This window comes from Oncorhynchus tshawytscha, linkage group LG10 (genome assembly GCF_018296145.1).
Source record: "Oncorhynchus tshawytscha isolate Ot180627B linkage group LG10, Otsh_v2.0, whole genome shotgun sequence".
Lineage (NCBI taxonomy): Eukaryota > Metazoa > Chordata > Actinopteri > Salmoniformes > Salmonidae > Oncorhynchus > Oncorhynchus tshawytscha.
In genome coordinates, this window is record NC_056438.1 from 44,031,545 (window position 1) to 44,103,633 (window position 72,089).

Below are 72,089 nucleotides of genomic sequence, written 5' to 3' on the forward strand. Positions count from 1 at the left end.
ATCAAATGTGGCCTTCATTAGATAGGGTTAGGTTTAAAATCACATTTTAAGAAGATAAATGTTGGAAATGGCCAGGGTTTAGCCATAATTATGACTTTGTGGCTGTGTTAAATAGTGACGACCAGGGGGGATGTTTTGGCTAACAAAGGACATAGCCTGATGACAAATACTTTACTCAGGAAGGCCACTTCCGCTAGAGCCAACTTTGAATAGTTGATATACCAGGCTTATACAATGCATTCAGAAAGTATTCAGACCCCTTCACTTTTTCCACATTTTGTTATGTCACAGCCTTATTCTAAAATGGATTAAATAAAAAAATGTTCCTCAACAATCAACACACAATACCCAATAATGACAAAGTAAAAACAGGTTTTTAGAAATTTTTGCAAATGTATTAAAAATAAGACACAAAAATACCTTATTTACATAAGTATTCAGACCCTTTGCTATGAGACTCGAAATTGAGCTCAGGTGCATTCAGTTTCCATTGATCATCCTTGAGATGTTTCTACAAATTGATTGGAGTCCAACTGTGGAAACTTCAATTGATTGGACATGATTTGGAAAGGCACACACCTGTTTATATAAGATCCAACCATTGACAGTGCATGTCAGAGCAAAAACCAAGCCATGAGGTCGAAGGAATTGTCCATAGAGCTCCGAGATAGGATTGTGTCGAGGCACAGATCTGGGGAAGAGTGCCAAAAAATGTCTGCATCATCGAAGGTCCCCTAGAACACAGTGGCCTCCATCATTCTTAAATGGAAGAAGTTTGCAACCACCAAGACTCTTGGAGCTAGCCAAACAGGCCAAACTGAGCAATCAGGGGAGAAGGGTCTTGGTCAGGGAGGTGACCAAGAACTTGATGGTCACTCTGACAGAGCTCCAGAGTTCCTCTGTGGAGATGGGAGAACCTTCCAGGACAACCATCTCTGCAGCACTCCATCAATCAGGCCTTTGTGGTAGAGTGGCCAGACGTAAGCCAGTCTTCAGTAAAAGACACCTAAAGGACTCTCAGACCATGAGAAACAAGATTCTCTGGTCTGATGAAACCAAGTTTGAACTCTTTGACCTGAATGCCAAATGTCAGTTCTGGAGGAAACCTGGCACCATCCCTACAGTGAAGCATGGTGGTGGCAGCATCATGATGTGGGGATGTTATTCAGCGGAAGGGACTGGGAGACTAGTCAAGATTGAGCGAAAGATGAACATAGAAAAGTACAGAGAGATCCTTGATGAAAACCTGCTCCAGAGCGCTCAGGACCTCAGACTCGGGCAAAGGTTCACCTTCCAACAGGACAACAACCCTAAGCACACGGCCAAGACAATGCAGGAGTGGCTTCAGGACAAGTCTCTGAATGTCCTTGAGTGGCCCAGCCAGAGCCCGGACTTGATCCCGATCGAACATCTCTGGAGAGACCTGAGAATAGCTGTGCAGCAACACTCCACATTCAACCTGACAGAGCTTGAGAGGATCTGCAGAGATGAATGGGAGAAACTCCCCAACTACAAATGTGCCAAGCTTGTAGCATCATACCCAAGAAAACGCAAGGCTGTAGTCGATGCCAAAGGTGCTTCAACAAAGTACTGAGTAAAGGGTCTGAATACTTATGTAAATGTGATATTTCAGTTTGTAAAGTCCTGTTTTTGTTTTGTCATTATGGGGTATTGTGTGTAGATTGAAAAAAAAAAAATTCAATCAATTTTATAATAAGGCTTGTGACATAACAAAATGTGGGAAAAGTCAAGGAGTGTGAATACTTTCTGAAAGCACTGTATGTAGCCTGGGGACGATGTTACACCAACAAATACTTACCTTGATGATAACCCCTAACTGAAAGTGGCTTTCTTCTGGAACCAAGTTACACCTCAGTACACAAACACACACTCAACAATATAACAAAGCCATATCGTGTGGTGCTGGGCCCAGTCAGGTCTTTGACACATTCACCCACTCCCCCGCTGAAAGACCATTGTAACAGGTTGCAATCCAATCCTGGTCTCCAGCATGGGAACAGAAGAGCGGTAGTCTCAGGTTGGACTACTCCAAATCATCTTGGCTCTGACACACACACACAAGCTTTGCGGGTCCATCAACCCAATTTAAATACCTCTCACACCCTACAGTAACCTGTGGATCATGAGAGAACCTTCGTAAGTCAGCAGAACGTTGATAACCGACTTATTGACATTTGATTTAGTGTCCTGTAATACTTTGTTTGAAGTGAGCAACCTGCAGCCATTGATAACACATGCAGGCTTAATAATGTAAACACAAATGTGTTAACACTTTAATTTTTATTTTTTTAACCTTTTAAGTCAGTTAAAATCCACTTCTTATTTACCATGACGGCCTAGGAACAGTGGGTTAACTTCCTTGTTCAGGGGCAGAACGATAGATTTTTACCTTGTCAGCTCAGATCTAGCAACCTTTCAGTTACTGGCCCAATGCTCTAACCACTAGGCTACCTGCTGCGACACTTAGGGAAATAGGGAACACTTAGTGAATTATCACAGCTAAATCAAATAAACATTACAGACGTGTTTAAAGTATACATGTCCTTTAATCTTTACATTTTTAAAACAACACAAATACATGAAGTTTCAAAAAGTCCAGTTATGCAATTACATTGAACATTACACAGGGCTGTGAAGAGTGTAGCTTGTTCCTGAGGTGGTGGGCGAATGGTTCTTGCCTCTCTGCCTGCTGGAGGTACTGCATGTTGGTCCCAACCTTAAAAGTATCAACTAAGAAAGTTAGCAGGTCTGGACAAAGGCATTTCTGTGCTGTGCCAAAAATACTCTAAATGCATAGATGGGAAACTCCATTCAAGTCGTATTATTATATTAATTTACAAATCTCAGGATGTGACGATGAAACTTGGCTGTATCTAGGGGGATTTTAATTTAGCTGAGCCTGTTAGCTAGCTAAATTTCGTTAGCTAGCTAGCAATTGCTGTGAAGCCAACATTTTTTTTAAATAATGATTGAGGTAGCTATGTAAATCTAACTCAAAACTGAACTAGTACAAATTAATATAAATGAAAATAAATAAAGATGAATTTAATAGTTTTTCGCTGTTCAGTGGCACCACAAGTGGGCACATGTGTGCTTACTGCGCTACAGAAATACTGCTAACCATACGACAGTGCAGGGCATGCTCACTGAATTAAAGGGAAACTACACACAAAAAAAGAAAACTGAATTAGGCAAAATATTTAAACAGATTTTAAAAGGTCCTACCAACATTTTTGCTGTGCATGACTACACTTTAGAGTGTGTGTCATCCAGAAGCACAGCATTTTGGGGAAAGTCAGGTCCAATATTGGCTATGCACCCAAGAGGGTAAGAGGTTGGGCCATCCTAGACATGTTTTAGAGTAATATAATATATGCAATTTAGCAGACACTTTTATCCAAAGCGACTTACAGTCATGCGTGCACACATTTAAGTATCGGTGAGCCCGCTAATTGAACCCACTATCCTGGTGTTGCAATGCTCCACCAAGATACATGACAAGGTTATAAATGCTTCGTGAAGCTTCATTTGAATAGAATTCATAAAGCTTCTATTAAGCAGTGCTTATGCCACCCGTTATAAAGCACAGGTTTATGCCATATTTGACAAAGTGGGTTATAGCACATTTGACTTAAAGCACATTTGACATCGGTGGTTATGTCACACAGTTATGCCACGTTTATGAAGCCTTTATAGAGCATGACATACGGTTATAGATGTTTATGAAGCCTTTATAAGCTGCACGTAATTTAAAATGGGACCCAAAAGTAATATCTCCGATGGGTGAACTATACACTGACTCACTGAGTTTAGTTTTGTGTAATAGCAGTCCATTCTAGCAGTCTCACACCGTACAGTACTTGCATGACTGTATACACTTCATACCTGTGTGTATTGCATGCAGTGTAGCCTACAGTATGGGACCAGTGTCTGTTTATCGCTGTGTCTGTTGTATGCCTGTGTGTTGTGTCTGTGTGTTATTGCACACAAAATATCCAACATTAAAGCACCACATCAGTATAATATATTATATTATATGTTCAAATGTATTCATCCCTCTGAGCATAACCGTGAATAGATAAACGCAGCCTTGTTTAAACGCCAAAAGCCCCGCAGTGCATTGCAGCCCTGAGGATTATAAATGAGAGCGGGCTTATTATTGATCCCTGGGTAACCTATGAAGCGCTAATAATTTGATAATATCCTTCCACACACACTGTTATTAATGACGTTAATGCTCTACTGCGGATAGCTCTACAGAAACATCCACGACCGTGCACTTACTGTGATATCCACTGGGAATTTTGAGGGGAGCTACATTCTCAGTAAGGTCTCAATCAAAGGCAACATGAGGAACACCGGTCATGCCCCTTTGGATGTTTCAGCTTAATTGATTCTATTCGTATGTCCTGGGGTAAGAGGCTATCGATTTCTGCCGCTTTTGTTTTGACTTTGTTTCCATGATTGAAACGGTCTTTTGCAGGCAATGTGTCACCTTCTGACCATAATTCTGTTATTGTATCTTTGTTTTAGTATGGTCAGGGCGTGAGTTGGATGGGCAGTCTATGTTTGTTTTTCTATGTTGGTTTTTGAGTTCGGCCTAGTATGGTTCTCAATCAGAGGCAGCTGTCAATTGTTGTCCCTGATTGAGAATCATACTTAGATAGCCTGGGTTTCACTTTTGGGTTGTGGGTGTTCGTCTTCCGTGTTAGTACCACACGGGACTGTTTCGTTCATTTCACGTTTATTGTTTTGTATTTCGTAGTGTTCAGTTTATGTAGTAAAATAAACATTATGGACACTTACCACGCTACAAATTGGTCCTCCGATCCTTCTCGCTTCTCCTCCTCATGAGAGGAGGACGAGATCCATTACACAATGTTGTGAGGTGAGATGGGAGTGCCTGTTATAGGTACGGTTGTTTTTCTTATTAGATACTGTATCTCATCATTGCTGAGCAGTGGGAGGGTTGAGGTGCTGCATCCATCCACAGCGCCTTTGGCTTTTGGAATGAGGTGCTAACATTTTCCTATTTCCTGTAGTTGTTCCCTATTTCATACGGCCACGAGTTGTTCCAGAACATATGACCTGGGCTGGGAATATGTTATGGAGAGAATCTCCAACTAGCGCCCAGAATATTTCCTGGTCAAGTCACATGATCAGAAAAATAGGGTTTGATTCCTCTTCTGACATGTTGCGTTACTAGATACAGTACATGCATGAGGCAGAGAGACATGAGTAAAGTTAATATTTACTGGGTAGAACTTGAACACGACTAAAGGTTTAACCCTTCACAGGACATTGTCATAACAGATGCCTTATTCTACATAATATTCTGCATCAAAATACTAGACTACATTTACTTCAGAAAATGACATCCAATCACTGTATTTCACCTCAAAAAGCATCACGACACAGATGTCCAATTCAATCCAATTCTCAATAGGTATACCTACTAATTGGCTGAGCAAAAGGCCTGAATGGATTTCAATTGGCAATGTACTACAAGTAGCAGTATCAATGAACCAGGCGTCCAACCAAACACAGGCTATCCCCCTGGGGTATTAATTTTCACAAAGGCACAGATATGAGTGTATGTGTGTGGAGAGCTGAGCCGGGGAGTGGGTGGAGGCGATTGATTCAATATCTGAGGTTGTGCCGCAGAATACAGATTCAGATTCACACACGCACACTCTCACACACACACACACACACACTCAAGCGGCTTATGAGTTAAGGCAAATATACATTTGGTTTGTATTCGTTGATAGTGAGCCATGAACCCTCGCTGCCTCTCTTATTTTCACATTGTAATATAATCATCTGTAGCCTATACTGCAGGGCACTGGTCAATAGAAAATAGATTCATGTGTACAGTATTCCTTCCTTATCTAAGCCCTTTAAAAGGCACTTTTGTTTCACTGAATATAGGCTTGTGTGTATATCAAGGCGTATACACTGACTGTACAGATCATTGCTCTTTCCGTGACAGACTGACCAGGTGAATCCAAGTGGAAGCTATGATCACTTATTGATGTCACTTGTTAAATCCACTTCAATAAGTGTAAATTAATGGGAGGCGACAGGTTAAAGAAGGACTTCTAAGCCTTGAGATAATTAAAACATGGATTGGTATGTGTTTCATTCAGAGGGTGAATGGGCAAGACAAAATATTTAAATGCCTTTGAATGGGGTATGGTAGTAGGTGGCAGGCGCACTGGTTTGTGTAAAAAACTGCAACCCCGCTGGGTTTTTCACGTTCAACAGTTTCCCGTGTGTCAAGAATGGTCCACCAACCAAAGGACATCCAGCCAACTTGACACAACTGTGGGAAGCATTGGAGTCAACATGGGCCAGCATCCCTGTAGAATGCCTTCGACACTTTGTAGAGTCCATGCCCTGACGAATTGAGGCTTTTTTGTGGACAATATTAGGAAGGTGTTCTTAATGTTTTGTACACTCAATGTAGACATCAATGAATGGAGTAACCATCCAGGCAGACATTTCAAAGATGTTAAATGGATAATCCTGGCTGATCATAGGTCTGCCACATAATCTCATGTTGTGACCCAACAGTCACAATATGGCGGCTGGCTGACCTGATCATTACATGCTACAAGGATCCTTCTAAGATCTTTGTAAGAACCCAATAAGCTATTGTGATCTTCAATCCTGGACTTCCAACCCGGGGATCCACAGGGTGTGTATGCATTCGTTCCAGCCCTTTACTGACACAGATGAATCAACTAATGGACAGCTTGATGATTAGCTGATTTGGTTGAATCGAGTGTGTTAGTGCTGGGCTGGAACAAAAGCCTGCAAACCATATAAAAAAAATAGGACCAGGGTTCAAGAACACTGGTTTAAGCCAACAACACCACACCATATATTCAACCAAGAGTGACGGTATGTGACTGCGAGTACTGATGTCTATTTCAAAGCATTTAATAGACAAACCGAATCCAACCAAATCGCATGGGTTCACGACAATGTATTCCTAAAGATGCAATCTATTCATCAGTGTATCTTTAAAACACATAGTTCTGTTTCTCTATAGCCAAGACTAAAATGTGAGATGGAATGAATGAAATAGCCCTAGTCTGTTTTTGTCTCTTTCATATTTCTCTTCTGACTCGTTCATCAATCATCCACGGCTCATTAACAATCATTCTCTAAGACAAATAATATAATCAGGGAAAGGGTCCTATAGCCTACCACTGTATTTCCAAAGAGATAATTGTAATACATCAGCTGATGTCAAATTATATGCTGTTATTCTTGCAGCTCACTTACCTTTATCTTTGTCAGGTGACTAAAAGCTCATTTACCCTCAGAGCGGATTCGCTCAAGGTAGAATATTCCCGACATGCTCGTTCTAGACACGCCAACATGACTGTAAATCAGTGCTTAGAGACTGGGATAACACTATGTATTAGAAGAGATGTATTCCTAAATGTCTATGAGGAATAAATTGTGTAATTATGGTGTACTAGGTAGTAAACTGCATTTGCATTTTGGTCATTTAGCAGAAGCTTTATCCGAAAGGACTTTACAATCAGTTCCTTCAACAAATGTAGGTAAAACAACCACATTCAACCATCATTGCTAAAATGGCTCCAGAAATGTACTTAGGCCTACTCCTTTGTTACGCAGTAGTCACATGGTAGTTACTAGGCCATTCTTAATTACACTGATATTAGAGTAGGTGATGTCCTGAAACCTGTATGACTGCAATATATGCAGCGATTATGTCATACTGTTCTGTCTTCCCTTTGTCTAGTGTCTCAAATTTTCACTTCAGCGTGTAGCAGCTTCATCTGCTGTAAAAACAAATCACTTTCGGTCTGAGCCTCAAATGGCTCTTCCGTGTAGGCCCTTTAATAATTCATAACTCAAGTAACGTTGAGTCCATCAGGGTATATGTAAGATACAGGCACAAGGGCATGGACTTTCCCTTTTATAGTCGTTGTGATTTTCGTCACCTGTAGACTGTTATAGATTCCAGGTGGAAACAACAAGAAATATTTCATCAATCGGATCACAGGATTATAGCCTACACATATGCATCACTAATTCTTCCAGGTATTATTAAAACCTGAGTGGATTTCCCTCACATTTTTGGGAGAGGAAAGTACAATCTATCTTTAAACTTTTACTGCAGTGGGCTAAATCAGGGTCACACAGAGTGTTTCTTGGTAGTCTTAAACAAATCTACTTTTGTTTCAAAGTATACTCATCACACACATGGTTATGGGCTTAGAAAATAAGAAGACGCCTCTACCGTGTCAGGTATAGAGTTGAAGTGTACTACATTTTGAGTTTACGTCCCAATATTAGACTTTTATGTACATCACAGAAGACTGAAATATGAGAAAAGCGTTTGATATAGAAACACTGGACGTTCAGCTGTTTTGTTTAATAAGGTTTATTAACTATATGAAAAATATGAATAACATTCCACCCATCAGGCCACTAGAGGGCGATTTGGTCATTTGACCGCAGGAAAGGGCTACAAAAGTTAAATATGGTACCATATCATCTGGGTTCCTGAATTATTTCTGGATTAACTGGATCTATCTGTCTGGATGTATCTGTTCAAAACGAAGGCCCCAAATCTATAAAAAAGGAAACTACGCTGCAGGTTCACTCAATGTTTATAATACATTTTAAAGGGATAGTTCATGTTTTGGTTTTAGCTTCGAAACAGTGAACTATCCCTTTAAGGACAGGTATGGTTTCGCATCCATGTTCAATGATAATGTCTGAGAGTGGAACAGCTTGTTGGGTGTGTTTTGTTTTTAATGCGGGTAATTACACCTCCAATCGATGATTACAGTGATTACATCCTGATGGAGCCTGCAGTTTTTCCTCTACGTGCAATTGATCGAATACAGGCCTAAGTTCCATGGTAAATGCATTGATGTGACAATTACAAAACATGATGTTGTTGACAAGGCTAGCTTTTTCTAAAAACCAAGAGTTTATCTTTATTCAAAGGTCAAAAACATTGCATGTCCTGAGCAGGGCATAGAAGTACTATGCCTACAGTAAACACATGGTTGTATAATGCTTGCCTATGTTTTCCCATTTCATGAATACCTCTCCTGACATATGCTAAACACGCCATGCTAGCAGTATTAGAACATTGTAAAGGTTACCGAGCCTTATCTGATAGCATGGTCTAACACAGTGGAAATGGGCATTTGTGTACAGCAGGATCTACAGATCCTTGATGGTGCTCCAAGCGTTCTGCAGAGCACACAGTGCTCCCTAGTGGCACATTTTGAACAGCTTATGATTAAAGGGATATTTCGGGATTTTGGCAATACTCTAGTTCTCCAGAGTCAGATGAACTCATGGATACCATTTTTATGTACCGTATCTGCATCCAGTATGAAAGAAGTTAGAAGTAGTTCAGTGAGCCAATGCTAACTAGCATTAGCGCAACGACTGGAAGTCTATTGTATCTACTAGCTTGCTAGCAGTTACCATAGACGTCAAGTCATTGCGCTAACACTAGTTAGCAATTGCGCTAACGCTATTGAGCAACTTCCTTCACACTGCACTCGGAGACATAAAAATGGTATCCACAAGTTCATCTGACTCTGGGGAAGTAGATAAAGGGCTTTCTTGCCAAAATCCTGATGTATCCCTTTAAACAAACTAGGTATTAGACAGTATTTCACTGCAATAGCACCCCTAATTGATGATGCTTGTTTTTTTATTTTTTTATTACTAAATATTTTAGAGTAAATACCAATGTATATGTAAAATTATTTTGTTTGTTGACCACTGTAAAGGTTTACAAATGTACATTACGAAGCACATGTTATCCAAAATGCAGATAGAAATATGCACTTCCTCTCTACATAGGCAACACAAATGAGTGTCTTCTGTTATGTATTCTGATCTACGGTACCTCTGGGTTGCCTGATTACTAATGCTACTTGCTATTCCATTCTCTTCCTTCCTCCCTATACCCTTGGCTATCTTGAATAGCTATCTACATAAGCACTGATATGAGAGGTAAAAACGAGAGGTGAAAGGCACTCCTCCTGGCACAACGGGATCTATTATAGGAAAGGAAAGATTAAAGGAAGCTAGCATGGGTACATAGTTCAGATATGGAAACACAAATGTTCTCCACCAACAAGTGCACTATAAATAGCGATTTTGAAAACTTGATTTATTCAACATCAATTACATCATTCCAAAATATTCAAACAGAGAGCAACGGTGCCCCCTTGTGTACATCCGTAATACCATGTTATATATTTATGTATACATCTTTTGGTATATGTCTTTTGGTAGATATGAAATATTCTATCTACTACAGAAACACTACAAGCAACAATATTTCAAAGAAGTTTGCTAAAATGTGCAAAGATTCATGTTGGGATAGGAAAATGGGTAACACTTTATTTGAATAGTCCATCTGTAGATGCTCTACAGACTCAGTAACGTTTCAACTAACTATGTACTAACCCTGAACCTATTTCTAACCCTAATCTTAACCATAGCCCTAACCCTAACCTTAGCCCTTATTCTAAACCTAACAACAACCTTAGCAAGCAGTATTTATTGCCTTACCTCTCTTATCCTACCTCATATGCACATGCTGTATATAGATTTTTCTGTTGATTGTATGTTTGTTTATTCCATGTGTAACTCCATGTGTAACTTCCATGTGTAACTCTGTGTTGTATGTGTCGAACTGCTTTGCTTAATCTTGGCCAGGTCACAGTTGCAAATGAGAACTTGTTCTCAACTAGCCTACCTGGTTAAATAAATGTGAAATAAAAACATTTAAAAAGTTGCTCATCAACAGATACTTTGTTGATAGTATGACTGGACTATCCAAATAAAGTGTGAACGTAAAATAGACTCCACAGAGCTTTAAAGTGCGTTGGATAAGCCTATAGGTCATTGGTTGGATCTCTTCTGCATTGCAGAGTTTAGACACACACCACCTTCATTGTAATGTGCATTCATTGACCTTCTCATAGTAGTTGGGAGACATACTCTATGTGTCACATCACCTCACCTTTGACCTTTATTAGGGCTTCAGTTGTCATTCAAGTTGACAGCACGGACGTGTTCAGTAGTGCATACCCGTAGCAATATGCGTTGCAACGGAAACCCAGAAGCTGTGCTCTTATTGGACAAGTTCAGGTCATGCCTCCCCATTTCAAAACATTTTCTCCCTACTGAACATGACCCTTGTCTATTCTCCATTGTCTGAGCTCTGGGCGTGCTGCACTACTTTGGGTTCGACTAGGCGATCATAGGATAGTATCAGCATCACCTGGAAATAACAATCCAACGTTAAATTGTAAAAGTGTACATGCTAGCCACAAAAAGCCTCATCAAATGTGGCTAACATGTGCCACTTGAAAAAGTAGTGAGGTGCTAAATCCTCGTGAATGAAGTTCATAAATTGATAGATCGTAACTTCTTTAACTCTATCATGGGATTGAATAGGCACAGACACTGTGACTACTCACTGTGATCATGAGGAGAAGAGCCAGCATCACTCCAAGCATCAGGTACAAGTTACCGGTCAGTCCTCCAGCCCAGAGAGGCCCCAGGATAGTAGCCAGCCCCCCAACAGAGCGCCTCACGCCTTGACTGAACCCTAGACACCACCAGGAACACACACACAAACACAAAGACAATCCCATTAATTTGAGTGATTAATGACCTCCCCTTCCTGTAAAACAAATGGCCATTTAGTGATAGTTAATGATCATTCCCCTCATCATTCTCAGCATTGCCATGAGTCAAAGCCTCATTGCCTAGGGGGGTGAGTCAAAGAGCCTGATTGACTAAGATTAACTCAACCTTCACACAAGTGCATTGTTAGAACATTTCATTTTCAGAAGATAATAAAACAAAACCAAAGCAACAATATTTCCTTATTTTATTTAAAATCAGTCTTTAATATTAATATTTGTATTCCTTCTCAAAATAACATTTCTAAACATCATCATAAATCAGCACTATGGTGAGTCCAGCTCAATGAACGAATACATGCAATTATCACATTCGCTGACCCAACTGGAGTGATACGCTATCAAACTGCTATGTCATGAGTCAAACGGCGGTGATGTAAGTCAGACACCCACCTTGCGTTTTCTCTGCAGTGACTTTGGAGAAGAGAGACACCTGGGACACTGCCACAAAGGGAAGCCCGAGCAGCTGCAGGAACACTCCGATGATGAACGTTGCCAACTCCCAGGAGTACCCGCCTGGACACAGGAAGAGACACAACCTCAGTCAGATGGATGATTGTTGGTGAAATGGTTGAAATTCTACTTCTACAACTCCCTCTAGGAAAAGAGGTGTGTGTGTGTGCGTGTGTGCGTGTTTGTGTGTGTTTGCTTGCTTATATGTGTGGTCTTCATGTACCTCCGAGTGGTGGGTTTTATATGACTTACAGATCTATCATTAACACCTTCATAGTCACCTCACCACCCTATCCACCCCAGGAGTCTCACACCAACCCTGGGTACAGATCTAGGATCAGCTTCCCTTCCCCCAATCCTAACCTTAACTTTTAGTGGGGAAAATGCTAAACTGACCCAAGATCAGCCATTAGGTTCACCCTATTCCCACCCACTCACCCTGGGGGTTGGCCAGGAAGATGAGGCACCAGACGCAGGCAACACTGCAGATGACCAGCCCCACGGCCAGCACAACACGGTCTTCCACCTGGCGACTCAGCCCACGCACCAAGAAGAAGCCCAGGATCACCTCAATGCCACACAGGCTGTACATCAGGCTGTTGGCAAGCTCTCCGAAGCCAAAGGAGCGCTGGGTCAGAGGTGTCACCATGGTCTAGAGAGGAAGGGGGACATAAGAAATGACATCACTATGTCAGGGTAGTCACCATAGGGAGAGCGAGGAAAACAGGATATTACATCAGTATTTGTTTACCTCTTTATGGGAAAGAGTTCCCAGTTCCCACTCAATGAACAAGGTGTAACATCAAAATTATATTGTGAAAAGGTATGAACATGAAAAAGAGCTTTCAGGTCTTGAAATTCGGTTAGGGTTAGGCATATGATGTGGTTACGATGCAACAACAAACAAGATGGCGTCCCTGTTTAGGCTGTTGCCGCAGAAGCTCTTACCTCCAGTGCTGTCTGGTTGAAGAGGGTGATGAACTGTGCAGTGAGGAGCACCACCACCTCCTCCCTCAGAAACTCTACAGAAACAGAGAGAGAGAGAGAGAGAGAGAGGTAAGAGAATCCATAAAAAATGTTCACCACATATGCAGGCATACTTCAAACTTCCTCGAAAACTTGACGAAGCTGGAAAACCCCTGAATTTTTGTACATTTTTTCCCCCTTTATTTAACCAGGTAGGCCAGTTGAGAACAAGTTCTCATTTACAACTGAAACCTGGCCAAGGTAAAGCAAAGCAGTACGACAAAAACAACAACACAGAGTTACACATGGGATAAACAAACAAAGTCAATAACACAATAGAAAAATCTATCTAAAGTGTGTGCAAATGTAGTAAGATTAGGGAGGTAAGGCAATAAATAGGCCATAGTGGCAAAATGATTACAATTTAGCATTAACACTGGAGTGATAGATGTGCAGATGATGATGTGCAAGTAGAGATGCTGGGTTGCAAAAGAGCAAAACATTTATAAATAACAATATGGGGATGAGGTATGTTGGGTGTGCTATTTACAGATGGGTTGCGTACAGGTACAGTGATCGGTAAGCTGCTCTGACAGCTGATGCTTTTAAAGTTAGAGAGGGAGATAATAGTCTCCAGCTTTAGTGATTTTTGCAATTCGTTCCAGGCATTAGCAGCAGAGAACTGGAAGGAAAGGCGGCCTCGGTTGGCTTTGGGGATGACCAGTGAAATGTACCTGCTGGAGCGCATGCTACGGGTGGGTGTTGCTATGGTGACCAGTGAGTTGAGATAAGGTGGGGCTTTACCTAGCAAAGACTTATAGATGACCTGGAGCCAGTGGGTTTGGCGACGAATATGTAGCGAGTGCCAGCCAACGAGAACATACAAGTCTCAGTGGGGAGTAGTACATGGATGGGGCTTTGGTGACAAAACGGATGGCATTGTGATAGACTACATCCAATTTGCTCAGTAGAGTGTTGGAGGTTATTTTGTAAATGACATCTCCGAAGTCAAGGACCGGTAGGATAGTCAGTTTTACTAGGGTATGTTTGGTAGCATGAGTGAAGGAGGTTTTGTTGCGAAATAGGAAGCAAATTCTAGATTTAATTTTGGATTGGAGATGCTTAATGTGAGTCTGGAAGGAGAATTTACAGTCTAACCAGACACCTAGGTATTTGTAGTTGTCCACATATTCTAAGTCAGAACCATCCAGAGCAGTGATGCTAGTCGGGCGGGCAGGTGCGGGAAGCAATCTGTTGAAGAGCATGCATTTAGTTTTACTAGTATTTAAAAGCAGTTGGAGGCCATGGAAGGAGTGTTGTATGGCATTGAAGCTCGTTTGGAGGTTTGTTAACACAGTATCCAAAGAAGGGCCAGATGTATAGAGAATGGTGTCGTCTGCATAGAGATGGATCAGAGAATCACCAGCAGCAAGAACGATATCATTGATATATACAGAGAAGAGAGTCAGCCCGAGAATTGAACCCTGTGGCAGCCCCATAGAGCCTGCCAGAGGTCTGGACAACAGGCCCTCCGATTTGACACACTGAACTCTATCAGAGAAGTAGTTGGTGAACCAGGCGAGGCAGTCATTTGAGAAGCCAAGGCTATTGAGTCTGCCGATAAGAATGTGGTGATTGACAGAGTCAAAAGCCTTGGCCAGGTTGATGAAGACAGCTGCACAGTACTGTCTTTTATCGATGGCGGTTATGATATCATTTAGGACCTTGAGCGTGGCTGAGGTGCACCCACTACCAGCTCGGAAACCAGATTGCATAGCGGGATTTGAAATTGCGTGGGATTTGAAATGGTTAACGATCTGTTTGTTAACTTGGCTTTCGAAGACTTTAGAAAGGCAGGGCGGTGAATAAAACAAACTTAGGGAGGAGGCTTCTGATGTTAACATGCATGAAACCAATACTTTTACGGTTACAGAAGTCAACAAATGAGAGTGCCTGGGGAATAGGTGTAGTGCTGGGGGCTACAGGGCCTGGGTTAACCTCTACATCACCAGAGGAACAGAGGAGGAGTAGGATAAGGCTACGGCTAAAGGCTATAAGATCTGGTCGTCTAGTGCACTGGGAACAGAGAATAAAAGAAGCAGATTTCTGGGTGTGGTAGAATAGATTCAGGGCATAATGTGCATGCAAGGGTATGGTAGGATGTGAATACAGTGGAGGTAAATCTAGGCATTGAGTGACGATGAGAGAGGTTGTGTCTCTGGAGGCACCAGTTAAGCCAGGTGAGGTCTCCACATGTGTGGGGGGTGAGACAAAATAGCTGTCTAAGGCATGTTGAGCGGGACTGGGGTCTCGCTCAACATAAAACAACAATAACTAACCGAAACAGCAGTAGACAAAACATATTGACATTAGGGAGAGGCATGTGTACCCGAGTGATCATAGGGTCCAATGAGCAGCAATAGGTGAGTCAGGGAGCTGTTCGGTAGTCGCTGCTACGCTAGGCGAGCAGGAGACATGACGTTCAGAAAGCTAGCGGGCCGGGGCAAGCAGATGGGTCTTCAGCGACATTGCTACAGAAAATCCTGTTGAAATCACATTGGACAATTACGTCGGCAGACCAGTCGTGATGGATCGGCGGGGCTCCGTGTCGGCAATAAAGGGTCCAGGCCAATTGGCAAAGAGGTATTGTAGCCCAAGAATGATCTGGTATACCTCTTCGGCTAGCCGGGAGATGGGCCTAGCTCGAGGCTAGCTGGTGCTTGCTTCGGGACAGAGGCGTTAGCCAGCAATAGTCACTCGGTTGCAGCTAGCTAGCTGCGATGATCCGGTGTAATGGTCCAGAGCTTGCGGAAGGAATCCAGTGATGTGGTAGAGAAAAGCTGTCCGATATGCTCTGGGTTGATATCGCGCTGTGCAGACTGGCAGGTATTGACTGAGCTAAAGCTGGCTAGTGTCCGAGCTAATGGTGAAGTCCACAGTGGCTAACTGACTACTAGCTAGTAGCTAGTTAGCTGGCTAGCTTCTGATGGGGGTTCCAGTTATAAAGTGTAAAAATAGCAGAATCGTACCACATTTGGTGAGGCGGGTTGCAGGAAAGTATATTCAGTTTGTAGACGGAAAGTGAGATTAAAATATATTCGAAAAATGAAGAAACCGACTATTTACGCGGGACAAGACAAGCACACGTCCGACTGCTACGCCATCTTGGAAACTAACGAACTAATGAATGAGAATATTTACCACATACAAAGTCGATACGCTTTACATTCACAACTCTTCTTCCATCGCCCTCAAACCCACTACAGAATGGGCTAAAGACAGGCAAACATCAATGATAAAGAATGTTTGCAGCATTAAGAATTTAGTCTCCCTTTCGCCCACAAAACTCAACACAGGCATAGAGTCAATTAAAGAGGAAGTCCAACACGCATACCACCTTCTCCTTCCAACAATCTACACACACAGAGAGATACTCAATATGAAGGATCTGACACACACACAAACACAAGCTGGCACATGAAAGATACTTGAGAGACTGAATCAATACAACTCAACAGACAAGATGGTGAGAAACTACCAAAATACACATCTAAAGAGTAGAGAGAGAGTAGAGTATTACTTTATTAATCCCAACTTGGGAAATTGTTTCATCACAGCATGTTTAATCAATTACTTACAATAACACCCCACACAACATTGACCAACACATGATGAAAACTTTTTCAACACATTAGGACATAGTATCCCTGAAATAATAGTCTGATTCTGTAGAGCTGTTTTCTATCTCTCCACTCACCTTGACTAGCATTGAAAATTGTGAGGGGGTTTGAGATAGTCGAAGGAGGGGACGAGGAAGAGGTAGAGGAAGGCGGCGAGGAAGGGCACTGTGAATGGTCCTGGAAATGGTGGATCTCCGAGGAAAGGGTTGTCTCTATCTGGTCGTCCCAGACAGTGCCGTAGGTCTCCAGTGTCTCCTCTGCCCTTACCAGCGGCTCCTCCTCTTCGATCACTCCCACAGCGATACCCCCCTCTTCGGAGCTGATAGGTGGTATGTCCCAGTACAGGGCCAGCACCACAAACTGGAGCAGGATCCACATCAGACACATGAAGATCTGGAAGAGGGGGAGGAGGGGAGGAGAGGGTGTAGGGGTGCAAGATGGTTGAGATGGTAGAGTAAAATATTTTTATGCCAGCATTTTAATGTGTGTGTGTTGAGGGTGCAGTGTTTAAGAAATGTTTTATAATGTCTTCAAATGTCTCTATTGGTTTGATGAAGTATTTATAAATACAGTGCATTCGGAAAGTATTCAGACCCTTTGACTTTTTCCACATTTTGTTACGTTACCAGCTGTATTCTAAAATTGATTAAATGAATCTTGTCCTCATCAATCTACACACAATACCTAATAACGACAACGTCAAAAGAGGTTTTTAAATAATAATAACACCTTATTTATTCATACTTTCCTAATGCCCTGTAAGTATGCAAGGTCAATAAAATCCTAGTGTACAGGCTATAGTGTTAATGTACCCGCTAACTCTGAACGGGAGATTGAAGGTACATGCATGGGAGCTAAACGGATGTTTGTGGTTTAGTATTCATGAAGCATAGAGCTGGAGTGGGAGAACCGGAGAGGATAGATTGTCTGGATGCTGGGTGTTTACCCCGGGAGAGGTGTAGTTGTTCACCACAAATGGCCCCAGCTGGAAGTCGCACAGCCTCAGGAACAAATTGAATGCTGGCCCTGCAAAATGGAGGGTCGTATTCATTAGGCATCAAATGGACGAAAACAGACAAAAACAAACAGGGAGGCACTAACTAAACTTAAGATAAGACACACATGTTTTTTGTTGTCGGAGCAGTTTGGGGATGGGGGTGCTATACATTTTTATTTTTATCGACAACGGGAGCGTGGGGCGTTCTGGACCATAGCCGCGGGAAGTAGGGCTGCTGAAAACCCCCCTGAAAAATCTGAATATAATTTTGAAATAATAATAATAAAATATATTTTTTCACAACAGTAGTGCACTGGGCCTAGTATTAGCAGTATTTTCAGCATCTCCATTTTTGCAAAAAAGGTAGTTGTATAAATAAGAACAGTATCTCACAGGATTCAATAGTTGGAATTGTCCTCTCTCTTTCTCTTCATTGTCATTCTAATGGAATGCAGAAAGAACAAAACCCTGTCCTCAAACATTTACATCAAAAGATGCAAAGTTATGGGCAAGAAAGAAAACACCCACATCAAATTAAATATTTTTCTTGATCAAAAAACATGGAAAACAACCACATTTTGTGCTTGCAATGCTAGAGTTGTGGGTTCGATTCCCAAGGGGGACCAGTATGAAAATGTATGCACTCACAACCGTAAGTTGCTCTGGATAAGAATGTCTACTAAAATGGAAAAGGAATGAATAGACCATTAATGTTTTCAACATAGAAATACATTGCATTGGCAACGTATTTCAAAAAACTAGAAAGCATATACAGTGCCTTGCGAAAGTATTCGGCCCCCTTGAACTTTGCGACCTTTTGCCACATTTCAGGCTTCAAACATAAAGATTTAAAACTGTATTTTTTTGTGAAGAATCAACAACAAGTCGGACACAATCATGAAGTGGAACGACATTTATTGGATATTTCAAACTTTTTTAACAAATCAAAAACTGAAAAATTGGGCGTGCAAAATTATTCAGCCCCTTTACTTTCAGTGTAGCAAACTCTCTCCAGAAGTTCAGTGAGGATCTCTGAATGATCCAATGTTGACCTAAATGACTAATGATGATAAATACAATCCACCTGTGTGTAATCAAGTCTCCGTATAAATGCACCTGCACTGTGATAGTCTCAGAGGTCCGTTAAAAGCGCAGAGAGCATCATGAAGAACAAGGAACACACCAGGCAGGTCCGAGATACTGTTGTGAAGAAGTTTAAAGCCGGATTTGGATACAAAAAGATTTCCCAAGCTTTAAACATCCCAAGGAGCACTGTGCAAGCGATAATATTGAAATGGAAGGAGTATCAGACCACTGCAAATCTACCAAGACCTGGCCGTCCCTCTAAACTTTCAGCTCATACAAGGAGAAGACTGATCAGAGATGCAGCCAAGAGGCCCATGATCACTCTGGATGAACTGCAGAGATCTACAGCTGAGGTGGGAGCTACAGCTGAGGCTGTCCATAGGACAACAATCAGTCGTATATTGCACAAATCTGGCCTTTATGGAAGAGTGGCAAGAAGAAAGCCATTTCTTAAAGATATCCATAAAAAGTGTTGTTTAAAGTTTGCCACAAGCCACCTGGGAGACACACCAAACATGTGGAAGAAGGTGCTCTGGTCAGATGAAACCAAAATTGAACTTTTTGGCAACAATGCAAAATGTTATGTTTGGCGTAAAAGCAACACAGCTCATCACCCTGAACACACCATCCCCACTGTCAAACATGGTGGTGGCAGCATCATGGTTTGGGCCTGCTTTTCTTCAGCAGGGACAGGTGAAGATGGTTAAAATTGATGGGAAGATGGATGGAGCCAAATACAGGACCATTCTGGAAGAAAACCTGATGGAGTCTGCAAAAGACCTGAGACTGGGACGGAGATTTGTCTTCCAACAAGACAATGATCCAAAACATAAAGCAAAATCTACAATGGAATGGTTCAAAAATAAACATATCCAGGTGTTAGAATGGCCAAGTCAAAGTCCAGACCTGAATCCAATCGAGAATCTGTGGAAAGAACTGAAAACTGCTGTTCACAAATGCTCTCCATCCAACCTCACTGAGCTCGAGCTGTTTTGCAAGGAGGAATGGGAAAAAATGTCAGTCTCTCGATGTGCAAAACTGATAGAGACATACCCCAAGCGACTTACAGCTGTAATCGCAGCAAAAGGTGGCGCTACAAAGTATTAACTTAAGGGGGCTGAATAATTTTGCACGCCCAATTTTTCCGTTTTTGATTTGTTAAAAAAGTTTGAAATATCCAATAAATGTCTTTCCACTTCATGATTGTGTCCCACTTGTTGTTGATTCTTCACAAAAAAATACAGTTTTATATCTTTATGTTTGAAGCCTGAAATGTGGCAAAAGGTCGCAAAGTTCAAGGGGGCCGAATACTTTCGCAAGGCACTGTATCAAGCAAGTGTTTTTATTTTCCACAAGTATTATCAGATGAACTGTTTTGTACAGATAATTAACAGACTCAAATTACAAATGCTGGTAAACACTCAAATACATTTAGTTTTAAAAAATTCCCACAAAACTTGTGCACTGGGCCTTTTACTAGTCCTGTATTAGCAGACCAATATAGACATCTTCAGTGTTGGCAAAAAAGCACCCCCACCCTTAAACTACTTCCTGCAGCTATGTGTTTGGAACAATGATAACAACACAAAATAAATTATAATTATTGTAACGCTTAAAAAAAAGCCTTTATTACAGCAAAGACTAAAACCAGTTGCATTCATTCGTGAATGCAATTTCCGAAATGGAACAATTTAGGTCTATTTATAGTTTACGGGAGTTATACAATGGTAACTTGATATTTTATTTTAAAACTAAAATGCTATGCTGTGTGCTGACATCAACAAAAAATGATTGATTGATACAGTAACCAATATAAGTATTGAAATATAGGCCTAAGTAATGTTCCCTCAAATTTTTTGGTGCACTGAGCAAATTTCAGATCTGCTGAGTTCAAAGTTGAAGTTGTGAAAATTCTGTGAAACTTCCAGCGTGCTTTTACTGTGAAAACTGAGGCTGTACCCGCTTTAAGTTACAGTTTTAACAGTGGCCAAGTAGGCTACTGTGGCTATTTGATCATAATGTAGACCTACCAGAGTGACCTACCCTAAAAAACAAAATCCCATAACATTTTAACATGGAAAAAGCTGTTCTTTCATTCAGCCTACAGCAGCAGCCAATGTGTGGTGTTCGACGTAGGCCTAAATTCCATGAGACTTTTGAAAAAACATGCAGGCTTGACATTAACCTGTTTACCCACTTGTCCTTCAGACAAGAAGGTGACTGAAATTGTTGTATTGTTTCATGCAAGAAACCACTAAACAAAATAAAATACCATTATTACAGAGAATCAGACAGATTAAGTTACCCTCTACCTATTGGCTACTTCGTTTATTAAGGCATGTCTCAAAATATAACACTGCCCCTTTAAGACAAAAAAGCTCTTTACCTTTTCAAAGATGACTAGAGATCCACTCACCTATTGCTGACTACAAATTATCTATAACTGGGCTAATAACTCAATTACTAGCAAAGGATATGCACAAAATGTGCACAGGCGGCAACATGCAGCTCTTGCTTTGATTTCCAAATAAGTGCATCTACTCAATACCACAGCTATAAACACAGTCCAGTTCAAAGTAAATGTTAGAAATCCATATATGGCAATGGTCTGTGTAGAGTATGGGCTGAGTCGTGCACAATAGAATCAATGGTGTAAAGTACTTAAGTAAAAATACTTTAAAGTACTACATTCCTGAAGAAAAGAATGCACTTTTTACTCCACACATTTTCTCTGACACCCAAAAGTACTCGTTACATTTTGAATGCTTAGCAGGACAGGAAAATTGTCTAATTCACGCACTTAAAGAGAAAATCCCTGGTCATCCCTACTGCATCTGATCTGGCGGACTCATTTAACACAAATGCTTTCTTTGTCAATTATGTCTGAGTGTTGAAGAGTGCCCCTGGCTATTCGTAAATTCAAAAAACAAGAAAATCGTGCTGTCTGGTTTGCTTAATATAAGGAATTTGAAGTGATTTATATTTATTTTTACTTTTGATACTTATATTTTAGCAATTACATTTACTTTTGATACTTAAGTATATTTAAAACTAAATACTTTTTTACTTTTACTCAAGTAAGATTTTACTAGGTGACTTTCACTTTTTCTTCCGTCATTTTCTATTAAGGTATCTTTACTTTTACTCAAGCATGACAATTGGGTACTTTTTCCACCACTGAATAGAATCCTACTCCGATGCGTTCTGACTACAAAAAAAATCTCTTGCATAGTTCTTTTTGTTTCAGTATGTAGCATTGAAAGTGGGTAATATTGCGTTGATTTGATCACGATTGCCACAGTAGAGGCAAACTTTGATCGTGTTAACTAACAGGGAAAACTAGAAAATTGACTGAAGTTCAATCTCGTGCTTCTCTCTGTTGGCTGGTAATTCTTCTGGGCTCTGCGCAGCAATCCAGTGGGAACTGTGCGGCAGTCTCTGGGCTCAGGGGCGGAGCCAGAGGGGTGTACGAGGTGGCACTGGACACCCCTGACATCTGATTGGCCACCCCAAAATTGAATTCGCTACTGGCAGTTTGATGCTGATTGATATTTCATTTCACCTCTTGTTGAAAGAAGCATTTATTTTGACATTCGGAGGCGCATTTTTCAAATCGAGGACAAAGAAGAGAGAATGTTAACGTTGGTTGCGAGATACAGAAGAAGAAGAAGAAGAAGAAGAACATACAGAAGAAGAGAGCATATTTCCACAGCTCCACGAGCTCCTTTCGCGATTGGCGAAAGCATCATATTTGAAATCAGGTTTAGGTTTCCTGAACAACTTTTACGAAAGTTGAGTCGCTGTGTAAGTTAACGGTAGACCTTTGGCTCCATTAACAGACAGTTAATCAGATACGAGAGATCGGTCCCAATAAATAAATAACATTATGTTTACATCTGTGCTAGTAATACACGCATATACAGTGCAGTGTCGTAAGTTACAGTATATGAATGTTTAGCTAATGTGGGGTAACTAGTAGGCTACCGCTGTCAATGTTCGGCAGGTTAACATTCAGCGATTTGAAATCCATTAACTCAGTTAGATTTTTGTACTTGAACTCAAAACGAACAATTGTTATTATCAATCTGTTAACATTACTCAAAAGATTACCACACTTTGCAGAAAAGCCGGTTTGCCATCGTAAAGGTGTAAGATAGCTAGCTAAGTTACTTACTACACAGTAGGGATAGACCTGATCTAACTAGTAACTTATGCTGGTAGTTGATTTTAAGGTACAGTTATGATAATGGGGATTTGTAATTAAGTAATTAGGATTGAGATTGGACTAAAACATGGGTAATTTGGATGCTTAGATGTAACCATAGACTGTCTTATTTTTGCATAGGGTCAATTACACATGAAAAGAAAGGGAGCAATATTATCTTCTGTTCCAACAGGACCCAATGGTAGGCCAGGCCTATACTTTAAACTACACATTTTTAGTTATCAGCTGTTAGTATCTAATCTTGTGAATCCCTTAATTATGCATTTACACAGAGATATGACACATTATTTAACGTGTATTTCAGACATTACAAGATCCAGAGAAGAGGGTCCTGTACCAGCCGTGTTTGAAAACATTTCCCAGAACTTAGTATGATACTAGGAAAAGGGCTTTCAACAGCTCCTGGTATAAGGACAATTCATAGTTTGAATATTCTGTAAGTCAATATTCAAACTTACTGTTTCACCAGTAGGCTTTTTTCTCTGCCCAATACACCTGAATCTGCCTTCACACACAGTCAGGGTTTTGTAACTGGGGAAAAGGCGCTGTTTAAAGATTCTGGGTTTAAGCTCCATTCGAAGGCAGAGCATCATATCAATGCTATGTATGCTTGGAATCAGCATAAAAGGGCTATTGACAGCAACTCATCAATGTTAGATGTCATAAATGAGGCCCGGAAAAAGAAAGTGGAGGAAAACTGCACTTACATTAAAACAATTGCAGGTGTGCTCTTATTATCTGCCCCTCAAAAGATATAGCGCAGAGAAAGTCTGGTGACTCTCACGACAAGGGTAATTTTCTGACAATCTTAGAAGAAATAGCAAAGCATGACCCTCTCATAGAGAAAAGGATGAATGCATGTGGCAATGCTAAGTACACAAGCCACCAAATCCAGAAGGAAGTTGTTGAGGGCTTAGCCGAGATGGTACAAAGTGAAATAAAAGTAGTAAAGTAAAAGAAAGTGAAGTTTTTAGTGTAATTGCAGATGAAACCAACGATTTAAAGTAAAAAAATAACAAATGTCTTTAGTTGTGAGGTACTATTACAACGGGGCCGTCCACAAAAGATTTTTACACTTTCAGTCAGCTGAAAGCTTAGATGCAGCAGGTCTCACAAAAATGATAATTGATTGCCTTGAAAAACATGTTCTGGACTCTGAGGGACAGGCTTCCATCAGTTCTTAGAGTGCTACAGGATATCATACTTGAAAATAGTGGTGATAGATCAGTGGAGGCAAGGGGCCTTCTTTCTCAGATAGATTTACATTTCATAGGGCTTTCAATTGATGGGAAATGATGTAAATATATCACTAGCCACTTTAAACAATGCTACCTAATATAATGTTACATACCCTACATTATTCATCTCATATGCATACGTATATACTGTACTCTATATCATCTACTGCATCCTTATGTAATACATGTATCACTAGCCACTTTAACTATGCCACTTTGTTTACATACTCATCTCATATGTATATACTGTACTCGATACCATCTACTGTATCTTGCCTATGCTGCTCTACCATCACTCATTCATATATCTTTATGTACATATTCTTTATCCCCTTACACTGTGTATAAGACAGTAGTTTTGGAATTGTTAGTTAGATTACTTGTTGGTTATTACTGCATTGTCGGAACTAGAAGCACAAGCATTTCGCTACACTCGCATTAACATCTGCTATCCATGTGTATGTGACAAATAAAAATTTGATTTGATTTTGATTTGATCCTGTTTTAAATCTACCTAGGATCATTTGGCACTTAGACGGTCCCTCTGGTCATGATTTAAAACCTGCACTCTGTACTAACTAGTACACTGAGATTCTAAAATGATAAATCCAAAGGGTATCATGTCACACAGATTTAATTTGGACTTGATTAGGCCAATTCCAAAACGTTTCTTTGCTATTAGTTAAAATAATATATATGAGCATAAATATGATACTGTAAGTTTGTGATATTGATGGGCATTTTTGCTTGATACCTGTTATGTCAAATTGCAGTGGTTTTTTTTTGTATTGACTTTAAAAATAAAAATAAACTATGCAATTTATGTAACACACAAATGCTATCTTATCTCTTTGGTGCTTGAGCTTTATATTCTGAAAATATTTTGGGTCTTCAACACTTATAGACCCAGATTATATATTCATGAAAACAGAGTAACCCAAGTCTCTCCTGTGTGTGAGAGAGAGAGGCAATGACTATTCATAGTATGTTAAAGAATTCTAGTGAACAGACCCTTTTGGACCACACTATCTACCACAATGAAGAACTCCGGGTTAAGTGAATTATCACTTCTACCTCTAATCAGCAATTATCAGATTCATTCATCCTCCTTAGATGCCAGGTTAGGGTTACACACTCATTTTCTGTCATGGTCTATGGACCCCCTGAAGTAGCCTTGGCCACCCCATGTATAAAACTCTAGTTCCGCTACTGCATGGCACTCACCAGGCTACTACGCGCCCGCGCGCAGTTTAGAGGGAACGTTGCAGTTTAGAGGGAATGTTGGGCCTAAGTAAATTACGGTTTTAAGACTAAACAGGATGCGCTCTTAAGGCCTACAGTATAACAGGTGGTTATATACTGGGTTGAATTCAGTTGAAGTGAAACGTTCAGATATGGAATGCTGAAAATAGAAATGTAGCATAGAGTTGAACAGATTCCATATTCTACATGATAGACAATAATATATTCCCATCTGAGCGGTCTGTAATGTTTCACACTCCTGAACAGCCCGCTGATTCGTTGCTGGGAATTATATTGCGGCCGTACAGTAGGACGCAACGTTTTGGAACGTTCAGATATAAATAAGCCATGTAGAACACAAATCACGTCGGATGTATTCATGGCATTTCTATCTGCAACGTTTGACAACATTTGGCTAATTTACGTGGCGCTGGTGTTACACTTTTATTACCAAGTGAGCCTAGTATCGTTCCATTTGGTTTTAGTGTATGGTTTACCACCCATGCTGTTGAACAACATTTGGATCTGTCAATTTTTATACAAATACTTATCTACCTATTTTATTGCTGACAAAATAAAGCAAAGAGTGACAATCCTTGTTCTGTTCAATATAATGTGCGTGATTCACAGGATTGTAGGGGACAATGTGTCACGCCCTGACCTTAGTTATCTCTGTTTTCCTTATTATTTTGGTTAGGTCAGGGTGTGACGAGGGAGGGTGGGAATGTTTGTCTTGTCTAGGGTTTTTGTATATCTAGGGGTTTTTGTAAGTCTAAGTATATGTATGTCTATGGTGGCCTGAATTGGTTCCCAATCAGAGGCAGCTGTTTATCGTTGTCTCTCTAGGGTATCCTATTTAGGTTGCCATTTTCCCTTTTAGTTTCGAGGGTTCTTGTCTATGTGTCGTTGCCTGTCAGCACTCGTTTTTGTATAGCGTCACGTTCGTGGTGTTATTTTGTTCAGTGTTCTTTCTTCATTAAAAGAAGAATGTATGCATATCACGCTGCGTCTTGGTCTCCTCATTACAACGAACGTGACACAATGTTGTCTGTCAAATGACGTTTGTAAATAAAAACAGTACATTTAAAAATATATATTTTAAAAGGTATAATTGCCTATATAAAAAAGAACAGTAAAATATATACTAATAATTAATTGTTTAAATAAATTCAAAATGAAATTAAAACACTTTTTGTAAAATGTAGTGGGAATTAGGTTATTCTGTTTATGATGGAGTGTGTTGACGGACCTCCCCTTGGCCTATGACGTGATACGGTGCGATGAAGTGGCATATCTTGAAGGGAAGACAGTCAGAAAAGAAGATAGGCAACATATAATAGAATACACGTATCTTAATCTCACCAAACCAAGTGTAAATTGGCCGAAAAATGCCGAAAACCGTTGGCGATACATTAATTGGTGTCCTTAATGATTTGGGAATGACTAAACTGAAGTGGTTCAGACATAAACTCTGTGAACGCAAGCAGGAGCCAACAATTCGCAGGGGCAATGTTGAAAATGTGGACCCAATAGACTTGGCAGACCTTCTGACCCGTACTTTCACTGAAAACGGGGCTTTGGATGTGGCTATAGAGGTATTGAGGGCAATTGACTGCCATGACGGCGCAAAGGAACTGACGGATTTCAAGAAAGGTACATCGAAAGTAGTAGGAGGCACGTCCATTGGACATTTGAATATATATTTAAAAAATGTCATTTCGTATCTTTGAAAGGTTTTTAAAAAACACTACAGTTAACCCAAAAGTATTCTAGAAGAAAACTTTATTAAATAAATAATACACGTGTATTTAAATTGCATTAAAATGTCTGTATGTAAAACTAAGGACCTTGACCGTACTACTTTAACTTATGAGCACATTCTATTTGTTCATATTTGTTCATATATATGGCTGTCTATAGAAGTAGGTGGGACAATCATCATCTTGCAAATGCCGCGTTCACGTGCTGATCGGAACTAGGAAACTGACATTTACGACTAGCTAACTGGTTGTAGTTATTCACATTCCGCATTCAACCAGTTCGCAAGTTGGAAATGTCAGTTTCCTAGTTTTGACTAGCATGTGAACGTGGCATTAGCCCATTTTTAAATGTTCCAAAGTATTCTTCCTTTCACAACATGTTATTTTAGTTTGCTTGTGTGCCAATGCTTTGTTTGAACAAAACAAATTAACATAAGTGTACCACAGTATGAGTCATAATACCCATAAAACCTAATGGTCAAACAGGGAAATGGTTCCAATTGTTTTTCCACTATTCACTTTTCCCATAGGGGATTTTAGAAGCACTGAAAATAAGGGGTGTATTTCATGTAGGCTTACTCTGGCATGATGTTTTGATAACCGTGTAAATCTCTCTAGGACAAGATGACTTTAATCAATATATTTGCCTGTATTTACACCCACAAAATGAAATGCTAATTAGCTGCTAATATGGCTATGATAAAGAACTGCAAATACCATGACGATCTGAACAAGACTGCTGAATCGAGGCAATGGGAAGAATGTTAGCTAAATGTAGTCATGAATAAATTGGCAAAACTTCTTTAAATTAACAATTCTGTGAACTGTCTTGTGCAAGTTTTAAATTGACACAGTACCTGTTAGCAATGGTGTCAGCTAGATATGACGTGCAGGAGCTGGCAGGGATTTGTAGTCTTGCATGATGTCTAATTGATGCGAATTAGCATTTCCAAAACTGAGAGTATATAGAGCCAAACATAGCCGTGGGCAGTAGAGGTCATGAGGGTGCTCAAGCACCCCCTAGAAAATAAATAATGATAATAATAAGAAATATATACAGTACCAGTCAAAAGTTTGGACACACCTACTCATTCAAGGGTTTTTCTTTATTTTTACTTTATTTCTACATTGTAGAATAATAGGAAAGACATAAAAACTATGAAATAACACATATGGAATCATGTACAGCTTTGCACACTCTTGGCAGTCACCTGGAATGCATTTCAATTAAAAGGTGTGCCTTGTTAAAAGTTAATTTGTGGAATTTCTTTCCTTAATGCGTTTGAGCCAATCAGTTGTGGTGTGACAAGGGAGGAGTGGTATACAGAAGATATTCCTATTTAGTGAAAGACCAAGTCCATATTATGGAAAGAACAGCTCAAATAAGCAAAGAGAAACGACAGTCTATCATTACTTTTAAGACATCAAGAGCTGTCGCAAAAACCATCAAGCGCTATGATGAAACTGGCTCTCATGAGGACCTCCACAGGACAGAAGTTACCTCTGCTGCAGATGATAAGTTCATTAGAGTTACCAGCCTCTAGAAATTGCAGCCAAAATAAATGCTTCACAGAATTCAAGTAACAGACACATCTCAACATCAACTGTTCAGAGGATACTGTGTGAATCAAGCCTTCATGGTAATTTCTGCAAAGAAACCACTACTAAAGGACATCAATAAGAAGAAGAGACTTGCTTGTGTCAAGAAACACGAGCGATGGACATTAGACCAGTGGAAATTTGTCCTTTGTTTTGATGAGTCCAAATTTGAGATTTTTGGTTACAACCACTGTGTCTTTGTGAGACGCAGAGTAGGTAGACGGATGATCTCTGCTTGTGTGGTGCCCACCATGAAGCATAGAGGAGGAGGTGTTATGGTGTGGGGGTGCTTTTCTGGTGACACTGTCGTGATTTATTTTGAATTCAAGCCACACTTAACCAGCATGGCTTCCACAGGATTCTGCAGCGATACGCCATACCATCTGGTTTGTGCTTAGTGGGACTATTATTTGTTTTTCCACAGGACGATGACCCAACACACCTCCAGGCTGTGTAAGGGCTATTTGACCAAGAAGGGGAGTGATGGAGTGCTGCATCCAATGACCTGGCCTCCACAATCACCCGACCTCAACCCAATTGTGATGGTTTGGGATGAGTTGGACCGCAAAGTGAAGGAAAAGCAGCCAACAAGTGCTCAGCATATGTGGGAACTCCTTCAAGACTGTTGGAAAAGCATTCCAGGTGACGCTGGTTGAGAGAATGTTGTCATCAAGGCAACGGGTGGCTACTTTGAAGAATATATAACTTTTTTGGTTACGACATGATTCCATGTGTTATTTCATAGTTTGATGTCTTCACTATTATTCTACAATGTAGAAAATAGTAAAAAAAGAATGAGTAGGAGTGTCCAAACTTTTGACTGGTACTGTATATATTTTTGGAAAACATTTATTTTTTACAAAAGCAGTTCACTGGGCCTGTACTAATATTAGCGGACCGATATAGACTTCTGTAGTATAGGGAATGACCAAATAAATTCAGCATCTCAGCTTTGGCAGAACAGGTAGTTGTATAGTTTAGACCGCTCCTGAGTGGCGCAGCACTGCATCTCAGCGATAGACGCCATTACAGACCCTGGTTCAATTCCAGGCTGTATCCCAACTGGCTGTGATTGGGAGTCCCATAGGGTGGTGCACAATTGACCCAGTGTCGTCCGGGTTAGGGTTTGGCCTGGGTAGGCCGTCATTGTAAATAAGAATTTGTTCTTAACTGACTTTCCTAGTTATATAAAATACATCAATAGTAAGAGTTGTTGCCCTGTCCCTTTCTCTGAAATTGTCATTCTAATGGAACATTTACATCGAAAGGTGCAAAGTTATGGGCAAAGACACAAAACATCCACATCAAATTAAATATTTTCCTTGATCAAATAACATGGAACCACAACCACTTTTTGTGCAGTTTGCATTTTCCATCCTTACAAATGACTTAATGTAAATGTACATTACTGTAGACTGGCCATCAAGGTTTGTACCTACAGACTTTCCAGCACCGTGAAGAAAAGCAATGCACAATACATTCATTGAGTACATTGAGACATCAAGTGGTTGTGATGATGTGATTTGATGATGTGGCTCAGTTGGTAGTACAGCACCCCCAACCTCAAACTACTTCCTGTGGCTATGGGCTGGACAAATCTAACAGATATATCTACTAATAAAGGACTATTAAAGGCACAGTGCATGCTTGTCATTTTTTTGTATTATTATTATTTTTTATTATTCCGATTTTTCTGAATCAGCACCCTTCCCGCGGCTTAGTGTAGTACAGGAAGGTACTTTGACTGAGATTCACATCTGGTCAAAACAGCGGTGCGCCATAGTACTAATAAGATCATGATGGCATATTAGGAAAAAACTGACTGACCAATCAGGAGGCCACCTTGGCGACATGCCATGATGGCAGCGAAAACACCAGCGCGTTCCTCTGGCCGGGTGCTCCGTGTGAGGAAGCCAAAGATGGAGGAGCCTGCTCCTGCACCAATACCTGGAAGGCATCAACACGTGTATTAAATAGGTCTAGATTGTGTGACCAAATCAAAGGCTGTATAATATCAGGACCGTAACATTGGGATGCCATTCATCTCTCTCTCTATCACTTTCTCACACACACAAACACACACACACAGACAATTGTAAATAATTCACTTAGCGTTTAAATGAGTGGGTATAGGCCTACAGCATAACAACAGAAAACCACAAACACTCCAGAATTTGTATTTGTCTCACCTGCTACAAGTCGACTGCACAACAGCAGCCATTTTGAGTATCCCATAAAATACATGAAGCTACCTAGGGGATAAAATATGTCATTTCACCATTAGTTGTTTCATCTGTGGCTTGCACTTAGGACTCTTTTAGTTGGTCTTAGGAATGAATTGCCTACTGATGTTGCCATGAGTGTAAGGTTTTGCACATTCATATTTACTTTATCACAACTTTGCTGCAGTAGGAGGTTGGATAGATTTTTTCATAAACACCACTAAATCTGGAAGCAAGTCTGCCCATATTACTGTAACATTTCCATTTCTAAGGACTGCCATTTCCTCACTCTCCCTGCAACATCACATCAGCAGGCTAGCTGGGAGGGTTGAATGGAATCTGTTTTTCTTTATGACTCAAGTCAATCATTCCTGTTTCAGTTAAATAAATCATGTGGTTCTTTGTTTGCATCCCAAATGGCCAGTATTCCCTATATGGTGCGCTACGTGCACTACTGGTCAAAGTAGTGCACTATGTAGGGAATAGGGTGCCACTTGGGATGCCGACTTCATGTGCCTTGCAACAGCTGGTTCCTGAGCCTGGAAACAATTTGAAGCTGTGAAGCTTACCAACAATCTCAAAAACGTTGGAGTATAGGATGATGGTCTTTGTAGTTCGGGTCCGGTCGGACCAGAGGCCGAACAGTGGGCCTGTCAGCAGCCCACTCAGACTGAACGCAGACAAGCCCAGACCCAGGAAGTATGGAGGTGCCTCCAAAATCTGGAGATACCTCCATATTGTAGGGAGGATGACAGCTAAGAGAGAGAGAGAGAGAGACAGAGAGAGAGAGAGATGCATTAGACATGTCTCATTTACCATACAAGCCCATTTGAAAAAGCAATATTTTAGTGTTTTTATTATGCATGTTTTAGATTTGAACGTGACAAAAACATACAAATCATATGACAGTCAGTCAGACATTTTTCGTTTCATTGTGGAAATATGTGTACATTTAGGCAGCCGAAACCAACTCACCGTACTCAATGCCACTTAACAGAAATATCAATCCAATAGTGAAAAAAGTACAATTCTTCTTCTGACGATAATCCATCACATAAAATGACTTCTCTGGCTATGGCACATCAACGTTTGCCTCCTCATATCGTTCAGGGACAAATTTATCAAATTAGATTAAGCAAACAAGAGGATGATGACTCCAATCAAGCCTATTTCCCCTTGGTAAACATTGGAATGTGCTCCACTGTATTTTCGGAATAAAGTTGCATTTGGTCGCTTCGAAACTCTCATTTGCCCCACAGGTAGTTGCCCCCACAGGTAGGTACTACAGCATCCTCGACAGCTGGTAAAAACCCGATAGGCCTTATCAGCATATCCCCCAGAGTCTTTCGTCCTCCATGAACCACTATAATCCCATTAGTAAATATCCCAGACGAGTGTCATTACTTCAAATGCCTGAAGGAAAATTCAGTTTGTTTTCAGTCATTGGCAGCAGGTTGACCAAGAATATTGGAGACTGTATATCACTGCCTAACGCCTGAGCTCTGCATATGCCACTGCAGGTATAGCCAATGTTCTTCTTCTGCTGTTTTGTGTTACAAGGTGAGGTAAAGCACACAGGACATGATATCTATTATTCATTATAGACAGCTCTCATTTCATTGTAAACACTAGGTTCGCACGCCACTCCAGACCAAAATGCATATACACAAGCAATGCTTTAAAATAGCCATCCAGGTTAAGTAAGTGCTACCCTAACCCTAGGCTACTAGCTACAGTATACATAGAAAATTGCCCTCATAGTAATGGTTTATGGGTGTAGCGTACAGTATTAGCAGCGATGGCCCCTGCACTGCATGCAACCTCTCCACAAATATACCAGCACAGAAATATGGAATTTACATTTTAGAATGTATACTAAAGTATCTGGGCCCTCATTTGTCAATGTTGCGTAGAAAAGCTTCTAAATTAACTCGTACGAAGAAAATGTAGAATGTTCGCAAGTACAAAAAGTTGGTATTCATCAAATGCTCGTATGCTTGATTTACACACACCTGTAAGTATTTTGCCTTGATAAATCAGACACGTTCTTAAACACTGTGCTAGTGCACGTGGAGTCTCATTTACATAGAGAACCGCCCTAAATGACCATTTATGGTCACAAACTGTATCTTTAAAGCTGAAAGAAATGTCACCAACATGAAGGTATCAAAGAAGACAAAGAAAAACAACTTTTAGGATGCAGAAATATAACTTTTGATTACTGAAGTGGAAGCAAAATAAGCCATACTTTTTGGTGCCCTCGGCAATGGTTTGACAAATAAGATAAAAATATTGCTTGGGAGCAAGTTAGAGCTGTGGTAAGTTCTGCCTCATCTGAGTCCAGAACATTTAATGAAATTAAAAAGAAATGGTTTGACTTGAAAGCATATACAAAAAAAAATGTGGATCCACAAAAGGGATATAAGTGCAGGAGGGCAGAGAGACTCTTCACTGTCTGCTATGGACCAGCGCATTGGTAGCATAATTGTAGAGACCTCAGTGTCTGGCATCATTTGTTATGGTGATACTGAGGACCGTCTCCTAGACCCTGAAGAAATACCAAGCACACCAACTGATGGTAAATCAAGCTTTATTTTTGCACCCATATTCAGACATGGAACACATCTAAATATTTTTTCATTGACAATAGATATAACATTATAAATGTAACAAAAATTAATATTACAAAAATAACAAAACATGAAATCTTCACAGATGTGGGTGATTTGCCTGACCCCCTCATCCCCAGGCCTACAAGAAGGGTGTCCTCTTTGGTGAGCGCTTCAGCTGTGCCATATGACACAATCCTGAAACAACAAGAAGAGATCAACACATCAATTCTTGGACTCAAACAGCAGCTGGAGGATGTAAGGGAGAGCGAGGTATGTTGTCACACTTTTCAAGCTGTCTAACATTTACTGGGCACAATACATCACAATGGTATAAATGTCATACCAAATGAAAGACGGAAGTCTTGGGCACATATTTTTTTCCGTTACATCTTCATATCTCATTTCAGTATGGAGTTGTAGACCGTTAAAGAGAGTGTGCCCTTGTGACAAATTGCCCCATCAGCCGGTAAATTGTCACACTATGTTGGGTAAGTTGTCACATTGGATTATCAACAAATAAGAACACAACTTATTAATTGTGAATATTGAACCAAATTCAACTTCATTTAAAGAACTCAAAATAAAAACAATCATGCCTAGAGAATCTGGCAAGTCATGCCTTTCAATCATAGCAATAATGCTGGCAAAGCACACTAAGTGAGTGACACGTCCACTTTACTTTGAAATCGAACGTTCTCTGGCGTGCACATACAGTGCATTGCAAAAGCATTCACCCCCCTTGGCGTTTTTCCTATTTTGTTTCATTATAACCTGTAATTTAAATGGATTTTTATTTGGATTTCATGTAATGGACATACACAAAATAGTCCAAATTGGTGAAGTGAAATAAAAAAAAATCACTTGTTCCAAAAAAAAAGAAGGAAAGTGTGGCATACATATTCCCCCCCTTTGCTATGAAGCCCCAAAATAAGATCTAGTGCAATCAATTACCTTCAGAAGTCACATAATTAGTTCAAGTCCACCTGTATGCATAATAAGTGTCACATGATCTCAGTATACCTGTTCTGAAAGGCCCCAGAGTCTGCAACACCTCTAAGCAAGGGGCACCATGAAGCAAGCGACACAATGAAGACCAAAGAGCTCTCCAAACAGGGCAGGGACAAAGTTGTGGAAAGGTACAGATCAGGGTTGGGTTATAAAAAAATATCAGAAACTTTGAACATCCCACAGAGCACCATTTAAATCCATTGTTAAAAAATGGAAAGAATATGGTACCACAACAAACCTGCCAAGAGAGGACTGCCCACCAAAACTCACAGACCAAGCAAGGAGGGCATTAATCAGAGGCAACAAAGAGACCAAAGATAACTCTGAAGGAGCTGCAAAGCTCACAGCGGAGATTGGAGTATCTGTCCATAGGACCACTTTAAGCCGTACACTTCACAGAGCTGGGCTTTACGGAAGAGTGGCCAGAAAAGCCATTGCTTAAAGAAAAAATAAGAAAACATGTTTGGTGTTTGCCAAAAGGCATGTGGAAGACTCTCCAAATATATGGAAGAAGGTACTCTGGTCAGATGAGACTAAAACTGAGCTTTTTGGCCATCAAGGAAAATGCTGTCTGGTGCAAACCCAACACCTCTCATCCCCCTGAGAACCTCATCCCCCTGAGAACACCATCCCCAGTGAAGCATGGTGGTGGCAGCATCATGCTGTGGGGATGTTTTTCATTGACAGGGAATGGGAAACTGGTCAGAATTGAAGGAATGATGGATGGCGCTAAATACAGGGAAATTCTTGAGGGAAACCTGTTTCAGTCTTCCAGAGATTTGAGACTGGGAAGGAGTTTCACCTTTCAGCAGTACAATGACCCTAAGCATACTGCTAAAGCAACATTTGAGTGGTTTAAGGGGGAACATTTTAAATGACTTGGATTGGCCTACAGTAGTAAAAGCCCAGACCTCAATTTAATTGACAATCTGTGGTATAACTTAAAGGTTGCTGTACACCAGCGAAACCCATCCAACTTGAAGGAGCTGGAGCAGTTTTGCCTTGAAGAATGGGCAAAAATCCCAATGGCTAGATGTGCCAAGCTTATAGAGACATACCCCAAGAGACTTGCAGCTGTAATTGCTGCAAAAGGTGTCTCTACAAAGTTTTGACTTTGGGGGGTGTGAATAGGTACAGTGCCTTGCGAAAGTATTCGGCCCCCTTGAACTTTGCGACCTTTTGCCACATTTCAGGCTTCAAACATAAAGATATAAAACTGTATTTTTTTGTGAAGAATCAACAACAAGTGGGACACAATCATGAAGTGGAACGACATTTATTGGATATTTCAAACTTTTTTAACAAATCAAAAATTGAACAATTGGGCGTGCAAAATTATTCAGCCCCTTTACTTTCAGTGCAGCAAACTCTCTCCAGAAGTTCAGTGAGGATCTCTGAATGAACCAATGTTGAGCTAAATGACTAATGATGATAAATACAATCCACCTGTGTGTAATCAAGTCTCCGTATAAATGCACCTGCACTGTGATAGTCTCAGAGGTCCGTTAAAAGCGCAGAGAGCATCATGAAGAACAAGGAACACACCAGGCAGGTCTGAGATACTGTTGTGAAGAAGTTTAAAGCCGGATTTGGATACAAAAAGATTTCCCAAGCTTTAAACATCCCAAGGAGCACTGTGCAAGCGATAATATTGAAATGGAAGGAGTATCAGATCACTGCAAATCTACCAAGACCTGGCCGTCCCTCTAAACTTTCAGCTCATACAAGGAGAAGACTGATCAGAGATGCAGCCAAGAGGCCCATGATCACTCTGGATGAACTGCAGAGATCTACAGCTGAGGTGGGAGACTCTGTCCATAGGACAACAATCAGTCGTATATTGCACAAATCTGGCCTTTATGGAAGAGTGGCAAGAAGAAAGCCATTTCTTAAAGATATCCATAAAAAGTGTTGTTTAAAGTTTGTCACAAGCCACCTGGGAGACACACCAAACATGTGGAAGAAGGTGCTCTGGTCAGATGAAACCAAAATTGAACTTTTTGGCAACAATGCAAAACGTTATGTTTGGCGTAAAAGCAACACAGCTCATCACCCTGAACACACCATCCCCACTGTCAAACATGGTGGTGGCAGCATCATGGTTTGGGCCTGCTTTTCTTCAGCAGGGACAGGGAAGATGGTTGAAATTGATGGGAAGATGGATGGAGCCAAATACAGGACCATTCTGGAAGAAAACCTGATGGAGTCTGCAAAAGACCTGAGACTGGGACGGAGATTTGTCTTCCAACAAGACAATGATCCAAAACATAATGCAAAATCTACAATGGAATGGTTCAAAAATAAACATATCCAGGTTTTAGAATGGCCATGTCAAAGTCCAGACCTGAATCCAATCGAGAATCTGTGGAAAGAACTGAAAACTGCTGTTCACAAATGCTCTCCATCCAACCTCACTGAGCTCGAGCTGTTTTGCAAGGAGGAATGCGAAAAAATTCAGTCTCTCAATGTGCAAAACTGATAGAGACATACCCCAAGCGACTTACAGCTGTAATCGCAGCAAAAGGTGGCGCTACAAAGTATTAACTTAAGGGGGCTGAATAATTTTGCACGCCCAATTTTTCAGTTTTTGATTTGTTAAAAAAGTTTGAAATATCCAATAAATGTCGTTCCACTTCATGATTGTGTCCCACTTGTTGTTGATTCTTCACAAAAAAATACAGTTTTATATCTTTATGTTTGAAGCCTGAAATGAGGCAAAAGGTCGCAAAGTTCAAGGGGGCCGAATACTTTCGCAAGGCACTGTTTGTTCACAAGTTTTCTGTTTTTTGTTGTCTTATTTCTTGTTTGTTTCACAATAAATATTTTTCATTCTCAAAGTGGTAGGCATGTTGTGTAAATCAAATAATACAAACCCGCAAAAACTCACATTTTAATTCCAGGTTGTAAGGCAACAAAGTAGGAAAAATGCCAAGGGAGTGAATACCTTCGCAAGCCACTGTAGATCCACGGTAATTGTTAGAATGGAATGTAACGCTACAGACAACTTGCTTAAATGTTTAAAGTCCTAACAAAACAGATGTGATGTTTCAACACACTAATGCACAGTTTTGTAACAGCCTATACAACGTATCCATATCTGACTAATCAAACTCATCTTTGGAGTCACAGTTCCGGCACACATATATTGCCTGGCCTGGGGCACACTTCACCTCGCACACTTCACCTCGCACACTTCCCCCAAGTCTCCTTTGGACGGCTGTTTGAAAAATGGCTCCACACAGACGAGGCTGAACCACTCCTCTTCGTCTGATGACTCTTATACGATTTATTTTTTTAGCTACCGCCTTGTTCTTTGCGGATCCAGATTTAGCTTCTGTTCCCATTTCTTCGGAAACACCCTTTTGCTACATTGTGCCTTATTCCTTTCCATTTCTAGTGCCTGCTTCACTGGTGTGTTGGTTAGAATTCCTGTTTTGCGCCGTTTTCTTCCTTTTGCAAGCTGGTTTTTCAGGGTCTGGCTTTTGGATATGGCCATATGTCCTCTGGAGTTGGTAGTCCAATGGCATGGTGCCTGCATAAGAACTGGGCAGGTCTGTGTCTGAGCTCATGCTAGGCAGGGCTGGAATAGTGTTGGGGCCTGGCAGGGCTGGAATAGTGTTGGGGCCTGGCAGGTTGTTGCTGGGGCCTAGTAGGGTTGGGTTCTGAATAGGGCGATCTGTAACATAGGATGGGGCAAACTCGGTTTCCAGAAATACATCCCTGTTGTAATGCTGTACCCCAGCCACCCTGAATGTTCAAGGGGGTTGCAGCCAGACGATTGGCGATTGCCACAATAAATTGCCCTAACCCTAAATTGACATTGTCTTCCTGGGATTGTTCCTCATCCAGGCATCACACGAGGTGTTGATGTGCCTCTTTAGTGGCCCGTAGACAGACCTGTCTAAGGGTTGAAGCCAATGAGAATAATGGGGTGGGAATGACAGCATAATTATGCCATTTTCTTTGGCATAATTGAGTCCATCAACGGACAGATGAGACTTGTGGTTTTGTCCAAAAGGAGTAAACAGGGCTTCTCCTTTGAGCACTTCGTATGCTCAACTAAATGTTTCAGGAAGTCAACAAAGTGCACATCTTTCATCCACCCAGAGGGATTTGCCCCTCCATTGCTGCCAGGTGGGCCGTGGATCAGGAGATGATCGCGGAAGTTGATACAGGAATATAAAATATGGAGGTATACTATTCCCTGTGACTGAGACGGCACAGACCAGTGTGACGAGGGTTCCCCTTTCAGCGGAGGTCAGTGACCCTACTTGTTTGAATCCACGTCTGCCCACCACATTGTCAGGTTTATGTACAGTGGTCACCCCAGTTTCATCAACATTCCTGGTCCAAATTAATATCTCTGTAGCATTTCTGCTACATTTTCAAAGAAAGCATTAACATTTTCTCTGAAGCTACTTGCCCTGGCAAGTCTAGTTGCCTCTGGCTTTCTCAGCGTCGGCGTAGGGTGCCGCTTTTTTAAGAAGCCTGTCAACCACTCCGAGCTGGCCTTTTCTTCTTCTGCCCACATTGGCGCGAACGTTAGCTGGTGTGCCACAGCAAACTGGTAGGCAAGTCTTTTGACCTCACTTGGCGACAGACCAAAATTAATGTCAGCTGACCTAGTAATATACTGAACAAGCTGCATCTCCAAATCCGGTGGAAAAACCTGTCATGGCTTTGAATAGACAACCACTGTTGTTGGCATGGCTGTCTGACTTTCAACTTCTTCTCTGGTAACCTTTTGACAATACAGAGGCAGAGTACGGTCATTTATGTCAAAATCCTTCGCTGTACTCCTGCTTGATTTGTTCTGCAACTTCACCTGCCTCACTGCCTTTAACATTATGCCAGGTGGTGTGCTGCCATTCTCTTTCTTTTTATAATTTCTTTCCTTCCTTCCTTCAAAAACACATTTCCTCATTGCATTTACATTCATTACAGGCTTATTACGCCCACCTCAATGTCTACTATCCTTGTTGCCACAATGCAATTCATAACAACACACTAAATTCATGTGTGTGTGTGTGTGTATATACTGTCTCATACAATAGGCATGTAGTGTTAGTAGACACACACACACACACCAGAGCCTGTCTTGTGTAGTCCAGGGAAATGTCTCCTGCTCTAAACTATATGTGTGTATATATAATAATCCATTTACAGTAACATGTAATACTATTATCAGAGCTGATTACAATTTCGCAATGTTTTTTGAGCATGTTCTATGTGTCTATGTATAACATGGCAAGTTGTCACATGTGAAGATTTGCCCCAAGGACATTGAGACAACTTGCCCCAAACTCACATGTGTGCTAATGTGGGCTAAATCTCTCAAGGTTAGCTCAGCATAGGACTGCAGCTAAAGTATCAAAAGACACATTATTGTCTCAGTGCAAAATTATAATTTTGAACATTCATACAACGTTTTATTTCATAAAATGTAAAGGGACAATGTTTTACTTTTGAAGGGGAAAAATTAAACTTGTGCTCACCTCAGATTAGAGTGACCTTGACCACAAGTGAACAGGAAGTTGAGCATAGAACGTGTAGTCATACAAAATAGCTATTTGATTTTTGAGATAGCGCCTCTAGTGTTGGAGGTATGAACAGTTTGTATGAACAACTTACCTTGCTCTCCCCTATGCAACGGCCTGAGAGACATAAATCAGTCATTGAAAGAACTTGTTGATTGTGTCAAAAATGTGAGACAAATTCTGGTGCAATGTAAATGTGTTTTCCTTGTCAATTTGATTACAATATTTGGAAGAACAGATACAGTGGGGAGAACAAGTATTTGATACACTGCCGATTTTGCAGGTTTTCCTACTTACAAAGCATGTAGAGGTCTGTAATTTTTGTATTATAGGTACACTTATAACTGTGAGAGATGGAATCTAAAACAAAAATCCAGAAAATCACATTGTATGATTTTTAAGTAATTAATTAGCATTTTATTGCATGACATACGTAAGTATTTGATCACCTACCAACCAGTAAGAATTCCAGCTGTCACAGACCTGTTAGTTTTTCTTTAAGAAGCCCTCCTGTTCTACACTCATTACCTGTATTAACTGCACCTGTTTGAACTCGTTACCTGTATGAAAGACACCTGTCCACACACTCAATCAAACAGACTCCAACCTCTCCACAATGGCCAAGACCAGAGAGGGTGTAAGGACATCAGGGATAAAATTGTAGACCTGCACAAGGCTGGGATGGGCTACAGGACAATAGGCAAGCAGCTTGGTGAGAAGGCAACAACTGTTGGCGCAATTATTAGAAAATGGAAGAAGTTAAGATGACGGTCAATCACCCTCGGTCTGGGGCTCCATGCAAGATCTCACCTCGTGGGGCATCAATGATCATGAGGAAGGTGAGGGATCAGCCCAGAACTACACGGCAGGACCTGGTCAATGACCTGAAGAGAGCTGGGACCACAGTCTCAAAGAAAACCATTAGTAACACATTACTCCGTCATGGATTAAAATCCTGCAGCGCACGTAAGGTCCCCCTGCTCAAGCCAGCGCATGTCCAGGCCTGTCTGAAGTTTGCCATTGACCATCTGAATGATCCAGAGGAGGAATGGGAGAAGGTCATGTGGTCTGATGAGACAAAAATAGCTTTTTTGTCTAAACTCCACTCGCTGTGTTTGGAGGAAGAAGAAGGATGAGTACAACCCCAAGAACACCATCCCAACCGTGAAGCATGGAGGTGGAAACATCATTCTTTGGGGATGCTTTTCTGCAAAGGGGACAGGACGACTGCACCGTATTGAGGGGAGGATGGATGGGGCCATATATCACGAGATCTTGGCCAACAACCTCCTTCCCTCAGTAAGAGCATTGAAGATGGGTCGTGGCTGGGTCTTCCAGCATGACAACGACCCGACACACACAGCCAGGGCAACTAAGGAGTGACTCCGTAAGAAGCATCTCAAGGTCCTGGAGTGGCCTACCCAGTCTCCAGACCTGAACCCAATAGAAAATCTTTGGAGGGAGCTGAAAGTCCCTATTGCCCAGTGACAGCCCCAAAACCTGAAGGATCTGGAGAAGATCTGTATGGAGGAGTGGGCCAAAATCTCTGCTGCAGTGTGTGCAAACCTGGTCAAGAACTACAGGAAACGTATGATCTCTGTAATTGCAAACAAAGGTTTCTGTACCAAATATTAAGTTCTGCTTTTCTGATGTATCAAATATTTATGTCATGCAATAAAATGCAAATGAATTACTTAAATCATACAATGTGATTTTCTGGATTTTTGTTTTAGATTCCGTCTCTCACAGTTGAAGTGTACCTATGAAAAAATTACAGACCTCTACATGCTTTGTAAGTAGGAAATCCTGCAAAATTGGTAGTGTATCAAATACTTGTTCTCCCCACTGTACCTATAACCGTTGTATGATATTGACTCTTGTCCTCAGTTCCAGAGCTATGGGTAGTGGGAAACACTCCCTGTCAGGCATGGGCTCATCAGGTCTGGGTGGATCATTCAGTGGAATGCCATTTTTGATTGCAATGTCGTGGAGCACACTGCAATCCTGGACAATGTAGCAAACCTAAAAAGGAATTTGCACGCTGTATTTCATTCAAGTAATGGCATGTGAAGGAATGTCACTTCAGAGGCAAACCTTGCTAGGCTGGTATTGCAGTGTGTCTCCTGTCCCAGACAAGCACAGACAACATCCTTTCGGCAGGCCTATGGTGCGCTCCACTGTTCTTGTGCGTGGGCTTGCTTGTACCTTGCCTCTTGTTGGTTTGAGGGGTTTGTGTGGAGTCATCCGCCATGTTTTCAACGGGTAGCCCCGGTCTCCTGCAGTTATGAACACAACATTCCGATATTGTTTCCCAGTAGATGTCTAACATGGCAAATAAAACATGTCACTTACCAATAAGCCGTCTATCCTCAACAGCTCCTTCCTGGAGGTTAAGGCCGACTGAACTGTTCTGCACAATGAATGAATCATGTGTCCCACCTGGCCACTACCTTCAACAAAGCCCAATGTGAATCACAGATGACCTGCACGTTGACGAAGTTGAATTTGTTCAATGATGGTGCTTTTATTGAGATGTGGGTGCAGTCAATTGCTCCAATGACATTGGGAAATTCAGCTATCCCTTTTCACTCTGGCCTGTTGCACAGCAGTGTACGGACACTGTAGGTATTGTGGGGGTCAATGAAATAATGACATGAAGGATTGCAGGCAATACTCGGCTCATGGTTGGTTGTGAAATGCCAGACCAATCCGCAATCTCCCGTTGGAATGTTCCAGTGGCCAGAAATCCCAGGGTGGAGAGGACTTGGCTATGCACTGGGATGGCATTGGTGCATTTCGTCTCCCTTTCTAATACTGGAGAGAGTTGGTTGCAGAGATACAATAAAATATGCCTTGGTAAACAAAATCTACTAATAAGCCAAGCATCGCTCTCAGCAAAAAACATCTGCATGTTCATTGAAAACCGGCTCCTTGCGTAATGCAGCTTGTGCCAGATCCTCCAGCATCCTGCCATTTTGGACAAGCCACAATGCATCAGTGTTGCCTTTTTTATATTTATATATTATATAACTAAATTGCCTCCAACCTTCCACTCTCTTTCTAATTGACTTTATTATTCAATTAGGTTTAAATGGATTCATGTTTATGAATTCAATAGCACCCCTGAGAACTATTAGCTTAAGTGTCTATAAAAGAAATACATTAATAAACTATTCATGTATTATATTTTTCCTTTCATAGTTGATGATTTGGTCCAGTGCGCCAAGCCTTTCTCCATTTGGTGGATGCTATTTCATTAGCAGTTTGACTTTTCTACCACAAGGTGCTGTGCGTACGCACGGTCAAGAGTGTGCGTCAACATTAAGCACACTTCTCAAGTGTAAGTAAAACTTGATCAATCCCACACTTTGAATCGAAACGAATGCACGCATGGTTTACCAACATTTCTGTTTGTACGCAACATTGATAAATGAAGGCCCAGGATATATAAATACAGTTCACATAAGAGTCAAAAACACTTCACATGGTGGTCAAACATGTCATAACATACCTTTTTAATTTGCATGATGGTCAAACATTTTTTGTAATACAAATACTCCAATATCAAACTATAGGTTTTACTCTTCCATCATGCTCAGTTCACTATTGGACATAGGCCTACTGTACTGTAGGCTAATATGTTATTGGGTTGACGATGTGTTGAATATCACATTTTAGTCATTTAGCAGAGGTTCTTATCCAGAGCTACTTACAGTAGTGCGTTCACACATTTTTCATACTGGTCCCCTGTGGGAGTCAAACCCACAACCCTGGCATTGCAAGTGCCAGGCTGTACCAACTGAACAAACACGGGATATATTCACAAACTGGCATGGGGTTGTTGGATTAAACAAACAGAATTTAAACAGATGTCCATATGTTTCCCTTTTCACATAATCAACATGGAATGAATAATATATGTTTTAAGTATAGGAAAATCACAAATTGAATTGCTAAAGGTATGCTTATGAAACTCCTGATGTTGGTCATATAAACTGTGGTGAGACAGTTGCCATCTTCATTCGAGACCGTTTGCAACAGCAGGAAAATAATCCTGCAGCAACAGGAAATGTGAATTGGGAAAGGTGAATTTAACATTTTTGTAGGGGGTTGATGAAATTTCAAAACCCAGACTTTTAGAAGCCTTTTTAAAACTCACTACAAGTTTGCATTTCCTGCTGTGCAGTAAAATTCTCAGCAACAAGTGATCAAATTAAGATCCTACACCTGTACATCTTTTCAGTTTATTTCAAGTGTGACATCTTCAAATAACATAATAGTATAATCACAGTGATCCCAGTATATACAGCGGCAACTGTTAGAATGACCGAATAAACAATACTTACACTCTTACAACAGTTAATATCAATAAATATTGAAAAATATTCCATTCAGTGTAATTGAGTTCAAACAGAAGCAGAGTTTCACAAAACACTCAACGAATAACATTATTTACAAACGCCAATAATAACAAAACTGCCGCTGTCCTAAAGCAAAGTTTTTACCTCAGAGTTACTGAGGAGCCACTCCCAACATAAAACCCTGGGTAGAGGGGCTCAGTGAATTTGGTGTGGAATGTGTGCAGGTGTGTCCGTATGTTAGAGGAGACTCTGCAGAAGGACAGAATGCCGGCCTGCCAGTCCAGATACACTCCTACTCTGTAGTAAGGGGAGGATTGGACAGGAAACTCAGTGCAGTTATTATTGTGCCAGGTGGTGTTGCTGTGATTAGAAGACTCCAAACTCCAAGACTTACAATTGTATCCAAGCACACAGTCTTTACGCCCTCCTGTCCTGCTGATTCCTTTATATGCCATTCCTATAACAGCCCATTCCCCATTCCAATCTGCCTCCCAGTAACAGGGCCCGGGCCCAGATAGACCCTCTCTACACAGCACCTGTTCACAGTTCCCAAATCTCTCTGGGTGATCAGGATACCGCTGCTTCTCATCCACCCATGTCACCTTTCTGTTCCCCTCAGACAGAGAGAGGCGTCTGTGTGCTGTGTTTGGGTCCAGTGTGAGATTACGTGCATCTGAATGGGGAGAGGAAGACATAACTCATCAAATTATCCAACAATTGGGGGGGAGCAACTAAGAAAAAAACTCCACAAAGCTTAAATGTCCAAGTTGGCTGGACTTAAAATGTAGAAAAATATTGAGATGACATGGAATACTCCATTAACTCTGATTTTTTTTTTGTTGCTAAATGTTGGTTGAATTAAACAATTGTTGTCTGAACTTAAATATCGAACATTTTCGTTCTAACAGTAATGGCGAGTTAAGTTTGCTGAGACCCCAACTTAAAATATTGTTGGCCTAAAATACATATTTCCTAGTGTGAATTTCAGCAAGTTACATTTTACTTAATTGTATTACTTGTCAGGGACCGGTTTACAATTAAAGCATACATTTCAGAGGCTGAAATTATGCATTAAAACCAGATATAGCAAAAAAAAAATGGATTTGTTCTCCCCATTAGTGAGATTGTTTATACCTGTTTTATCTGGTCTGTGCTTCATATAAGCATATCCAAATTAACTCACTGTCTGGTCCATCAACTGGATCATGACTGAAACTAGAAAGGAGTCAAAGTGGAACATTCCAACAGTCTCATGAGCAAATCAATTGAACTTTTCCCCAACTATACACAATGTTTTGGTCAACCTAAAATATGAATTTCATAAAATACAAAAAGTTGGGTTAATCAAAGAGGCTGTGGAACTAGTTACAAAATCTTTTTGAGTTGGGCCACCTCAGTTATTTTTGTTTTTTTACAGTGTATGATTATCTATCATGCCCAGTGGTGTAGCGGAGGTTAAAATATTTTCTCCCAGCGTGAAAATGTTCCCAGTTCAATAACTGCATGGTCACCTCTATGTGGATGGCTGAGCTTGTAAGGATATTTCTCTCACACCCTCCCTCGATCTCGAAAAAGTGTTTTGCGGGCACGAAGCATTCGCTTCACACTGATTATTGACTCTACAGTTATTATGCAATTACTGATTGCCATTAGGCTACAATGGTTTGTTGAGCAATTATGAAAACCATTGCCATCAGAACCTATCCTATTTTTAAGACACGTTGATATTTTCTATAGTGAAACATTGCATACAAAATAGCATAAGAAAACACTTGGAATATATAATACAAACCCTTAAATCCATAATGGGCTACAGAACATTTCTACTCTTGATGGGAAAACTGTATTGTGCAAAAAAAAAGTAATATGACTTTGAATAGCCATTAAATAATTTAAGTGCACCCTCTCCCTCCCCTACCAGAGGACCTGAGCCCTGGGACCATGCCTCAGCACTACCTGGCCTGATGACTCCTTGCTGTCCCCGGGCCACCTGGTTGTGCTGCTGCTCCAGTTTCAACGGTTCTGCCTGCGGCTATGGAATCCTGACCTGTTCACTGGATGTGCTATCTTGTCCCAGACTTGCTGTTTTCGACTCTCTCTCTCTCTCTACCGCACCTGCTGTATCTAACTCTGAACGCTCGGCTATGAAAAGCCAACTGACATTTACTCCTGAGGTGCTGACCTGTTGCACCCTCTACAACCACTGTGGTTTATTATTATTTGACCATGCTGGTCATCTATGAACATCTTGGCCATGTACTGTTATAATCTCAACCCGGCACAGCCAGAAGAGGACTGGCCACCCCTCAGAGCCTGGTTTTTCTCTAGGTTTCTTCCTAGGTTACTGCCTTTCAAAAGGAGTTTTTCCTAGCCACTGTGCTTCTACATCTGCATTGCTTGCTGTTTGGGGTTTAAGGCTGGGTTTCTGTATAGCACTTTGACATTGGCTGATGTAAAAAGGGCTTTATAAATACATTTGATTGATACAGTGGGCTATTTAGCCTATATTCTGGAATAACTTTCAGCACTGGACAGCTCCTGTGATGATAGTTATGTTTCACTTTGTAGCGAGTGCACTGCATGGTGTTTTGGGAAACGGGTATGACATCTTCGGACGTTATTGTTTTTACAATGCATCGTTTGAAATTAGTCTCACGAGTGTTTTAATCTTTATCGGGAAACCGGCCCTGATCATTTGAACATGTCTTTTCATGGCTTTGAGGGGAAAAAAATATTCCATCATTTATATATCTCTTGTGTCCAGGAAAAAAAATGTAGTGGGTCTACAACATAGCTGGCTGTCTTTCACTTCACTTTGACCAGTTAAAATGTTTTATTCAGATGTGTCCATCAGCTCAGAAAACAAGTGTACAAAAGAAAATTATACACTTCTGTTATGGACATGAATGGGATAAAAGTTTATTCATCCCAGCAATCAACACTCACATTTAATTTGACCTGGTTGGGTTGCGAAATCTCCAGATCCCATGCTGTAGGAAAAACAAAACAAATGAATAACATGCGCACACACACACACACACAAATACACACAAATTAATGCAAGCATGTGCATTATGGACACTGCAGAGACAAAGAGCTTTAAACACAACTTCACTAACTTATCTGTGCTCACAACTTTACTGTTCTGTTCCCACACTGGTTACTGGATGTTTGGCTAACAATAAATGAGAAAATGGTACAACATACTTGAGTTTCTCCAGTTTACAGCAGGGATCCTCTAATATAGCAGAGAGCAGATTCACTCCTGAGTGATTGTAGCTCAAGTCCAGCTCTCTCAGGTGTGAGGGGTTTGACCTCAGAGCTGAGGCCAGAGAAGCACAGCCTTTCTTTGCGACTCCACAGAATGACAACCTGCAAGAGTTTATCATGAGTTTACATCCTCTAGTGGAGAAAATGGTAGCTGTGTATGTCTTCCTCAATCACTTAAAACGTGACATTTGTATTTAAAAAAATACATGGTAAAAAAATATAATTAAATACATTAGAATTTAATAAATATTGCATCTTAATTTATGACGATCGTCTTTATGCAATTCGGTACATTGCATTTGGAAAGTATTCAAACCCCTTCCCTTTTTCCACATTTTGTTACGTTACAGCCTTATTCTAAAATTGATTAAATAAAACAGTTTTCCTCAATCTACACACAATACCCCATTAGTATTTTGTGTGTGCAGGTTTACTACAAATAAAAAACAGATACCTTATTTACATAAGTATTCAGACCCTTTGCTATGAGACTTGAAATTGAGCTCCGGTGCATTCTGTTTCCATTGAGCATCCTTGATGTTTCTACAACTTGATTGGAGTCCACATGTGGTAAATTCAATTGATTGGACATGATTTGGAAAGGCACACACCTGTCTATATAAGCTCCCACAGTTGATAGTGCATGTCAGAGCAAAAACCAAGCCATGAGGTCGAAGGAATTGTTTGTAGAGCTCTGAGCCAGGATTGTGTCGAGGCACAGATATGGGGATGGGTAACAACATTTCTGCAGCATTACATGTCCCCAAGAACACCGTGGCCTCCATCACTCTTTAAATGGAAGAAGTTTGGAACCACCAAAACTCTTCCTAGAGCTGGCCGCCCGGCCAAACTGAGCAATTGGGGGAGAAGGGCCTTGGTCAGGGAGGTGACCAAGAACCCGATGGTCCCTCTGACAAAGCTCCAGAGTTCCTCTGTGGAGATGGAAGAACCTTCCAGAAGGATAACCATCTCTGCAGCACTCCACCTATCAGGCCTTTATGGTAGAGTGGCCAGACGGAAACTACTCCTCAGTAAAAAGGCACATGACAGTCTGCTTGGAGTTCGCCAAAAGGAACCTAAAGAACTCTCAGACCATGAAAAACAAGATTATCTGGACTGATGATACCAAGATTGAACTCTTTGGCCTGAATGCTAAGCGTCACGTCTGGAAGAAACCTGGCACCATCCCTACTGTGAAACATGGTGGTGGCAGCATCATGCTGTGGGGATGTTTTTCAGCGGCAGGGACTAAAAGACTAGTCAGGATCGAGGGAAAGATGAAAGGAGCAAAGTACAGAGAGATCCTTGATGAAAACCTGCTCCAGAGCGCTCAGGACCTCGGGCGAGGGTTCACCTTCCAACAGGACAACAACCCTAAGCACACGTCCAAGACAAAGCAGGAGTGACTTTGGGACAAGTTTCTGAATGTCCTTGAGCGGCCCAGCCGGATCCCAGACTTGAACACGACCAAACATCTCTGGAGAGACCTGAAAATAGCTGTGCAGCGATGCCCCCCCATCCAACCTGACTCAACCAGCTTGAGAGGATCTACAGAGAAAACGGGAGAAACTCCCCAAATACAGGTGTGTCAAGATTGTAGCATCATACCAAAGAAGACTTGAGGCAGTAATCGCTGCCAAAGGTGCTTCAACAAAGTACTGAGTAAAGGGTCTGAACACTTATGTAAATGTGATATTTCCGTTTTTTTTTTTTTACTACATTTGCTAACATTTCAAAACCTGTTTTTGCTTTGTTATTATGGGGTATTGTGTGTAGATTGATTAGGGAAAAATACTATTTAATCCATTTTAGAATAAGGCTGATGCGTAACAAAATGTAGAAAAAGTTTACATTCAGCTGACATATTAGTCCGATATTGTCCTCTATACATACGGTTGATAACATAAGAACTAGTTAACTAATGCAGGAATACTGACCTCAGTGTCTCAAGTTTACAGTGTGGATTCTCCAGTCCAGTTGAGAGCAGTTCTGCTCCTGAATTCCGCAGGTCATTGTCACTCAGGTCCAGCTCTCTCAGGTTTGAAGAGTTTGACATTAGAACTGAGGCCAGATAAGCACAGCCTTTCGCTGTGACTCCACAAAATGACAACCTGCAGAGTGTATCATGAGTTTAAATCGTTTAGTAGTGAACGTGGGAAATGGAAGCTTTGTATGTCTTCCTCAATCTCTTAAAATATTATAATTATTGATCACATTATTACATATAAGTATTGCATCTTGAAAGTACTTTTTTTTAATACAATTGTATACTGTACAATAGATTTGAAATCAAACGTTCTCTTATGTAGTTAAGTAGCCTAACTATGACATTTAAATTTGGCTGAGGTCAAACACAGTCTGATATTGTTGATAGGGGAATAAATGTGGATTTGAAGAACTATCCAAATGTGAACTAATACAGGAAAACTAACCTCAGTGTCTCAAGTTTACAGTGCGAATTCTCCAGTCCAACAGCGAGCAACTTCACTCCTGAATCTGTCAGCAGGTTGTTGTCACTCAGGTCCAGCTCTCTCAGGTGGGAGAAGTTGAGAGCTGAGGCTAAAGCTTCACAGCATCTCTCTGTGAGGTTACATCCATTCAGCCTATGAAAGGTAAAAATACTAATTTATCACAGTTACACAAATCTAGTGAACAAGTAGCTTATATTTTGATAAAATTGGAAAAATAATGAACATTGGAAAGTTTAATTCCAAAACGCTATATATCCATTTGATTTTTAGATTAGATTTTATTGTTTAAAGAAATTATGAGAGTGGTGTTTTTTTCCACTATCTAATCATGGCATGGTGTTGTTCAATGACAGACATGTATTTGTTTAAACTCTATCAGATAGACAAATCATGTTTCTTTTTGCAAAATGCTACAGTGGCTTCAGAAAGTATTCACACCCCTGGACTTTTTCCACATTTTGTTGTGTTACAGCCTGAATTTAAAATAGATTAAATGTATATATTTTTTTGGTCACTGGCCTACACACACACACACACACACACACACACACACAATACCCCATGATGTCGAAGTGGAATTATGTTTTTAGAAAGTTTTACAAATTAATAAATGAAAAGCTGAAATGTCTTGAGTCAATAAGTATTCAACCCCTTTGTTATGGCAAACCTAAATAAGTTCAGGCGTTAAAAAAATGCTTAACAAGTCACATAAGTTGCATGGACTCACTCTGTGTGCAATAATATTGTTTAGCATTATTTTTGAATGATTACCTCATCTCTGTACCCCACACATACAATTATCTGTAAGGTCCCTCAGTCGAGCACTGAATTTCAAACGGATTCAACCACAACAACCAGGGAGGTTTTCCAACGCCTTGCAAAAAACGACACCAATTGGTTGATGGGTAAAAAGAAAACATTGGAGAGAAAAAAGCAGCCATTGAATATCCCTTTGAGCATGGTGAAGTTATACATTATACTTTGCATGGTGTATCAATACACCCAGTCACTACAAAGATACATGCATTCTTCCTAACTCAGTTGCCGGAGAGGGAGGAAACTGAGGCCAAAGGTGACTTTAGACTAGTTGAGTATCTGGAGCATCAGCATTTGTGGGTTCGATTACAGGCTCAAAATGGCCAGAAACAAAGAACTTTCCCACACCTTCTATTCTGGTTAGAGCCCGTTTGCGCTGTTCTGCGAAGGGAGTAGTACACAGAGTTGTACGAGATTTTCAGTTTCTTGTCAATTTCTCGCATGGAATAGCGTTCATTATGCAGAACACGAATAGACTGACACGTTTCAGATGAAAGTTATTTGTTTCTGGACATTTTGAGCCTGTAATCGAACCTACAAATGCTGATGCTCCAGATACTCAACTAGTCTAAAGAAGGACAATTTTATTGCTTCTTTAATCAAAACAACAGTGTTCAGCTGTGCTAACATAATTGCAAAAGGGTTTTCTAATGATCAATTAGCCTTTTTAAAAGGATAAACTTGGATTAGCTAACACAACGTGCCATTGGAGCACAGGAGTGATGGTTGCTGATAATGGGCCTCTACGCCTATGTAGATATTCCATTTTAAAAAATCTGCCTTTTCCAGCTACAATAGTCATTTACAACATTAACAATGTCTACACTGAATTTCTGATCAATTTGATGTTATTTTAAATTGACATTTTATTTTATTTTAAAAAACAAGGACATTTCTAAGTGACCCCAAACTTTTGAACGGTGGTGTGAGTTATACAAAATCAATACAGTAATATAAGATCTGTAAAACACTTAAATTTGATATTTTAGTCATTTAGCAGATGCTCCTATTCAGAGTGACTTGCAATAAGTGCATTCATCTTAAGACCACTTGGCATGGAATGTTTGTATCCTGTATGATTGACTATACAGTCAAACATACAGGTCACGAACATTCCATTCCATCTAAACAATGGATATCTAAAATCTATGAATGAAAAATTTGAGAACAGTAATATTTTCCACACACATTAAGGTACCCATAAGCAATCATTTCTGATGACAAAAACACATGTGAAATTGGTGGATATAGCATTTTGGAAATAAACTCTTCACATGTATAATATAATTGCATTTTGACTGACCATTTATAATATAGTATGTTTTCAACTCACAGAGATGTTCTGGAGGCTTTGACGACTGGCAACAGTCTCAGAAGCCCCTTTTCTGATCTGGAGTATTTCTTCAGATCAAACACAACCAGCTCCTCTTCTGAAGTCAACAACACAAAGACCAGAGCTGACCACTGTGCAGGTGAGAGTTCTTTTCTGGAGACATTTCCTGAGCTCAGGTAGTTTTGGATCTCCTTCACCAGTGAATGGTCATTTAGTTCATTTAGACAGTGGAACAGATTGATGCACTTCTCTGGAGAGTGATTGTTTCTGATCTTCCTCTTTATGTACTTGACTGTTTGCTCATGGCACTGAGAGCTGCTTTTCGTGCTCCTTGTCGGTGTCAGTAGGCCGTGTAAGTGAGACTGATTGGACTCTAGTGAGAGGCCCAGAAGGAAGCGGAGGAACAGGTCCAGGTGTCCATTCTTACCCCGTAAGGCTTTATCCACAGCACTCTTGTGAAAGGTGAAGGCAGATTTTAATGTAAACTTCCTAAGAATGTTTCTGATGGTGGAAAGTTCTTTGTTCATTAGGTTTACATTGTTGTTGTTGAATGATAAAAAGACATACAACGCAGCCAGAAACTCCTGGATGCTCAGATGCACAAAGCAGTACACCTTCTCCTGGAACGGCCCATAATCCTCTCTGAAGAGCTGTGTGAACACTCCCAAGCGAACCGAAGCTTCTCTGGCACTAATGCCACACTCTTGCAGATCTGACTCATAGAAAATGAGGTTGCCATTATTTAGCTGTTGAAAGGCCAGTTTTCCAAGTGCCATAATGCTCTCTTTATCCCAGTGTGGCTCTCCCTCACCTTTCTCATTATATTTCTCGTTCATCTGTTTAGCATGAAACACCAGTAAACCAAGGAATAATTGAGTCAGAGTCTTTGGTATTTCTCCATTCGTATATGTGCTCAATATGCGCTCCAGAACTGTAGCTGCGATCCAACAGAAGACTGGTATGTGGCACATGATGTGGAGACTCCTTGATGTCTTAATGTGTGAGATGATTCTGTTTGCCAGATTCTCATCACTGAACCTCTTCCTGAAGTACTCCTCCTTCTGTGGGTCATTGAACCCTCGTACTTCTGTCACCTGGTCAACACACCCAGAAGGAATCTGATTGGATGCTGCAGGTCTGGAGGTTATCCAGAGGCGAGCAGAGGGAAGCAGATTCCCATTGATGAGGGATTTCAGAAGCACATCCACTAAGGTTGGCTCTGTAGCTTTATCCCAGCTATCATTCTTCTTGTAGTCTAGAGGCAATCGACACTCATCTAGACCATCAAGGACAAATAGAACTTTGTACCTGCTCTCATTGTAGTTTGGGTTTCCTGAGTCTTGTAATTTTGTGAAGACCTGATAGAGAAATTCCTTCTCAATCACTTTTGCCTCTCTGATGCATTCATGAACAAGATCCACTAAACTCAGCATTTTCTTCCGCACCAAATTTAGCTCTCGAAAAGGCAGTGAAAATATGAACTGGATATCTTGATTTGCTTTTCCTTCAGCCCAGTCCAAAATGAACTTAAGTACAGAGAATGTTTTTCCAATGCCAGCGACTCCCTTCGTCAGCACAGTTCTGGTAGGTTTGTCTTGTCCAGTTACAAATGTAAAGATGTTATTGCATTCGATCAACCTTTCTTCTGTCGCTGCTGGTGTGATCTCAATCTGTCTTACCTCGTGTTCATTATTGACCTCTTCACTTCCACCCTCTGTGATGTAGAGTTCTGTGTAGATCTTATTGAGAAGTGTTTTCTTTCCCTGTTTTGGCACCCCCTCAAATACATGCTGAATCTTCTCCTTCAGTTTGTATTGGAATTTACGCCGGTACTTCTCAACATCTTCATACGAAGGACCTGACAATGGATATACAATTACAGTTTAAGATTAGGTATAATCAAGGTTTGATTGTATTTAGCGACTCAATTATCAGTCCCTCCGTGATTTTGCGAAGCCAAAGAGGTGTTTATTTTAATAAAGTTATTGTTTAAGTGGCTTAATAATTGAACAGTGCACAAAAATTGCGACTGTGATTCCTGAATTGCAGCGCTTGTTGGAGTATTTTTTTTAAATGTATTCTGAAATTATACTTCAGTTGCATTGTTTGCTAGCTGGTTAGCTAGCTCATTGGCCACAATTGGAAAATGTTGCTAACACTAGCTCGCAAGTTAATATAACTTATTCTCTCGATGTATATTAGCCAGATAAGTTAGTTGTATCTGAATATAACTCTCAACTGCTGTCAACATCAGAATAAGATTTGCAAGCACTAGTTAGGTCCAGAAGTGGTTAACAGCTTTGACTGAATGCTGACAGTTCATTCAGAGCCATCCAGTGGCTAGCCAAACTACAGAATTGTGTGTTGTAACGTAACTAAAGTTCGGGAGGAAAGACCACACATGAATTTACATTTCCTCCCCTTTTGACAATCAAACAATTTAGAACTCCTCGTCAGGGCTGGACTACCCCATTTGGGGTCCCGGGACACAGACCTCCAGGGGGCCCCCCCTTTTTAGGAAAACATATATTTATTTGGAAAACAGCTAACTTCCTTCATTTCAAAATATTTTGCAAAAATTTGCAGTTTTATAAAGTTATTCTACACATTTTATTTATTTGCCGTTTTAAAGCTAATTTCCTGCAATTCTATGGTTTTTGCCATTGGTCAGAAAGAAAAACGTGGTGTTCTCTAGCTCATCTCATGCTATTGTTCATGTTTTGCCACATGCAAGCCACATGCCCTGCTCCTTGGTGAACCCGAGAGGCCGTGCTGCCTACCATCGCATTGGAGTCTCGGCTATTCATCCATCGTCGGTCAAGTAAATCATCTTGATGCAGAATCTAATCTGTTCTAAGAATTTCTCTCCACAATCCCGTATTCTCTTCTTTCATATTAAGAGTAATGTTTGATAAACGCTCTGCTGTTTTGCACATTTAATTATGCTATTCATTTAAGTATTGTTCATGGTCACATTTACAACAGCCCACATAAGGGCAGCCACATATTGTCGGAATATGCTAATTTCAACCAACCATATATTGTCCACCATACTATTTAGACTGGCTTTCTGCCATCATTATGTCATGCCATTGTTTTTCTCTCTCTTGTTATCTTGCTCTCTCCCTCCATTTTCTTCCACTAAACTACTTATCCCTCTTTCCCATTGGTTTACTACAGCTGCCCTTCCTACCCGGTGCTACAACTACATCCACCTCCCCGCATGTTGCCCACCAACCTGGGAGACACCATGCTCCCGAGGTCCACCATGATGTCATTCCCTGCCACCTCCACTGCCGTATAGTCATTCTACCAACTCAGCCCAAACCAGCTCCGGACATGGTTTCTCACTCCACAGATTACAACCTGTCATCCAACACAGACTTCACGTCCCTGCAGCTTCCCCTGACGCCCCAGCAGTACAACTCTCCCTGAACCGAACCTCCCAGCTTCAGATGCTTACATCCACAACCCCTCTCAATCATGCAGTAAAACCTCCACTTCCCAAAGCTTCCCTGATCTTCGGCCATTGTCGGGATTCCTTCGGGATTCCCTTGCATGACACAGTCACCATTCATACCCAAGCCCACGGTTCCGCCACAACCAGATGCTATCGCAGTCCGACAATCTCATACGATCATACTGACGTCCTCCTTTGCTGAAGCCTGTTCATCTGGTTCACATCGGATTAGCCAAATTGCCTTGCAAAATGTCAGAATTGTCGCAGCAGAGTAAATCATTTTTGCCCGCAAATGTATATTAAAAAAACGCTGCGAAATCCTGGAGGGACTGATTTATTATTAAGGATAGAATACAAACTTCAGATGCGTGGGGCCAAAAGAAACTGTAATCCATGGTTTGGTTTTCTATAACAGCCACTACAAACATCAGCTAACTTTAGCCACCACTAGTTATACATCAATGGAAGTGATTTTGCCATGAAATTATTAACAGGCACTGCATACCCCTATTGTCGTACCAGTGGTGAAAGTTAGCTGAAGTTTGTAGTGGCTGTTTAAAGACAATTGAACAATACATTTAAAATAAATCCTAGCCCATAGTTCCTCACCCTGAAAGCAGTCTATCTAATATTAAGTTGTAAAATACAACCCTTTAATGCTACATTCTGGGAATACAAAAAAAAATACAAAAATGAGAAGACATATAGTTGTATTGAATGCCTCTCTCCATAGTGAGATTTTATGTTATTTACCATCATCTGTAGAGTTAACAGTAGTGAGTTTATGTCCCTTAACATGGTCTCCAGGCTCAGTGTGGTTGGAGAGATCTGCAGAAGCATCCTGAACTGGTACGGTGCTTGTGTTCAGGTTGGGCCTGGTTGGTGTGGCTGATACTCCTGCTGTGGCTTGGTGTTCTGTCCCTGACATTGGAACTAGATAAAACAAAAATGTATATACATTGATGTATTTATCAGTCAAGGAGGTCTGCATTTGTTTTATTTTGGAGGGACTAAATAATGTATGATAAAGTGGTCCTCCAAAGAAAGGGGTAGTGGGGGTGCAATTAAAGAAAATATATTCCCCTCAAATAACTCTTTCCCTCCTAGTTGGCAAACACGTCTGGTTTCAATCAAATGTGCATTTTAGAATGATTACAGTCTCAAGCATACCGTATGAATCCTGAGCTATTTTTAGTCTGTCTTTAACTTACCAGCTAGATCATTCCGTTTAATCTTTTGCAGAATATGGTGTGTCATCTCCAGAGCACCAGCTTCCCTATAGGTATGCACCATCTGATCCACTGTGTCCTCTCTTTTAGCATTTTCCAGCCTGCTAACTGGGATGGGAGATGAGCCACCCAAAACAGGCTGCTTCAGGTACCACTGAAATGACTTCAACTCCTCACTGGTCAGTTGTAGTAGAATAGCTAGCAACCGCTCTGGGACAGGTGTGGGTGGAGCAGGTGATGAGGTGTCCATTTTAGATCACTTGACACTATTAAACAACAGAACAAGTCAAATGTGTATATAACGTTCACACAAAACACAACACTAGGCCCCTGTCAATTGTGTCAATCTGCTGTTGATATGGCATTATTGGAGGACTGAATAGTTTGGGGGAGCATGTCTTTGGCAATTGAATGAGGGGCGCTATTTAAATATGGGGATGGATAGCCAACTTGAACAAGCTAAATTAAGTATGCAGCAGTGGCGGTTGGTGCCATTTATTTTTTTTGATCATGGCCTTATTTCTATTACAGCATATTGGATGACTATCATTTACTGTATATTCCATTCACCCAGCTCAATGTAACATTAATAGGTTTAGGCTAGCTACTACATGGTGCTCATTTTCCCTATACCCATCATGAATAAGGTTGCTACAACCTACGAATGTAAGTTTACAATGTAGGTGCACAGGTCGAGTGCAAAATGCCAAACCTTCATACCATAACTGCTAACTGCTACACACAGCCTATATCGTTGTCACCATATTAACTAGCGTCATAGTCAACATAGCTACTAGAACTAACACGTTAGTAAACCAGCTACAATCATGCAGTACAGTGTACAGCAAGCAGTTTAGCAGTTTTATAAAACCAAAAACGTACCTTGACTTGGAAGAGTTAGTGTTGGATAGCCATAGCCAGATAGCTAACATAGCATCTCCGCTTGAGCAGGGTGTTTGACAATGCTAAACTAGCTAGCTGCATTCCCTGGCTAAGAAAGTGAAAGTGAATAAAGAATAAATAATAGCTAGCTCTCTCTCTTTCTCTCAATTGCTTCTCCTTCATTTTTGAATAAATTAATTTGTTCAAAACTGTTCAACTAGTCTTTCTCTCTGTCATCTACTCACCATATTTTATGCACTGCAGTGCTATCTAGCTGTAGCTTATGCTTTCAGTACTAGATACTTTCTATGATCCTTTGATTGGGTGGACAACATGTCAGTTCATGCACAAAGAGCTCTGATAGGTTGGAGAATGTCCTCCAGAAGTTGTCAAACTTACTGTGTAAGTCTATGGAATGGGGTGAAAACAATGAGCTTCCTAGGTTTCGTATTGAAGTCAATGTACAATGAAGTCAGTGCATTCGCAAAGTATTCAGACCTTCACTTTTTCCACATTTTGTTACGTTACAGCCTTATTCTAAAATTGATTACATAAAACAAAATCCTCAATCTACACACAATACCCCATAATGACAAAGCGTAAACATGTTTTTAGAAATGTTAGCAAATGTTATTATTTTGTAATATATATTTACATAAATATTCAGACCCTTTGCTATGCGACTTAAAATTGAGCTCAGGTGCATTCTGTTTCCAATGATCATCCTTGAGACGTTTCTACAACTTGGAGTCCACATGTGGTACATTCAATTGATTGGACATGCTTTGGAAAGGCACACACCTTTCTATATAAGCTCCCACAGTGGACAGTGCATGTCAGAGCAAAATCCAAGCCATTAGGTTGAAGGAATTGTCCATAGAGCTCTAAGACAGGATTGTGACAAGGCACAGATCTGGGGAAGGGTACCAAAATAATTATGTAGCATTGGTCCCCAAGAACACGGTGGCCTCCATCATTCTCAAATGAAGAAGTTTGGAATCACCAAGACTCTTCCTAGAGCTGGCCGCCCGGCCAAACTGAGCAATCGGGGGAGAAGGGCGTTGGTCAGGGAGGTAACAAGAACCCGATGGTCACTCTGACAGAGCTCTAGAGTTCCTCTGTGGAGATGGTTGTCCTTCTGGAAGATTCTCCCATCTCTGCAGCACTCCACCTATCAGGCCTTTATGGTAGAGTGGCCAGACGGAAGCCACTCTTCAGTAAAAGGCACATGACAGTCCGATTGGAGTTTGCCAAAAGACACCTAAAGGACTCTCAGACCATGAGAAACAAGATTCTCTGGTCTGATGATACCAAGATTGAACTCATTAGCCTGAATGCCAAGCGTCACATCTGGAGGAAACCTGGCACCATTCCTACTGTGAAGCATGGTGGTGGCAGCATCATGCTGTGGGAATGTTTTAACTCTAATGAACTTATCCTTTGCAGCAGAGGTAACTCTGGGTCTTCAATTCCTGTTGCAGTCCTCGTGAGAGCCAGTTTCATCATAGCGCTTGATGGGTTTTGCGACTGCACTTGCAGAAACGTTCAAAGTTCTTGAAATTTTCCGTATTGACTGACCTTCATGTCTTAAAAGTAATAATGGACTGTCGTTTCTCTTTGCTTATTTGAGCTGTTCTTGCCATAATATGGACTTAGCCCTATTTTGGTAAAATACCATCTTCTGTATACCCCCCTACCTTGTCACAACACAAGTGATTGGCTCAAACGCATTAAGAAGGAAAGAGTTTCCACAAATTAACTTAAGAAGGCACACCTGTTAATTTAAATGCATTCCAGGTGACTACCTCATGAAAGCTGGTTGAGAAAATGCCAAGAGTGTGCAAAGCTGTAATCAAGGCAAAGGGTGGCTATTGATTTGTTTAACACTTTTTTGGTTACTACATGATTCCATATGTGTTATTTTATAGTTTGTCTTCACTATTATTCTCCAATGTAGAAAATAGTAAAAATAGAGAAAAACCCTTGAAAGAGGAGGTGTTCTAAAACTTTTGACCGGTAGTTTATATAGCCGAATATATTGATAAAAGTCCCCTTGTCCGAGAGAGACTTACATGGTTATTAAAAAACACTAAGTATATATTCACGCCGCCAAATAATTGATTAAAACACACTGTTTTGCAATGAAGGTTTACAGTAGCCTCAACCGCACTCTCTGGGGTAGCAACATGGTATAGCCGGAGGACAGCTAGTTTCCGTCATCCTCTGGGTACCGTGCATTTGGAAAGTAATTCAGACCCCTTGACTTTTTCCACATTTTGTTTTACGTTACAGCCTTATCCTAAAATGGACCAAAAAAAAATGTTCATCAATCTACACACAATACCCGATAAATTAAAAACATTTTTGCAAATGTAAAAAATAATATATCAACTTTACATAGGTATTCAGACACTTTACTCAGTACTTTGTTGAAGCATCTTTGGCAGAGATTACAGCCACGAGTCTTCTTGGGTATGATGCTACAAGCTTGGCACACCTGTATGTGGGGAGTTTCTCTGATGCAGATCCTCTCAAGTTCTGTCAGATTCGATGGAGAGCGTCGCTGCACAGCTATTTTCAGGTCTCTCCAGAGATGTTCTATCGAGTTCAAATCCGGGCTCTGTCTGGGCAACTCAAGGACATTCAGAGACTTGTCATAGTTTTTATGTTTTCACTATTATTCTACAATGTAGAAAATAGTTTTAAAAAATTAAGAAAAACCCTTGAATGAGTGGTGTTCTAAAACTTTTGAAAGGTAGTGTAGGTCAGACACTTCAGAACAAACTTCCTTTAGATTTTCTTTTGTGGGTGGGACTATCTGTTGTTCCATGTAGTGAATCTGTTAAATGCGTTTGTATGGGCTAAAAGCATTAATGCCCCCCCAAAAATGTTTTTTAAATATATAAACATTGTATACCACCCCCACCCGGCTTAGACAAAGCTTGGACTGTAATGGTTAACAGTTTAAGGAACAAAGAGTAACAGAGTAAGATGGTAAAAACCAGCTCTCACTTTAAGAAGCAGTACTACTCACCCTGAAATGGAACTCAACTACTGACAAACACTTGAATCGTATCATATTTAGCGGAAACATACCAGTCTTAGCTTTCAGGAATGGGTCATATAGCTAATAGCCCAAACCGTTCAAATGCTATGTTGCAGCCAGTAAAACTAAGAGGAAATCAAGGGGGTTTGTGGAATTTGTCCGCAATTTCGGGGCCATGGGGTGACGAACAAATAACACATAGGTAAAGCTCTGACTTTGACTTCTGATTGACTTAAATGTAAAGTTAAAAATGTTCCATTCAGTAGTGGTTCACTTTCTTGTCAGGTAATATTGAGTAACCTTTTATTAAATCGGGGAAATGTGAGCAGGGTTCCACAATATTATCAATAATATGTACAAATAAATATTTAAGTATTACCTCTGTTTGCTCTGTTAAAATAGTAAAATTCAAGTTTACTTACTTCATTCTCTCTTCTCTTTAAAGCAGCATATTCTGCCTCGGTTCTCTAAAATAACCACACGGACAGGAAACTACTATAATCAGGAAGCTTTAAAGTTGCCTTGTCATGAGTTTTAGGGTGTTCTCACACTTGGTTCTATTCATCCAATTTTTGTGAACGTTATTATTAAGAGTATTTCTAATTTTCTTGTCAGCCCATATGTAGGAGAGTTAAAAGGGTTATTCCATCAATCTTCAAATGATTAGAATAGTACACAACACAGAACAGAACAACCAGGTTGAGAGTCAGTGGCCCAAATCTGCGAACAGGAATATTCCAAGTTCAGACAGAAGGGTGGAGTCAGATCGCTATGATCACCAGGAACTTTACTTTTGGTTTCTCATTTTTGCGCAACTAGTGCTGCCTGTTTATGTTAAATAGGCAGCTACAGTAACTGGATGATATTAACATCTTCGGTTTTTATTTCATTAAATGTATTTTATTTCATCTGGGTGCCTACGTTACCTACTAATACCTGGTACTACCCGTAGCTCCCATTCTCATCAGTCCGAGAAAACACAGAAAGGTGTGTTGCAGATTACTCCTGTGTAGAAGTCCATAACGTGAAATAAATAAAGCATCCCAGGGTTAATGCTATGGGTACTGTTATAAGGGGGTGTGAGACTATTAAAACATGTAACTTTCATCGTTGTTATTGATATAGTTTTGCAGTGCTAAAAAGTATTGCTATTGCTAGCTAGCACGCCTTTCTGTGGTGCAGATGGTTAGCAGAGCTGCCGAGTTATGTTAGCGGAACAGTGGGTTAATTGCCTTGTTCAGGGGCAGAACAATATATTTTTACCTTGTCAACTCTGGATTCGATCTAGCAACCTTTCAGTGAATGACTTCTCTAACCACTAGGCTACCTTCCGCAACTTGCCAGATGGTGCGTTGGAGAATGATGTGTTCCTGTCCTGTCTTTTCATAATACTATTGCAGGTATGGTTCTATTGTCTAAGAATTAATATTATACTTTCTTTGTATTAAGGATTGTTTATTTTATTCTATACGTTATGGCTTTATGTATGAATGTGATTGTTTTTTCGGACTCGCACACTGTCAGAGAAAGAACAACTTGTCAGATGGTACATTGGAGACTGATGTGTTCCTGTCCTGTCTGTTCATAATACGATTGTGGAGAAAGATCTACATAAAAGCCCCCAAAAAGACAGCCGTGGTGTCGCTCTTCATTTCTTGGTTTTTATGTGGTACATCTGAAGACCGCTACACATAAATACATATGATTTAAGTCACTGGTGAGTTGTTTTGTTTTCCATGGGTGATACAGTAGATCATATGAATATACACGGAGCATACAAAACATTAAAAACACCTGGTCTTTCCATGACATGGGACTGACCTGGTGAATCCAGGTGAAAGCTAGGATCCCTTTATAGATGTTAAATCCACTTCAATCAGTGTAGATGATGAAAGGGTGGCGACCGGTGAAAGAAGGATTTTTAAGCCTTGAGACAATTAAGACATGGATTGAATATGTGTGCCATTCAGAGGGTGAACGGGCAAAACTAAAAATGTAAGTGCCATTGAACGGGGTATAATAGTAAGTGCCAGGTGCACTGATTTGTGTCAAGAACTGCAACAATGCTTGGTATTTACGCTCAACAGCGTGAACAGAGTCCATGCCCCGACGAATCAACAAATCGAGGCTGTTCTAAGGGCAAGGGGGGTAGAAACTCAATATTAGGAAGGTGTCCTAAAAATTGTCAAAGACACCAGCCACCCCAGTCATAGACTGTTCTCTCTACTACCGCATGGCAAGCGGTTCCGGAGTGCCAAGTCTAGGACAAAAAGGCTTCTCAACAGTTTTTACCCCCATAAGACTCCTGCACAGGTAATCAAATGGCTACCCGGACTATTTGCATTGTGTCCCACCCACCACCTGCCAACCCTTCTTTTACGCAACTGCTACTCTCTGTTCCTCATATATGCATTGTCACTTTAACCGTATGTACAAACTACCTCAATCAGCTTGACTAACCGGTGTCTGTATGTAGCCTCACTACTTTTATAGCCTCGCTACTGTATGTAGCCTGTCTTTTTACTGTTGTTTTATTTCTTTACCTACCTATTGTTCACCTAATACATTTTTTGCACTATTGGTTAGCATTTCACTGTAAGGTCTACACCTGTTGTATTCGGCCCACGTGACAAATAAACTTGGATTTGATTTGATTCCTAATGTTTGGTATACTCAGTGTATATATTTAGATTGTCATTGGATCAGGTTTTCTGTGACAAACACAAAAGCACCAGCTACATGTAATACTGAACTAAATTAGCATATACCTCTTTCCATAACAATGAGCTTATCATGGACAACAAGGTGTGGTGCTGCTAGCTTTGGGTCCAATGGGAGATCATTAGCATCTTACCTGGCTGTTTCTATAGAAACTCCTGGGAGCAGGTGGAGAGGCGAGGGGAGGATGTTTTACGCTCACCTTCTAGCCTTGGCGAACGGCAAACACAGGGAATTCCCTCCAGTATATCTCTGTCAGTACATAGAGCCGTCATCATACAGTCATCATGCAGCTTCATTAAAGAGTAGAGCTGAGGAGAAGATACTGTAGGACCATTGGAAAAGCTACTACAGTGTTTTCTCAACCTTTTTTAGTGCCAAGTACCGGCAAGCTAGATTGTTTCCTCCTTTGGGGAAAACGTACATTTAAACTAGCACAAAAAAAAAGACAAAATCACCGTCAGCTAGCTGAACATCTCAGGGACTGCTGAGCATCATCCCAGGGACCGGAGCTGGTACTTGGGCCAGAGGTTGACAAACACTGGGCAACCAGACTACAGGAAGTTGTTGGAGTGTTTGAAAAGCAGGAATGTTCTTGAACACAGCCTCACCTCGGAAGTCTTTTAGTGTCCCCATTAGCATCAACCTGCAGGGTGCACGGAGGCGACAGACACGGTAAGCTAGACTGATCCCAGATCTGTTGGTGCTGTCTTGCCAATGACCCTCCCTAAGAGTTGGCAAGACAGCACGAAGAGATCTGTAAGTAATCCCTAACTTGGTCCCAGATAGGTTAGGGATTACCTAAATAATGTTTTTGAATTTAATTGAAGATTCAATGGGTGGGGATTTCTGAAACTGGAAGGTGGGTGAACAAAACTGTACATCAACACTTCCTTTCTGCAAGTGAGACTTCCTATTACATGGAAAACAAATACAATTCCTAGAAAGTGTTTTCGAGTGGTGGTTCTGTCTATCCTAATGTGCTCAAGCGATTATTTACACTCTACTTTACATCCCACAAGTTACAAGGTAATGTAAAGGAACACAGAGTACATCAAACGTCTCTCACAGTAATCATTCTGATGACCCCAGTTGATAAGATTAGAGCAGAGGTTCCCAAACTTTATTGCGTCGAGGACCCCCTTTGTGATTGCAAATTCATCAGGGACCCACCTCATATCAGAACAATAGATAAAAGATGAAGATACCATCCACAGTTTTACCATGACTTCTGCATTGCATGGCTGGACAAATCAAGTATTTTCTTGCAGTTTTAGTTCATTATGTTCCAAACATAATTATGGGGAATTTGTGTGTGTGTGCCTATGTGTACAGAAGCCCTAGAAGCCCAAGGCAAAATATATAAAATAAAAGTAGACTCTGAGTCTATCCCAAACCTTAAAGGGCAATTCTGCCACTTTTCAACCTTTTCAACCTGATCGTCAGGTTGAAGCTGATCGTCCTCGCAGTGGCAGACCACGTGTAACAACACCTGCACAGGATCGGTACATCCGAACATCACACCTGGGGGACAGGTACAGGATGGCAACAACAACTGCCCGAGTTACACCAGGAACGCACAATCCCTCCATCAGTGCTCAGACTGTTCGCAATAGGCTGAGAGAGGCTGGACTAAGGGCTTGTAGGCCTGTTGTAAGGCAGGTCCTCACCAGACATCACCGGCAACAACATCGCCTATGGGCACAAACACAATGTCGCTGGACCAGACAGGACTGGCAAAAAGTGCTCTTCACTGACGAGTTGCGGTTTTGTATGGCGGATTCGCATTTATCATCGAAGGAATGAGCATTACATCGAGTCCTGTACTCAGGAGCGGGATCGATTTGGAGGTGGAGGGTCCGTCATGGTCTGGGGCGGTGTGTCACAGCATCATCGGACTGAGCTTGTTGTCATTGCCTGCAATCTCAACACTGTGCGTTACAGGGAAGACATCCTCCTCCCTCATGTAGTACCCTTCCAGGAGGCTCATCCTGACATGAACCTCCAGCATGACAATGCCACCAGCCATACTGCTCGTTCTGTGCGTGATTTCCTGCAAGACAGGAATGTCAGTGTTCTGCCATGGCCAGCGAAGAGCCCGGATCTAAAACCCATTGAGCACGTCTGGGACCTGTTGGATCAGAGGGTGAGGGCTAGGGCCATGCAGCTGGTGACCACACCATATACTGACTGTTACTTTTTACTTTGACCCCCCCATTTGTTCAGGGACACATAATTCAATTTCTGTTAGTCTGTGGAACATGTTCAGTTTATGTCTCAGTTGTTGAATCTTGTTATGTTCATACAAATATTTACACATGTTAAATTTGCTGAAAATAAATGCAGTTGACAGTGAGAGGACGTTTCTTTTTTTGCTGAGTTTATGTGAAAACGGAGCATTTCTACGTTTTGTAGTTCAAAAGTTCTACCCGATGACATCATCAAAAGTTATTTTTTTAATTAAACAGTGATTTTTAAACACTGAGAATCAAGGTGTTGTAGGGAGCAAGAAAATACTCTTCCTCTGGCTAGAAACGTGTACTTTTAATCCTACCCTGGGATGTCACAGAGAGGCATTTTTTTTTTAAATGTAAGCATTTTTTCTCTATTTAACCACTTATCATAAAAACACGCCCGTTCTCACATACAGTGCATTCGGAAAGTATTCAGACCCCTTGACTTTTTCCACACTTTGTTACGTTATAGACTTATTCTAAAATTGATATTTTTTAAATTTGCTCATCAATCCATTTTTTCTACCAGGTGAGTTGACTGAGAACACATTCTCATTTGCAGCAATGACCTGGGGAATAGTTACAGTGGAGAGGGATGAATGAGCCAATTGTAAACCGGGGATTATTAGTTAACCGTGATGTTTTGAGGGCCAGATTGGGAATTTAGCCAGGACACCAGGGTTAACACCCCTACTCTTACAATAAGTGCCATGGGATTTTTAATGACCTCAGAGAGTCAGGACACTTGTTTAACATCCCATCTGAGAGACAGCACCTTACACAGGGCACTGGGATATTTTTTAAGACCAGAGGAAAGAGTGCCTCCTACTGGCCCTCCAACACCACTTCCAGCAGCATCTGGTCTCCCATCCAGGGACTGACCAGGACCAACACTGCTTAGCTTCAGAAGCAAGCCAGTAGTGGTATGCAGGGTGGTATGCTGCTGACAATATCTAGACACAATAACCCATGTTTTTTAGAAATGTTTGCAAATGTATACAAACTTTAAGACTGAAATATCACACTTACATAAGTATTCAGACCCTTTACTCTGTACTTTGTTGAAGCACCTTTGGCAGCGATTACAGCCTCAAGTCTTCTTGTGTACGACGCTACAAGCTTGGCACACCTGTATTTGGGGAGTTTCTTCTCTCCAGATCCTCTCAAGCTCTGTCAGTTTGGATGGGGAGCGATTCTCAGGTCTCTCCGGAGATGTTTGATTGGGTTCAAGCCCGGGCTCTGGCTGAGCCACTCTAGGACATTCAGAGACATAGGGATGGTGCCAGGTTTCCTCCACGCATTAACATCTGCTAACCATGTGTATGTGACAAATAAAATTTGATTTGATTTTTGATTTGACTTGTCCCGATGCCACTCCTGTGTTGTCTTGGCTGTGAGCTTAGGGTCGTTGTCCTGTTGGAAGGTGAACCTTTGCCCCAGTCTGAGGTCCTGAGCGCTCTGGAGCAGGTTTTCATCAAGGAACTTTTATCCATTCACCTTTCCCTCAACCCTGACTAGTCTCCCAGTCCCTTCCGCTGAAAAACAATCCCACCGCATGATGCTGCCAACATTATGCTTCACCATAGGGATGGTGCCAGGTTTCCTCCAGATGTGACGCTTGGCATTCAGGCCAAAGAGTTCAATCTTGGTTTCAACCCAGGCCCTGCATGTCCCCAGGCACCCTCATTTGTTGACTTCTGTAATCGAAAAAGCCTTAGTTTCATGCATGTCAACATCAGAAGCCTCCTCCCTAAGTTTGTTTTACTCACTGCTTTAGCACACTCTGCCAACCCTGATGTCCTTGCCATGTCTGAATCCTGGCTTAGGAAGGCCACCAAAAATTCTGAGATTTCCATACCCAACTATAACATTTTCCGTCAAGATAGAACTGCCAAAGGGTGAGGAGTTGCAGTCTACTGCAGTGATAGCCTGCAAAGTAATGTCATACTTTCCAGGTCCATACCCAAACAGTTCGAACTACTAATTTTAAAAATTACTCTCTCCAGAAATAAGTCTCTCACTGTTGCCGCCTGCTACCGACCCCCCTCAGCTACCAGCTGTGCCCTGGACACCATTTGTGAATTGATCGCCCCCATCTAGCTTCAAATCAAATCAAATCAAATCAAATGTATTTATATAGCCCTTCGTACATCAGCTGATATCTCAAAGTGCTGTACAGAAACCCAGCCTAAAACCCCAAACAGCAACCAATGCAGGTGTAGAAGCACGGTGGCTAGGAAAAACTCCCTAGAAAGGCCAAAACCTAGGAAGAAACCTAGAGAGGAACCAGGCTATGTGGGGTGGCCAGTCCTCTTCTGGCTGTGCCGGGTGGAGATTATAACAGAACATGGCCAAGATGTTCAAATGTTCATAAATTACCAGCATGGTTGAATAATAATAAGGCAGTTGAAACTGGAGCAGCAGCACGGTCAGGTGGACTGGGGACAGCAAGGAGTCATCATGTCAGGTAGTCCTGGGGCATGGTCCTAGGGCTCAGGTCAGTTGAAACTGGAGCAGCAGCACGGCCAGGTGGACTGGGGACAGCAAGGAGTCATCATGTCAGGTAGTCCTGGGGCATGGTCCTAGGGCTCAGGTCCTCCGAGAGAGAGAGAGAGAGAAAGAGAGAATTAGAGAACGCACACTTAGATTCACACAGGACACCGAATAGGACAGGAGAGGTACTCCAGATATAACAAACTGACCCTAGCCCCCCAACACATTAGCTACTGCAGCATAAATGTTTATACTGTATTATTGACTATATGTTTGTTTTACTCCATGTGTAACTCTGTGTCGTTGTATCTGTCGGACTGCTTTGCTTTATCTTGGCCAGGTCGCAATTGTAAATGAGAACTTGTTCTCAACTTGCCTACCTGGTTAAATAAAGGTAAAATAAATAAAAAATAAATACTGGAGGCTGAGACAGGAGGGGTCAGGAGACACTGTGGCCCCATTTGAGGACACCCCCAGACAGGGCCAAACAGGAAGGATATAACCCCACCCACTTTGCCAAAGCACAGCCCCCACACCACTAGAAGGATATCTTCAACCACCAACTTACCATACTGAGACAAGGCTGAGTATAGCCCAGATACACGCAGTCAGTCAGGAAAGCAAAGGCCAGCTTCTTCAAGCAGAGTTTGTTCTTTTAGGTGACCTAAACTGGGATATGCTTAACACCCCGGCAGTCCTACAATCTAAGCTAGATGCCCTCAATCTCACACAAATCATCAAGGAACCCATCAGGTACAACCCTAAATCTGTAAACAAGGGCACCCTCATAGACATTATCCTGACCAACTGGCCATCAAAATATACCTCCGCTGTCTTCAACCAGGATCTCAGCGATCACTGCCTCATTGCCTGTATCCGCTACAGATCCGCAGGCAAACAACCACCCCTCATCACTGTCAAAAGCTCCCTAAAACACTTCTGCGAGCAGGCCTTTCTAATCGACCTGGCCCGGGTATCCTGGAAGGATATTGACCTCAATTACGTCAGTTGAGGATGCCTGGTCATTCTTTAAAAGTAACTTCCTCACCATCTTAGATAAGCATGCTCCGTTCAAAAAAATGCAGAAATAAGAACAGATATAGCCCTTGGTTCACTCCAGACCTGACTGCCCTCGACCAGCACAAAAACATCCTGTGGCGGACTGCAATAGCATCGAATAGTCCCCGCGATATGCAACTGTTCAGGGAAGTCAGGAACCAATACACGCAGTCAGTCAGGAAAGCAAAGGCCAGCTTCTTCAAGCAGAGATTTGCATCCTGTAGCTCAAATTCCAAAAAGTCCTGGAACACTGTAAAGTCCATGGAGAACAAGAGCACCTCCTTCCAGCTGCCCACTGCACTGAGGCTAGGTAACACGGTCACCACCGATAAATCCATGATTATCGCAAAACCTGGACCCGTACAAATCAGCTGGGCTTGACAATCTGGACCCTCTATTTCTGAAACTATCCGCCGCCATTGTCGCAACCCCTATTACCAGCCTGTTCAACCTCTCTTTCATATCGTCTGAGATCCCCAAGGATTGGAAAGCTGCCGCAGTCATCCCCCTCTTCAAAGGGGGAGACACCCTGAACCCAAACTGTTACAGACCTATATCCATCCTGCCCTGCCTCTCTAAGGTCTTCGAAAGTCAAGTCAACAAACAGATCACTAACCATCTCGAATCCCACCGTACCATCTCCGCTGTGCAATCTGGTTTCCGAGCCGGTCACGGGTGCACCTCAGCCACGCTCAAGGTACTGAACGATATCATAATCGCCATCGATAAAAGACAGTACTGTGCAGCCATCTTCATCGACCTGGCCAAGGCTTTCGACTCTGTCAATCACCATATTCTTATCGGCAGACTCAGTAGCCTCGGTTTTTCTAATGACTGCCTTGCCTGGTTCACCAACTACTTTGCAGACAGAGTTCAGTGTGTCAAATCGGAGGGCATGTTGTCCGGTCCTCTGGCAGTCTCTATGGGGGTGCCACAGGGTTCAATTCTCGGGCCGACTCTTTTCTCTGTATATATCAATGATGTTGCTCTTGCTGCGGGCAATTCCCTGATCCACCTCTACGCAGACGACACCATTCTGTATACTTCTGGCCCTTCCTTGGACACTGTGCTATCTAACCTCCAAACGAGCTTCAATGCCATACAACACTCCTTCCGTGGCCTCCAACTGCTCTTAAACGCTAGTAAAACCAAATGCATGCTTTTCAACCGTTCGCTGCCTGCACCCGCACGCCCGACTAGCATCACCACCCTGGATGGTTCCGACCTAGAATATGTGGACATCTATAAGTACCTAGGTGTCTGGATAGACTGTAAACTCTCCTTCCAGACTCATATCAAACATCTCCAATCTAAAATCAAATCTAGAGTCTGCTTTCTATTCCGCAACAAAGCCTCCTTCACTCACGCCGCCAAACTTATCCTAGTAAAGCTGACTATCCTACCGATCCTCGACTTCGGCGATGTCATCTACAAAATAGCTTCCAATACTCTACTCAGCAAACTGGATGCAGTTTATCACAGTGCCATCCGTTTTGTTACTAAAGCACCTTATACCACTCACCACTGCGACCTGTATGCTCTAGTCGGCTGGCCCTCGCTACATATTCTTTGCCAGACCCACTGGCTCCAGGTCATCTACAAGTCCATGCTTGGTAAAGCTCCGCCTTATCTCAGCTCACTGGTCACAATGGCAACACCCACCCGTACCACGCGCTCCAGCAGGTGTATCTCACTAATCATCCCTAAAGCCAACACCTCATTTGGCCGCCTTTCCTTCTAGTTCTCTGCTGCCTGTGACTGGAACAAATTGCAAAAATCGCTGAAGTTGGAGACTTTTATCTCCCTCACCAACTTCAAACATCTGCTATCTGAGCAGCTAACCGATCGCTGCAGCTGTACATAGTCCATCGGTAAATAGGCCACCCAATTTACCTACCTCATCCCCATACTGTTTATATTTATTTACGTTTCTGCTCTTTTGCACACCAGTATCTCTCATTTATCTCACAACTCAATATTAGAAAGGTGCTCTTAATGTTTTGTACACTCAGTTAATATACGGTGCATTCGGTAAGTATTCAGACCCCTTGACTTTTTCCAAATGTTGTTACTTTACTTCCTTATTCTAAAATGAATTTAAAAAATTAAAACTCCTCATCAATCTACACACAATACCCCATAATGAGAAAGCGAAAACAGGTTTTTAGACATTTTTGCGATTGTGCAATGACTGCACATGTTTTACTAGTGTTAGGTTCTAATTCTCAGAGTAAAAAACTCAACAGACATTATGAAAGCTTAACCAACTTTAATTCTTCCCAGAGGATCAATACAGCTGCATTAGACAAACACATTTTCACACAAGCACTGATATTTAA

General features: G+C 41.2%; 2 protein-coding genes across 4 annotated transcripts; both read right to left on the bottom strand.

The window, feature by feature from the left end:
* Window positions 1-2,620: 2,620 nt before the first annotated feature.
* Window positions 2,621-33,223, bottom strand: mfsd8l2 (major facilitator superfamily domain containing 8-like 2). Of its 2 annotated transcripts, none has more exons than XM_024435130.1 (11): window positions 32,197-33,223; window positions 31,791-31,976; window positions 31,189-31,251; window positions 30,827-30,946; window positions 17,799-17,878; window positions 16,930-17,245; window positions 13,155-13,228; window positions 12,645-12,858; window positions 12,147-12,269; window positions 11,526-11,656; window positions 2,621-2,737 (listed from the first exon to the last, which is right to left on the bottom strand). In XM_024435130.1, exons 1-11 carry the CDS (start codon window positions 32,270-32,272, stop codon window positions 2,621-2,623), a joined length of 1,500 nt encoding a protein of 499 aa, XP_024290898.1. In that variant the 5' UTR covers window positions 32,273-33,223. The 2 variants fall into 2 exon arrangements, with proteins under 2 accessions (XP_024290898.1, XP_024290899.1); XM_024435131.1 differs by lacking the exon at window positions 2,621-2,737 and adding an exon at window positions 10,827-11,326.
* A 10,651-nt stretch (window positions 33,224-43,874) lies between these two features.
* Window positions 43,875-61,989, bottom strand: LOC112260203 (NACHT, LRR and PYD domains-containing protein 3). 2 transcript variants are annotated; one of them, XM_024435128.2, is made up of 9 exons: window positions 61,669-61,989; window positions 57,301-57,584; window positions 56,843-57,022; window positions 52,630-54,487; window positions 50,442-50,612; window positions 49,947-50,120; window positions 47,947-48,111; window positions 47,686-47,729; window positions 43,875-45,412 (listed from the first exon to the last, which is right to left on the bottom strand). In XM_024435128.2, the coding sequence occupies exons 2-9, from the start codon at window positions 57,566-57,568 to the stop codon at window positions 44,880-44,882; spliced, it is 3,393 nt and encodes a 1,130-aa protein (XP_024290896.2). In that variant the 5' UTR covers window positions 57,569-57,584; window positions 61,669-61,989; the 3' UTR covers window positions 43,875-44,879. The 2 variants fall into 2 exon arrangements, with proteins under 2 accessions (XP_024290896.2, XP_024290897.2); XM_024435129.2 differs by lacking the exon at window positions 49,947-50,120.
* Window positions 61,990-72,089: the final 10,100 nt, after the last annotated feature.

Excerpts from the sequence above, each read along its gene's own strand:
- mfsd8l2 (XM_024435130.1), bottom strand. The coding sequence starts at position 32,272 with ATGGATTATCGTCAGAAGAAGAATTGTACTTTTTTCACTATTGGATTG. Across the intron at positions 13,229-16,929 it reads AATTTTCAATGCTAGTCAAG|AGTTTCTGAGGGAGGAGGTG; the intron begins GTGAGTGGAGAG and ends CTGTTTCTGTAG. Across the intron at positions 2,738-11,525 it reads CTCTTCTCCTCATGATCACA|GTTGGGACCAACATGCAGTA; the intron begins GTGAGTAGTCAC and ends GATACTTTTAAG.
- LOC112260203 (XM_024435128.2), bottom strand. The coding sequence starts at position 57,568 with ATGGACACCTCATCACCTGCTCCACCCACACCTGTCCCAGAGCGGTTG. Across the intron at positions 54,488-56,842 it reads TGTTAACTCTACAGATGATG|GTCCTTCGTATGAAGATGTT; the intron begins GTAAATAACATA and ends ATCCATTGTCAG. Across the intron at positions 50,613-52,629 it reads AAAGCCTCCAGAACATCTCT|GCTGAATGGATGTAACCTCA; the intron begins GTGAGTTGAAAA and ends TACCTTTCATAG.